The sequence below is a fragment of the Lolium rigidum genome, chromosome 7, assembly GCF_022539505.1.
Source record: "Lolium rigidum isolate FL_2022 chromosome 7, APGP_CSIRO_Lrig_0.1, whole genome shotgun sequence".
NCBI lineage: Eukaryota > Viridiplantae > Streptophyta > Magnoliopsida > Poales > Poaceae > Lolium > Lolium rigidum.
In genome coordinates this window covers 67,230,584-67,302,049 of record NC_061514.1, presented here as the reverse complement: position 1 = coordinate 67,302,049, position 71,466 = coordinate 67,230,584, and the positions used below count along the sequence as shown (strand labels likewise).

The window sequence follows — 71,466 nt, the reverse complement described above, 5'->3', positions numbered from 1 at the left end:
CCTGTTCGGAGGGATCTTTCACAAGCAAGGAGGTTGAAGCTAGGTGGGATCTTCTTGATCGGATTGAGGAGAACGCTGAAGGATGGGAGAACAACAAAGGTGAAGAGTCAGGTATAAATTATGATTATGAATGCATTGAAGCTTTTATGGATGCCTGATAAATTTCGAGATATGAGTGCTACTTATGGTCTTGACTCTCAAGTTGCTGCAAATCTTTATAAAGCCTTTGCTTCTCATTTTGAATTTCCTAAGAAGAATTTTGATAAGTATCACGAACCTTTTAAAGATGCTTGCATGAAGAATGAAATTGTTGTTAATGATTGCAATAAGCATGCTCAAACTCCTAAGAATGCTATTTCCTATAAGCATGTTAATTTTTGTGGAATGCATAGACCTTGTGGAATTAATCAAATCAAAGATGAATATTGTATCCATCATATTAATGAAAAAACTAGAAAGTGGTTTAGGGCTCTAGATGATCTTGGTAAAAAAGTGTGTGCCCTCTATCCTTTTATTTGTGAACTTTGCCATAGAGTGGGTCATTTTAATTTTCAATGCTCCTCCAATGATAATTTGAACCCAATGAGTGCTGCAAATTTGTATTGTGATGATGAAATTACTCCTAATCAACATGATGAACTTACTTTATTTTTGTGGTGTGAAGAGCTCTCAAGAAAAATCTCTTTGTTACATATGAGCGATCTTGATATTGATGACGTTCTGCATGGGTGTTTTTCTTATTGCATTGATAATAGCCATACAAATACTTACATACAAAATATTTTAGAAGATGACACCTTGCCCAAATATGATAGGACCGCTGTGTGTTTTGAACTAATTAATGAAAAGGAGGAATCCTCCCAAGTTTCTTCTATTGTTTCTAAAAGTAAATCAGGTTATGTGGACAAGCCACCCTTCAAGCCTCTTCCTCCTAAAGAAGGGAACGAGGAGAAGGAAGAGAAGAAGAAGAAGAAGAAGAAGAAGAAGAAGAAGAAGGGAACGAAGAAGAAGAAGAAGAAGAAGAAGAAGAAGAAGAAGAAGAAGGAGAATAAAAAGAAAGAGGTAACGACATATCCCCGCGTGAATGAGATAACGCTAGGTAACCGTAAGTATGTTGCTCCTAATGATTATTATGATAATGAATCTGAATACAATGATCTTCCTATGCCCTTTACATACATTAGTGATCATGATTTGAATGAGCACACTACTTTTGATATTGCAAATCTCCGGGAAACTAATTCTGAAAATGATGATGATAATAATTGCCATAGTATCGGTGCTATCCATGCTTCCTCCCATAATGATATAGAAAGCTCTAAGCTTGGGGAAGAGGTGTTTGAAAATCCTTTTGCTACTGATCATTATGTGTTTGATACATCTCCTTCTAATAACAATGATGGTATGGTCACGGATAAACCGACTGTGAAAGATAACTATTCTATTTCTTATGATGACACTGTGCCTCCGACCTTTGATGATTATTATAAAGAATTCTATGATATAGGTTATAACTATCCTTATGAAACTTGTCATAGTCATGATTGGATTACCAAAAACAATTCCCTTAATATGCAACTTGTTTACCATGTTCAAATTCTTGATAATAATCTTGCTCCAATTACTCGTTAATGAGAAGAACTCTTCTTATGCCAAAATTAATGATACTTCTATGCATATGAACCATGATAAGAATGTTTTAAGTGATGGGTATATTGTGGATTTCATCAATGATGCTACTGAAAGTTATTATGAGAGAGGAAACATGGTTATAGGCATCTTAATAATATTAAGTTTCCCCTCTTTATGTTGAGAATCTTGAAGTTACTCGTGTTTTATCCTCTTATGCTTGTCACTTTGTTCTTCATGAATTCATTTGTGTACAAGATTCCTTTGCATAGGAAGTGGGTTAGACTTAAATGTGTTTTGAATTTGCATCTTGATGCTCTCTTTTGCTTCAACTCTTATTTCTTAGGAGTGCATCATTGAAATTATTGAGCCCATCTTAATGGCTATAAAGAAAGAACTTCTTGGGAGATAACCCATGTGTTTATTTTTCTACAGTATTTTGTTTTATATTTGTGTCTTGGAAGTTGTTACTACTGTAGCAACCTCTCCTTATCTTATTTTATTGCATTGTTGTGCCAAGTAAAGTCTTTGATAGCAAGGTTGATACTAGATTTGGATTACTGCGCTGAAACAGATTTCTTGCTGTCACGAATTTGGGCAGAATTCTCTGTAGGTAACTCAGAAAATTATGCCAATTTACGTGAGTGATCCTCAGATATGTAAGCAACTTTCATTCAATTTGAGCATTTTCATTTGAGCAAGTCTGGTGCCTCTTTAAAATTCGTCTTTACGGACTGTTCTGTTTTGACAGATTCTGCCTTTTATTTCGCATTGCCTCTTTTGCTATGTGGGATGGATTTCTTTGTTCCATTGACTTCCAGTAGCTTTGAGCAATGTCCAGAAGTGTTAAGAATGATTGTGTCACCTCTGAACATGTGAGTTTTTGATTATGCACTAACCCTCTAATGAGTTTGTTTCGAGTTTGGTGTGAAGGAAGTTTTCAAGGGTCAAGAGAGGAGGATGATATACTACGATCAAGAAGAGTGAAAAGTCTAAGCTTGGGGATGCCCCGGTGGTTCATCCCTGCATATTTCAAGAAGATTCAAGCATCTAAGCTTGGGGATGAACAAGGCATCCCCTTCTTCATCGATAAATTATCAGGTTCCTTCTCTTGAAACTATATTTTTATTCGGTCACATCTTATGTACTTTACCTGGAGCTTCTATACGTTTTTGTTTTTGTTTGAATAAATGCTTGTGTGGGAGAGAGACACGCTCCGCTGGTTCATATGAACACATGTGTTCTTAGCTCTTAATTTTCATGGCGAAGGTTGAAACTGCTTCGTTAATTGTTATATGGTTGGAAACGGAAAATGCTACATGTAGTAATTGGTATGATATCTTGAATAACTTGATACTTGGAAATTGTTGTGCTCATGTTTAAGCTCTTGCATCATATACTTTGCACCTATTAGTGAATAAATACATAGAGCTTGTTAAAATTTGGTTTGCATGAGTGGTTTCTCTAGAGTCTAGATATTTTCTAGTGAGGTGTTTCAACAACAAGGAAGACAATGTATAGTCTTATAATGCTTGTAATATGTCTTTTATGTAAGTTTTGCTGTACCGCTTCATACCTGTGTTTGCTTCAAACAACCTTGCTAGCCTAAGCCTTGTATCGAGAGGGAGTACTTCTCATGCATCCAAAACCCTTGAGCCAACTACTATGCCATTCGAGTCCACCATACCTACCTACTACGTGGTATTTCTCCGCCATTCCAAAGTAAATTGCTTGAGTGCTACCTTTAAAATTTCCATCCTTTATCTTTGCAATATATAGCTCATGGGACAAATAGCCTAAAAACTATTGTGGTATTGAATATGTACTTATGCATTTTATTTCTTATAAGTTGCTTGTTGTGCGATAACCATGTTCACGGGGACGCCATCAACTACTCTTTGTTGAATATCATGTGAGTTGCTATGCATGTCCGTCTTGTCTGAAGTAAGGGCGATTTACCACTAGTTGAATGGTTAGAGCATGCATAATGTTAGAGAAGAACATTGGGCCGCTAACTAAAGCCATGAATCATGGTGAAAGTTTCAGTTTTGGACAAATATCCTCAATCTCATATGAGAATATTAATTGTTGCTAAATGCTTATGCATTAAAGAGGAGTCCATTATCTGTTGTCTATGTTGTCCCGGTATGGATGTCTAAGTTGAGAATAATCAAAAGCGAGAAATCCAATGCGAGCTTTCTCCTTAGACCTTTGTACGAGGCGGCATAGAGGTACCCCTTTGTGACACTTGGTTAAAACATATGTATTGCGATGATAATCCAGGTAATCCGAGCTAATTAGGACAAGGTGCGGGCACTATTAGTATACTATGCATGAGGCTTGCAACTTGTAAGATATAATTTACATAACACATATGCTTTATTACTACCGTTGACAAAATTGTTTCTTGTTTTCAAAACCAAAGCTCTAGCACAAATATACCAATCGATGCTTCCCTCTGCGAAGGGTCATTCTTTTACTTTTATGTTGAGTCAGTTCACCTATTTCTCTCCATCTCAAGAAGCAAACATTTGTGTGAACTGTGCATTGATTCCTACATACTTGCATATTGCATTTGTTATATTACTCTATGTTGACAATATCCATGAGATATACATGTTATAAGTTGAAAGCAACCGCTGAAACTTAATCTTCTGTTGTGTTGTTTCAATGCCTTTACTTTGAATTATTGCTTTATGAGTTAACTCTTATGCAAGACTTATTGACGCTTGTCTTGAAAGTACTATTCATGAAAAGTCTTTGCTTTATGATTCATTTGTTTACTCATGTCATTACCATTGTTTTGATCGCTGCATTCATTACATATGCTTACAATAGTATGATCAAGGTTATGATGGCATGTCACTCTAGAAATTATCTTTGTTATCGTTTACCTGCTCGGGACGAGCAGAAACTAAGCTTGGGGATGCTGATATGTCTCCGACGTATCGATAATTTCTTATGTTCCATGCCACATTATTGACGATATCTACATGTTTTATGCATACTTTATGTCATATTTATGCGTTTTCCGGAACTAACCTATTGACGAGATGCCGAAGGGCCAGTTCTGTCGTTTTCTGCTATTTTTGGTTTCAGAAATCCTAGTAAGGAAATATTTTCGGAATCGGACGAAATCAACACCGAAGATCTTAAAATTCCCGGAAGCTTCCAGAGCACCGAAGAAGGGCCAGAGGGGAGCCGGGGGGCCCCACCCCACAGGGCGGCGCGGCCAAGGGGGGGGCCCTAGTGTGTGAGCCCCCTGTGGCCCCTCCGACTCCGCCTCTTCGCCTATTTAGTCATCCCTGACCTAAAACCTCGACCCAGTTCGACGAAACCAGAGAAAACCATCCAGAGCCGCCGCCATCGCGAAACTCCAATTCGGGGGACAGAAGTCTCTGTTCCGGCACGCCGCCGGGACGGGGAATTGCCCCGGAGTCATCTCCACCGCCGTCTCCACCGCCATCTTCACCGCCATCGCTGTCTCCATGATGAGGAGGGAGTAATTCACCCCGAGGCTGAGGGCTCCGTCTGTAGCTATGTGGTTCATCTCTCTCTTTATGTGATCTAGTTGAATATCATCTATGTGCTACTCTAGTGATGTTATTAAAGTAGTCTATTCCTCCTCCATGATGTAATGTTGGCAGTGTGTGCATCATGAAGTACTTGGTATATGCTATGATTGTGATCTCTTGTGGATTATGAAGTTAACTATTACTATGATGGTATTGATGTGATCTATTCCTCCTTTCATAGTGTGATGGTAGTGAGTGTGCATGCTATGTTAGTACTTGGTTTGATTGTGTTGATCTATCTTGCACTCTAAGGTTATTTAAATATGAACATTGAATATTGTGGAGCTTGTTAACTCCGGCATTGAGGGTTCGTGTAATCCTACACAATTAGTGGTGTTCATCATCCAACAAGAGGGTGTAGAGTAGTCCTATTATGTGATCATTGTTGAGAGTGTCCACTAGTGAAAGCGGGATCCCTGGGCCTTGCTTCCAAGCATCGAATCTCCGTTTGTTTACTATTTTGTTGCATGTTTACTCGCTGCCATATTTTATTCAGATTGCTATTACCACTCATACTCATCCATATTACTTGCATCTCACTATCTCTTCGCCGAACTAGTGCACCTATACATCTGACAAGTGTATTAGGTGTGTTGGGGACACAAGAGACTTCTTGCTTTGTGGTTGCAGGGTTGCATGAGAGGGATATCTTTGACCTCTTCCTCCCTGAGTTCGATAAACCTTGGGTGATCCACTTAAGGGAAACTTGCTGCTGATCTACAAACCTCTGCTCTTGGAGGCCCAACACTGCCTACAAGAATAGAAGCACCCGTAGACATCACAGGGCTGCTCGTTGGAGGAGGCGAGGCTGCAAACACGGCCGTCGGATTTGGTGCAGGCGGCGCGGCCCTAGTACTGGAGGAGGTCACCATGTCGCGGCCTCCTCGGACGCGCTGCAGTTTTCCCTGCTCTAGCCCTCCCGGCATCCGTTGTCGATGTGTCTCAGGCCATGGCCACCCTCTTCCCGTCTCACACCCCGCACGTTCGGCGGCTTCCCAGTGCCTCCTCGAGTTCTCACCAATTGACGAAACTTCTCAGCACCTCATCTTCAACCCACGTGCTCATTTGCTATTTGTGTGCTACCAACGGTGACCAGAGGGCTGCAAATGGTTACTTCTAGTGTTACCAACGGCGGGAGGCGGTGCTGCAAATGGTGACTGCATTGTGGTGGTGGAGGATAGTTCCCAAACGCGATTTTCTTCAGTTATTGCAGGTCAATTTTTCCTTATGACGTGATTTCCTGCACACCATTAAAATATAGAAGAGATTGCACATCTTTACAATAATTAGTCATTAATAGCATATTGAGAGGGAAACTTAGTCAATTTCTTGACTTAGCTAAAGGTTTAAACACAAGAAAAAAGTGGCGTATTTCACAGCCATCAACCTGCAGCGCCACCTCAAAGAGGCTTTCCGCGTAATTTCCTTTGGGGGACCGCCTCGTCGTGAGGGGAAGCGACACCTCGAAGAGGCTTTCCATTCACCTGCACCGCCACCTCGGAGAGGCTTGCCGCTGATGACGCGTAAAGCACACGCTCGTTGGGAACCCCAAGTGGAAGGTGTGATGCGTACAGCAGCAAGTTTCCCTCAGTAAGAAACCAAGGTTTATCGAACCAGTAGGAGTCAAGAAGCACGTTGAAGGTTGATGGCGGCGGGATGTAGTGCGGCGCAACACCAGGGATTCCGGCGCCAACGTGGAACCTACACAGCACAACCAAAGTACTTTGCCCCAACGAAACAGTGAGGTTGTCAATCTCACCGGCTTGCTGTAACAAAGGATTAACCGTATTGTGTGGAAGATGATTGTTTGCGAGAAAACGAGTAGAACAAGTATTGCGGTAGATTGTATTTCAGTAAAGAGAATTGGACCGGGGTCCACGGTTCACTAGAGGTGTCTCTCCCATAAGACAAACAGCATGTTGGGTGAACAAATTACGGTTGGGCAATTGACAAATAGAGAGGGCATGACCATGCACATACATATTATGATGAGTATAGTGAGATTTAATTGGGCATTACGACAAAGTACATAGACCGCCATCCAAGCTGCATCTATGCCTAAAAAGTCCACCTTCGAGGTTATCATCCGAACCCCTCCAGTATTAAGTTGCTAACAACAGACAATTGCATTAAGTATTGCGCGTAATGTAACTAGTGACTACATCCTTGAACATAGCACCAATGTTTTATCCCTAGTGGCAACAGCACATCCATAACCTTAGTGGTTCTTGTCACTCCTCCAGATTCACGGAGGCATGAACCCACTATCGAGCATAAATACTCCCTCTTGGAGTTACTAGCATCAACTTAGCCAGAGCATCTACTAATAACGGAGAGCATGCAAGATCATAAACAACACATAGACATAACTTTGATAATCAACATAACAAGTATTCTCTATTCATCGGATCCCAACAAACGCAACATATAGAATTACAGATAGATGATCTTGATCATGTTAGGCAGCTCACAAGATCCGACAATGATAGCACAATGGGGAGAAGACAACCATCTAGCTACTGCTATGGACCCATAGTCCAGGGGTAGACTACTCACACATCACACCGGAGGCGACCATGGCGGCGTAGAGTCCTCCGGGAGATGATTCCCCTCTCCGGCAGGGTGTCGGAGGCGATCTCCTGGATCCCCCGAGATGGGATCGGCGTTGGCGGCGTCTCTGGAAGGTTTTCCGTATCGTGGCTCTCGGTACGGGGGTTTCGTCACGGAGGCTTTAAGTAGGCGGAAGGGTAGGTCAAGAGGCGGCGCGAGGGGCCCGGACCATAGGCCGGCGCGGCCGGGGCGGGGGCCGCGCCACCCTATGCTACGGCTGCCTCGTGGCCCCTCTTCGTTTCGTCTTCGGACTTCGGAAGCTTCGTGGAAAAATAGGCCCCCGGGCGTTGATTTCGTCCAATTCCGAGAATATTTCCTTACTAGGATTTCTGAAACCAAAAACAGCAGAAAACAGCAAGCGGCACTTCGGCATCTTGTTAATAGGTTAGTTCCAGAAAATGCACGAATATGACATAAAGTGTGCATAAAACATGTAGATAACATCAATAATGTGGCATGGAACATAAGAAATTATCGATACGTCGGAGACGTATCAGCATCCCCAAGCTTAGTTCCTGCTCGTCCCGAGCGAGGTAAAACGATAACACGGATAATTTACGGAGTGACATGCCATCATAATCTTGATCATACTATTTGTAAAGCATATGTAGTGAATGCAGCGATCAAAACAATGTATATGACATGAGTAAACAAGTGAATCATAAAGCAAAGACTTTTCATGAATAGCACTTCAAGACAAGCATCAATAAGTCTTGCATAAGAGTTAACTCATAAAGCAATAATTCAAAGTAAAGGCATTGAAGCAACACAAAAGAAGATTAAGTTTTAGCGGTTGCTTTCAACTTGTAACATGTATATCTCATGGATATTGTCAACATAGAGTAATATAATAAGTGCAATAAGCAAGTATGTAGGAATCAATGCACAATTCACACAAGTGTTTGCTTCTTGAGGTGGAGAGAAATAGGTGAACTGACTCAACATTGAAAGTAAAAGAATGGTCCTCCATAGAGGAAAAGCATCGATTGCTATATTTGTGCTAGAGCTTTGATTTTGAAAACATGAAACAATTTTGTCAACGGTAGTAATAAAGCATATGCATCATGTAAATTATATCTTATAAGTTGCAAGCCTCATGCATAGTGTACTAATAGTGCCCGCACCTTGTCCTAATTAGCTTGGACTACCTGGATTATCACCGCAATACATATGTTTTAACCAAGTATCACAAAGGGGTACCTCTATGCCGCCTGTACAAAGGTCTAAGGAGAAAGCTCGCATTTGGATTTCTCGCTTTTGATTATTCTCAACTTAGACATCCATACCGAGACAACATAGACAACAGATAATGGACTCCTCTTTTAATGCTTTAAGCATTCAACAATAATTAATTCTTTTCTCATTAGAGACTTGAGGATGTTTGTCCAAAACTGAAACTTCCACCATGGATCATGGCTTTAGTTAGCGGCCCAATGTTCTTCTCTAACAATATGCATGCTCAAACCATTCAACTCAGTGTAGATCGCCCTTACTTCAGACAAGACGAACATGCATAGCAACTCACATGAAATTCAACAATGAAAAGTTGATGGCGTCCCCGGTAAACATGGTTATCGCACAACAAGCAACTTAATAAGAGATAAAGTGCATAATTACATATTCAATACCACAATAGTTTTTAAGCTATTTGTCCCATGAGCTATATATTGCAAAGGTGAATGATGGAATTTTAAAGGTAGCACTCAAGCAATTTACTTTGGAATGGCGGAAAATACCATGTAGTAGGTAGGTATGGTGGACACAAATGGCATAGTGGTTGGCTCAAGTATTTTGGATGCATGAGAAGTATTCCCTCTCGATACAAGGTTTAGGCTAGCAAGGCTTATTTGAAACAAACACAAGGATGAACCAGTGCAGCAAAACTCACATAAAAGACATATTGAAAACATTATAAGACTCTAAAACCGTCTTCCTTGTTGTTCAAACTCAATACTAGAAATTATCTAGACCTTAGAGAAACCAAATATGCAAACCAAATTTTAGCATGCTCTATGTATTTCTTCATTAATGGGTGCAAAGCATATGATGCAAGAGCTTAATCATGAGCACAACAATTGCCAAGTATCACATTACCCAAGACATTAATAGCAATTACTACATGTATCATTTTCCAATTCCAACCATATAACAATTTAACGAAGGAGAAACTTCGCCATGAATACTATGAGTAGAAACCAAGGACATACTTGTCCATATGCTACAGCGGAGCGTGTCTCTCTCCCATAAAGTGAATGCTATGATCCATTTTATTCAAACAAAACAAAAAAACAAAAACAAACCGACGCTCCAAGAAAAAGCACATAAGATGTGATGGAATAAAAATATAGTTTCGGGGGAGGAACCTGATAATGTTGTCGATGAAGAGGGGGTGCCTTGGGCATCCCCAAGCTTAGACGCTTGAGTCTTCTTAATATATGCAGGGGTGAACCACCGGGGCATCCCCAAGCTTAGAGCTTTCACTCTCCTTGATCATGTTGCATCATACTCCTCTCTTGATCCTTGAAAACTTCCTCCACACCAAACTCGAAACAACTCATTAGAGGGTTAGTGCACAATAAAAATTAACATATTCAGAGGTGACATAATCATTCTTAACACTTCTGGACATTGCATAATGCTACTGGACATTAGTGGATCAAAGAAATTCATCCAACATAGCAAAAGAGGCAATGCGAAATAAAAGGCAGAATCTGTCAAAACAGAACAGTTCGTATTGACGAATTTTAAAATGGCACCAGACTTGCTCAAATGAAAATGCTCAAATTGAATGAAAGTTGCGTACATATCTGAGGATCATGCACGTAAATTGGCTTAATTTTCTGAGCTACCTACAGGGAGGTGGACCCAGATTCGTGACAGCAAAGAAATCTGGAGCTGTGCAGTAATCCAAATCTAGTACTTACTTTTCTATCAACGGCTTAACTTGGCACAACAAAACACAAAACTAAGATAAGAAGAGGTTGCTACAGTAGTAAACAACTTCCAAGACACAAAATAAAAACAAAGTACTATAGGTAAAAACATGGGTTGTCTCCCATAAGCGCTTTTCTTTAACGCCTTTCAGCTAGGCGCAGAAAGTGTGTATCAAGTATTATCAAGAGACGAAGTGTCAACATCATAATTTGTTCTCATAATAGAATCAAAAGGTACCTTCATTCTCTTTCTAGGGAAGTGTTCCATACCTTTCTTGAGAGGAAATTGATATTTTATATTACCTTCCTTCATATCAATAATAGCGCCAACAGTTCGAAGAAAAGGTCTTCCCAATATAATTGGACAAGATGCATTGCATTCAATATCCAAGACAACAAAATCAACGGGAACAAGGTTATTGTTAACGGTAATGCGAACATTATCAACCTTACCCAAAGGTTTCTTTGTAGAATGATCAGCAAGATTAACATCCAAATAACAATTTTTCAGCGGTGGCAAGTCAAGCATATTATAAATTTTCTTAGGCATAACAGAAATACTTGCACCAAGATCACATAAAGCATTACAATCAAAATCTTTAACCTTCATCTTAATGATGGGCTCCCAACCATCTTCTAGCTTTTTAGGAATAGAGGCTTCGCGCTCTAGTTTCTCTTCTCTAGCTTTTATGAGAGCATTTGTAATATGATGCGTGAAAGCCAAATTTATAGCACTAGCATTAGAACTTTTAGCAAGTTTTTGCAAGAACTTTATAACTTCAGAGATGTGGCAATCATCAAAATTCAAACCATTATAATCTAAAGCAATGGGATCATCATCCCCAATGGTGGAAAAAATTTCAGCGAGCTTTATCACAGGCAGTTTCAGCGAGTTTTAGCGAGTTTCAGGCAGTTTTCGCGCTTTGCATTAGAAGTGGAAACATTGCTAACACCAATTCTTTTATTAGTATTAGTAGGAGGTGCAGCAACATGTGTAGCATTAGCATTACTAGTGGTGGTAATAGTCCAAACTTTAGCTACATTCTTCTCTTTAGCTAGTTTTTCATTTTCTTCTCTATCCCACCTAGCACGCAGCTCAGCCATTAATCTTATATTCTCATTAATTCTAACTTGGATGGCATTTGCTGTAGTAACAATTTTATTATGATGATTTTCATTAGGCATAACTTTCGATTTCAAAAGATCAACATCAGCAGCAAGACTATCGACTTTAGAAGCAAGTATATCAATTTTCCCAAGCTTTTCTTCAACAGATTTGTTAAAAGAAGTTTGTGTACTAATAAATTCTTTAAGCATGGCTTCAAGTCCAGGGGGTGAACTCCTATTATTGTTGTAAGAATTCCCATAAGAATTACCATAGCCGTTGCCATTATTATAAGGATATGGCCTATAGTTGTTACTAGAATTGTTCCGGTAAGCATTGTTGTTGAAATTATTATTTTTAATGAAGTTTACATCAACATGTTCTTCTTGTGCAACCAATGAAGCTAATGGAACATTATTAGGATCAATATTAGTCCTATCATTCACAAGCATAGACATAATAGCATCAATCTTATCACTCAAGGAAGAGGTTTCTTCGACGGAATTTACCTTCTTACCTTGTGGAGCTCTTTCCGTGTACCATTCAGAGTAGTTGATCATCATATTATCAAGAAGCTTTGTTGCTTCACCAAGAGTGATGGACATAAAGGTACCTCCAGCAGCTGAATCCAATAAATTCCGCGAAGAAAAATTTAGTCCTGCATAGAAGGTTTGGATGATCATCCAAGTAGTCGATCCATGGGTTGGGCAATTTTTAACCAGAGATTTCATTCTTTCCCAAGCTTGAGCAACATGTTCAGTATCTAATTGTTTAAAATTCATTATGCTACTCCTCAAAGATATAATTTTAGCAGGGGGATAATATCTACCAATAAAAGCATCCTTGCATTTAGTCCATGAATCAATACTATTCTTAGGCGAGAGATAGCAACCAATCTTTAGCTCTTCCTCTTAATGAGAAAGGGAACAATTTTAATTTAATAATATCACCATCTACATCTTTATATTTTTGCATTTCACATAGTTCAACAAAATTATTAAGATGGGCAGCAGCATCATCGGAACTAACACCAGAAAATTGCTCTCGCATAACAAGATTCGAGTAAAGCGGGTTTAATTTCAAAGAATTCTGCTGTAGTAGCAGGTGGAGCAATAGGTGTGCATAAGAAATCATTATTATTTGTGGTTGTGAAGTCACACAACTTAGTATTTTCAGCGTTGGCCATTTTAGCAACAGTAAATAAAACAAACTAGATAAAGTAAATGCAAGTAAACTAATTTTTTTGTGTTTTCGATATAGCAAACAAGATAGCAAATAAAGTAAAACTAGCAACTAATTTTTTGTATTTTGATTTAGTGCAGCAAACAAAGTAGTAAATAAAACTAAGCAAGACAAAAACAAAGTAAAGAGATTGAGAAGTGGAGACTCCCCTTGCAGCGTGTCTTGATCTCCCGGCAATGGCGCCGAAATTTAGCTTGATGACGCGTAAAGCACACGCTCGTTGGGAACCCCAAGTGGAAGGTGTGATGCGTACAGCAGCAAGTTTCCCTCGGTAAGAAACCAAGGTTTATCGAACCGAGTAGGAGTCAAGAAGCACGTTGAAGGTTGATGGCGGCGGGATGTAGTGCGGCGCAACACCAGGGATTCCGGCGCCAACGTGGAACCTGCACAACACAACCAAAGTACTTTGCCCCAACGAAACAATGAGGTTGCCAATCTCACCGGCTTGCTGTAACAAAGGATTAACCGTATTGTGTGGAAGATGATTGTTTGCAGAAAACAGTAGAACAAGTATTGCAGTAGATTGTATTTCAGTAAAGAGAATTGGACCGGGGTCCACAGTTCACTAGAGGTGTCTCTCCCATAAGACAAACAGCATGTTGGGTGAACAAATTACAGTTGGACAATTGACAAATAGAGAGGGCATGACTATGCACATACATATTATGATGAGTATAGTGAGATTTAATTGGGCATTACGACAAAGTACATAGACCGCCATCCAACTGCATCTATGCCTAAAAAGTCCACCTTCAGGTTATCATCCGAACCCCCTCCGAGTATTAAGTTGCTAACAACGAGACAATTGCATTAAGTATTGCGCGTAATGTAACTAGTGACTACATCCTTGAACATAGCACCAATGTTTTATCCCTAGTGGCAACAAGCACATCCATAACCTTAGTGGTTCTTGTCACTCCTCCAGATTCACGGAGGCATGAACCCACTATCGAGCATAAATACTCCCTCTTGGAGTTACTAGCATCAACTTAGCCGAGCATCTACTAATAATGGAGAGCATGCAAGATCATAAACAACACATAGACATAACTTTGATAATCAACATAACAAGTATTCTCTATTCATCGGATCCCAACAAACGCAACATATAGAATTACGGATAGATGATCTTGATCATGTTAGGCAGCTCACAAGATCCGACAATGATAGCACAATGGGGAGAAGACAACCATCTAGCTACTGCTATGGACCCATAGTCCAGGGGTAGACTACTCACACATCACACCGGAGGCGACCATGGCGGCGTAGAGTCCTCCGGGAGATGATTCCCCTCTCCGGCAGGGTGCCGGAGGCGATCTCCTGGATCCCCCGAGATGGGATCGGCGTTGGCGGCGTCTCTGGAAGGTTTTCCGTATCGTGGCTCTCGGTACTGGGGGTTTCGTCACGGAGGCTTTAAGTAGGCGGAAGGGTAGGTCAAGAGGCGGCGCGAGGGGCCCAGACCATAGGCCGGCGCGGCCAGGGCAGGGGCCGCGCCGCCCTATGCTCTGGCTGCCTCGTGGCCCCTCTTCGTTTCGTCTTCGGACTTCTGGAAGCTTCGTGGAAAAATAGGCCCCTGGGCGTTGATTTCGTCCAATTCCGAGAATATTTCCTTACTAGGATTTCTGAAACCAAAAACAGCGAGAAAACAGCAATCGGCACTTCGGCATCTTGTTAATAGGTTAGTTCCAGAAAATGCACGAATATGACATAAAGTGTGCATAAAACATGTAGATAACATCAATAATGTGGCATGGAACATAAGAAATTATCGATACGTCAGAGACGTATCAGCCGCGTAGTTCCCTTTGGGGGACCCCCTCAACGTGAGGGGAAGCGAAACCTCGAAGAGGTTTGCCATTCACCCGCAGCGCCACCTCGAAGAGGCTTGCCGCATAATTCTCTTTGGGAGACTTCCTCGCGAGGTGATCACTCTCCCAAGGGCATGGTATCTCTTTCCCATGTTGGGTTAGCAGCGCCACCTCAGAGAGGCTTGCCATTTTTCTTCGGCGACGTGAGACTTCGGAGAAGACCTTTTCATCATCCTAGGCAAAATGATAGTAAAACATAGCCGAAGCCAAAAACGAACATGTTGAGGACCTTGCAATGTGTCAATGTATCCTCTTTGTCGGAACCTTCCTCCCGACACCAGGGGACAACGTTTTCTGGGCGAGCAGTTTGGGAGACACACGTGGGTCTTGTCTTGAAAGGCATGGGGTCGCGAATCCCCTCAGCCCCATCGCCCTAGGGCGATGACGCCCCCTAGGGGTTCGGCGGTGATTCCCCAACGAGACTTGAACCGAAGCCCTTGTGAGAGCGACCTCCCCTGGGTGGTTGATACATCCCAAGTGATGGAGATAGAGATGTGGAGGATGGATTTGGGAGTTAGCTGGTGAAGCTGAATCTCGTAAACAAAAAGGAGCCCGCGGAGTAACTCATGGACGGGCACGGATAAACCATGGATGAAAAGGTCAGTGAATAATACCCAGAAGCCCTCAGGAGGATTGGGGTCACTCTCGTTTCCTGGCATCTGCATCGCCTCGCTCCTCAGTAGGCCCATCTTCTTGAGCATGCTCTCATCCTGGGAGGAGATTTTGGATCTCTCCCACCCAGAAACCCTCTCTTTCTCCGCGCGGGCGGAGTTACCGAAAAGATTGGGCATCGACGTGCTGGGTGAGCTTAGTGCGAGGGCCCATGGCGGCGGAACACCAAAAGGAAGAAGAACAGGAAAGATTGGGCATGGAAGGAGCTCAGGGAGTTTGGAATTAGGGTAAATGGCGGAAACAGATGAACTGCGCGGCGGAGAGAAGGGGAAAAATGAGTTCCACGGGGAATCTTTTTAACCTGGAAGATGAACTGGTTCAACCGTTGGATCTACATGGGTTGATCTTAGCCATACATGTGGCAGTATAGTAAAGTTATTTTCCACAGTTTATCCTGAAAATAAGGAAGTTACTGTGAGCATGCCAAAAGTACCGGAGAACGTGCAGACCCCACTTGGGCAACGTGGGATAAGAGTAGAGATTCTGGACCCACAATACAGTGGTCCACTAGCGGTCGTGTCTTCCCAAGGTGAAAATCGGTGGCTGTCATCAACATTGACGTCGTAATTGAATGATTTTTTCGAGTACACGAGACAAATTTTTAAGTCCTTCTGAATAATTATTCGAGTTATCATGGACAATACAAGGCGACAAAATATAAAACTTGAAGCTTATGTCCACATGCACACATATGCTCGGGGGCTTCTTTTGTTGATTATATAGATTGTATGAAGTGGAAATAGTAGAAGTTGAGCCTACACCCAAGTGCAACACTCGGCTGTAGCTTCGGGGGCTACTCCCATCAGGAGCGCTGGTCGCGCACCCGATGAATTTGTTAATACAAAGAGTAAGAACAAGACAATATAGTACCAACTCGACAAAAAAATGTTTATGGTTTACATCTTCGAGTTTCATGAAACTCGTCATTTACTCCCATCGGGAGCCAATATATTATTTGATGGCAACTCGGAAAAATGGGACATTCCATCATACGAACAAGGCACTCGACAATATATTCTCAGAGCGTGTCCGTCGCGGTAAAAAAAAATCTGAATGTCGTAACCCGAAAAAAAAAGGTTGCGAAGGTAAGATCCCAGGATCCGTCCTGTGTGGTGTGGCATCGCACCCGAATGCGCTCTCCCACTATACCCACGTCAGTAGATGTGAAGAAAAATCCCGACAGACGCGTTGGGTACTTGATAAAATAGCTGGAATTCAGTTCCTGATAAGTCCTTAAGCGACACGAACTGAGTTACACCAGTTTTTCGGGTTCGTGTCCGGGGACTCGAATTCGAAGTAGGTTCACGCGGATTTTCCACAAGAGCAATTAATTGGTACCCGATCTTTCAAATGAACCAACCTCGTTTACCATCATCCCTGTGCAATATATATGATCAGTAAGAATCAGGTATAATTCGAAAGATGTGTTGAGCAGGCGAGAAGATGGAGATTTTACTCGATTCTGCGATTCGAGAAAAATCTCGGGGGCTACTGACATAGGCATACCTAAGGGGCATGTCGCATATATAACCCTAGTTTAGTCGTGGAGTATGAAGCCCATGGACTCGAAGATTTGAAGGTCCACGAAGTTACAGAAGCTCAGATTAGGGAAATAGAGTTATTGTAGGAAACTTGTATCAATATAGGAAATGCCCAACTCGGCCGAGAAACTTGTACTTGTACGACACAGAAAAGTTCTCGGCTTCGCCTCCTATATAAAGGGGAAGCAGAGAGCAGAAAAAGGATTGAATCATATTGTAACCTAGACACCGTAATTTGTTTTGCCGGATGCCTTTGTTCGTCTGAACCTTCTAGATCTACTTGCTCCTCTACTCTCGACGAAAACCCAAGTCTACAACTTGTAGGCATTGACGAGTTAATCCCTCGTCAAAGTGTGTCGGCTCCCGATGCCATCCATGCTGATGAAGAACCTGAAACACACTTTAGCCCTCTACCTAGCGCGCCGGCTATCGGGGTTTCGGTATCCGAATGGAACACGGGTACCTCGGCGAGACCCTTGAGGTTATCAGACCAAAAGGGGGCTAGAAGCAACGACATACCAAGCTCAAAATGGACATGGCGGCACTGGAGTAGCACAGAGACATCACGACAGAGAGAGACACAGGGTTACCCAGGTTTAGAGCCCTCGTGTTGAGGTAAAACCACTACATCCTGCTTTGGAGTTGTATTGATCTTGCTCCGAGAGGAGTATGGTGTTACAAGGTGGTGGTGGTGTTATTCCTCAGATATAGATGCGGTCTGCTCTAGGTTGAAGACGATGTCATCTAGAGGGCATCTAAAGAGGATCCGAGGGGATGGAATTGGATCCCTTCTACTGGGCAGTTGCCCCTCCTTTTATAGTGGCGTTGGCCCTCCTCTCCAAGAAAACTTGGCAGAGGCATAACCACAGAGCAACCCAAGGAAGGGAACAAATGTCCCTTACTAAACCCACAGCCATTCCAACTGCCTAGGTCCACCAAGAGAGGATGTCGACATCCCTGTTGTACTGGCACGGTCCACCCCGATCCTTTTGGGAAAGGAGGCAACAACCAGTTCACTTTATGCGGGCAAACTTGGACCTTCTCTTATCTTCTGGGTGCGTCATGGCTAGCGTCACCCCCTTTAGCTTCATCCTATGTGACTGATCCGCGGAGGTATCTTGAACAACATCTTCTGTGATTTCTCTCGCGGAGAGAAGCTCCGTGAGGCCTTCTAGTAGCCTGAAACGACTAAGTCCTGGACCTCTTGCGAGAGATCCTTGGCGAGATGCCCCCCTTCTCGCGGAGACCTTATGTCTCTTGGAGAGGGGTTCCTTGTCTTTTGTTCGTGGGCCACCGTGAGGGCCCAACAACAGGTGTAACATGGTACCCTGGGGAACAATTAAAATTTGAATGCATGAAATATGGAGATAAAAATGTTTTATGAGAATTAGACACGGGCTCGGTTGCTCCTGATCATTCGAATACACTTTGCTGTCTCATAAAATGCGGAATATTCTTTGGGTAGAGGTTAACATTTATGTCGATAGCGAGATGCATGTGGTGACTTTGTCAATCTCAAAACCTGGTAGATCAGTTTGTAGACTTGGACTCTCAAAGCTGCTCACAAAAGTAGGACGCATGTGTTTAGGGGAAAAAAGGCAATATAATCGTACTAAGGCAAGAGAAAAAAAAAGTTTATCGATGATCTACTGGACATGTATAGATAAGCAGCAGGAATCAGTATGATGCCAGGCAAACTTAGGGCATCTCCAGCGGCGCGACGCAAATGGACGCTGAGCAACCGTTTGCGTCCGCGCGGACCAGAAATGCGTCTAGCACCACCTTCAGCGGGGCGACGCAAAGTGACCGGACCGTCCGCGGAGACGTAAACCTGGCCCAAATATGCGCCAGGTTTGCGTCTCCGCGGACGCTCGGCGATCGCACCTAGCGTCCGCTCGCTTCCCCACGGGCCCTCATGGCAGCGACCCAGGTTCGATCGGCCTCGAATTCACAACGCGCGCCGGTGTGGCAACCGCGAAGAGCAACCGCCGCCATGGAGCGCCGAACCGCCGCGGAAGAGCAACCGCCGGCCTCTTCGTTATACGCGCCACCGTTAATCCCCGCACATTATAACCCCCGCGTCTACGGTAATTCAAGTTCAACCTCCTCTTGTTCTTCTTCTCCAACACTGGCATGCCATGAGAGACTACACGCTGCCGTCCGACTCGGAGAGCGAGGGCAAGTCGCCCGGATTTCTGCATTGGTGGGAATCCCCTGCGACGCCAAGCGATCCGGGCTCCACGCCCAGCGACCCTGCCTCCACGCCGAGTGAGGAGGAGGAGGACGGAGGCGGCAATGGCAGCGAAGGCCATGAGGAGGACGGAGGCGGCGCTGCCAGGGACGCCGAGGACGAGGAGGAGGGCCAGGAGGAGGAGAAGGACTCCGACACCAAGTTAGCCCGGTTGGAGGCGCAGGAGGCGGCGGACGACAAGGCGGCGGCAAGGAATAAGTCCAGGGCCCGGGCAAGGGCGCTAGCGCGGGCGGCGCTTCATCGTCCATTCACCGACGACGGCGACAAAGACGCCATTTCTTCCAGTTTCAACTCCTCGACGGGCGAGTCGTCCTCCAGTTCCGACGAGGAGGTGACAAGCAAGAGGTGCAGGAGTTTCGACGACGAGGCAGGGCCTTCTAACAAGAAGGCCAAAAAATAGTTTTAGTTTATATGTTTTTAAATTTGTTCTTCTTTGTATGTTAAATATGTTTGAATCTAGTCGATTGGAGTATTTGATTGGAGCAACATGACATCATTGAGTACTACTTTTTTGCGTTTAAACTTGATCATTCAACAAATTTGAAAATAAGTAGCACAAAAAAAAACTTGCATGCCCAAAATGTGTCAGACCGCTGGAGGTAGTCCCCGACGCAAACGGACATTTCGCCCCTAGCGGTCATTTTGGCGTCCGCAGGCGACGCAAACGGACGCCACGTACAATTTGGACGTCTGAAATACGTCACGCGCCGCTGGAGATGCCCTTAACACAAATCAACTCATCATCAGCATGCACAAACATGTCATTAGCAACCTAGGAACGTAGGCAAGTTGCGCTACTCCGTAGGCTATGATGCGCTGCCGAGGCCAATCAAGAGTTAGCGTAAGCGTGCCACGGATAAGCTAAAAAAGGTAGGTAGTATTAGCCCCTTAAGCTAAGCTCACCATCCATCCACGAGGAGGCAAGCTCACGCCACAGCCCTATTCTATTCCGCCACTCCTCTGCATGATCCGAACTCTCTCAGCCACCGTCTCTCTCCATGATGCAATACAATACAGCTCGTGGCAGGCAAAGGAACACCCTGCTTTCTTGTACTTTACTACTACAGCACTAGTACTAGGAAGCGCAAAGGCTAACGAACAGGGAATGCAGAAGTGGTAGAAGAAAGAAAAGCAGCCGTTTCCATGGCGAGAGGCCAGGGAGGAGGCTAGTAAATAATGGCGACTTTGCCAGTGCAAAATTCGATCGGGTTCTCTCCTTCCTCGGGCCGCGCAACTGCCGGGTCATGATCGGCGAAAGGCCGGAGTAGCGAGGGGGACGGGACGGGTCTCCTTTCCCCTTTTGCCCGTCCGTAATGTCGCCATGATTCCGGTGGCCGGGCATGCTCGCCACCTTTTCTGTCAGGTAAAGCTCACGGCGACGCGACCTCCACGCCAGCCACGCGGCCGGCCGCTGTAGCGCATCCCTGCAGTAAGACCTCCTTTGATTCATAGAATTTGTATAGCAATTGACGTAGGATTTGGATCTGTGAAAAATGGGCTATACAATCTGTTTGATTTGTAGGAACCTATCCATACATGGGTGAATAGGAATTAATCTTTTAAGAATATTGTAGTGCAGATCACATAGAAAAAACATTAGATTATAACTCATAAGAAAATATTTTGCTACAATCAAACACATTTCATATTTTCATAAAATTTAAATAGACATGACATTTCAATCATATGCTTTTACTATTCCTATGATTTTTCTATCCTATAAATTAAAGGAGACTTAAAATCATCTCGACCTGTTCGGCATAAGCGGATTAAACATGTCTCTTTCCGTCCGCCTGGTAAGAAAAATGGTTAAATTCCTTGCCCTGCCCCCTCGCCATTGTTGGCACCTATGTTTAGGCCATAACTCGCCGAAGGCTGCGATTGGTGCCAGCGTCTTAGAGAGCACTTGTCGGCATCGTTCTAGAACCATGTTTGCCGCCCGTCTTCTCGGACCAAACCACTGGCATTGACTCACATGACTTGTTCGTCCAATTGCCAGGACGATTTTGGGGTACAAAAACCTAGACCATTTGCGGCCGACAAGATTCATCATTTTTTTCCTAAAGATGGACCTCAACAAGTAGAACTTCTACAACAATGTCAAGGCCAGCTCGTTCAGACGAGAATTCGGACGGCTCTTCCGAGTTCATGATTGTCGCATCCTCCCTCACCCATGACCACATTGAGAGGCAGTGATGCGCAACGGTTTGACGAGGCCTTGCAGGGGCAATGCGGCGCCAAATCGACAGGTTGACCACTAACGGCTCCAACGGGACTACTTCCATCCCACGAAGTCGGTCTTCAATGTGACCCTGTTCCGGGAGTGCTTCTGGATGTCAAAATACTTATCTTGACTAATTTACGAGGCGTCATGGACTATGACAGGTAATTCAGATGCAAGCCTGATGTTGCTGGTAAGCTAGGATTCACCTCTTATCGGAAGTGTTCCGCATCTATTCATATGCTTGCGTATGGAGTGTCAGGTGATCTCATCGATGAGTACTTGAGAATGAGCGAGATGACCTTCCTTGGTGCAATGTACAAATTCTGCCGAGCCGTGATTGTGGTGTACGGTGAGGTTTACTTGAGAGAGCCAACAACTGTCGACACTGCCTGGTTGTTGTCCGTCAACGAGGCAAGAGGGTTTCCAGGGATGGTTTACAACATAGGTTACATCCACTGGGAGTGGAACAACTAGCCATTCGCATGGCAAGGGCATTATAGCGGGCATGCGGAGGGATGCAGTATCATTCTTGAGGCAGATGCATCACATGATCCCTGGACTTGGCACTTTTTCTTTGGCATGGCCGGTTCCCACAATGACATCGGCGTGCTCCATCTCTCTCCGGTATTCTCTAGGCTTATTGTAGTCAATGCTCGAGTGGTTCACTATGAGATCAATCAAAAATGCATATGATAAGCCATACTTGTCTAGCTCATGGCATATATCCTAGCTAGGTAACAATAGTGAAGATGATTTGTGATCCTCTAACAGAGAAGGAGAAGAGGTTTGACAAACAGCAAGAGGCATGCATGAAGGATGTTGAGCGGGTATTTGGTTTGCTCAAAGCTCGGTGAGCTATTGTTCGTCACCCTGCTAGAACATAGAACCTTCAGACCATGTGGGAGTGACCCGTTGTGTGATCATGCACAACATGATTGTTGAGCAAGAGCGTGATGACAGTCAACATGACCAAGTATGACAATTTCAGGGCGAGTTTGTTGAGCCGCACCTTGGGGCTTCACGTCCGAGGAGTTTCTCCATATGCATGTTGAGCTTCGTGATACTCAGATTCAAGATCGTCTTCAGGCAGATCTGATCGAGCATTAGTGGGCACAAGCATACCATGGACAGAAGGAGGAGTAGTGATCCCATCCTATTCTAACCTATTTAATTGTGAACTATGTTTTGGTATTTTCTGAACAACATTGCATTTTGAACTTTGTTATTTTTCTGGATGTAATAAAGAACAAAGCTATTTATATTGATTTGATTGCAACTAGTATATTATTTCCTATGCATGTGAGGAGAATGTGTTGAAATAAGTTGAAGATAAATCAAAATGGAACCGACTGGATCAAAATGCGCCGGGCCGCTTAGTTACCTGACCGAAACGAATAAAAGTGGTTGGATGGCCATTTTAATATCGTAGCAGCCCGAGCTAAATGGACACAAATGGTGTTCGAAATACGTTGGTTGGTCCGCTAAAGATGCTCTAGGCTGGTGACGGACAAATGAGGATGCTTAGCTGGTAATTAGTGTGTCATGCCGTTAAGCAGGTGGGCACATGATCATATGCCGGCAGAGCTCTGCCTGCCACTCTCTCGGCGTGTCAGGGGCAGAGCACAGTGACAGTCCTAGATTAGATTACTGGCGGGCACTGCGGTAAGTTTTCCGCACATTTCAAAGAAAATTTCCCGCGGCAGGGCAGGGGACATCGTCGTCGGCGGCAGGGGGAATCGCACGCTTTCCCTCACAGGCGTCATCGTGGGGCCTCATGATGGAGGACGCCACCTATTTCTGCTCATTCCTTGTTCCCACTGCCACTTCCCCCGCATGTTCCTTCTACACCGCCGCTCTGTCCGACCCGACCACCATCGCTATCCCTTCACATTCCCTTCCGGGTACAGGCAGCACTCCGCTCGCACCTCCCGCCATCGATCACCACACACAGGCACGCACACGCCGGCCAGAGTTGTACTGTACCACTACATGCGGGAATGGACACGCCGTCGTCGACGTGGGAGGAAGGCTCGCAGTCCGACTACGCCGACCTCGACGACGACAATGGCATGGAGCTGCAGCGGATCCGGGTGGGACTCCCTCGACACCGCCGCGAGGAAGACGACGACGACGCCTCCGACGTGTCCTCCGAGTGCAGCGGCGAGCCGGGGAGCCCCTACGGGTCGCCGTACCCGCGGTGGCCGGTCTGCAAGCTAGCGCCGCGGATGCCGCAACCGCCGCTGCTGCAGAGGCTCGGCACGGCGCCAAGGCTCGCTGGCGGCATGGGCGACCGGAAAGCCGGTTACAGCGGTACGTACGTGACGCCTCTGCTGCTTTCAGGTTCTTGCTCTCTTTGCGTACGTAGTCGTCTCTGACCGTAGATGCTGAATGTACTCGCGGTGGTGGAATTGCAGAGCTGCAGCTGATGAGGGAGAGGTTCTCCAAGCTCCTACTCGGGGAGGACATGTCCGGCGGCGGCAAGGGGGTCTCCAGCGCCGCTGCCATCTCCAATGCGATCACCAACCTCTACGGTACGCGCGCACGCACACATTTTCTTGTTCGAAACGCTAAAATCTGTAGCAGAGCCCTCTGACATCATCCGTTCCTTCCTCTGCTCGCAGCGACCGTCTTCGGGAGCTGCCACAGGCTGGAGCCCCTGCCGGCGGAGAAGAGGTCCATGTGGCGGCGGGAGATGGACTGCCTGCTGTCGGTGTGCGACTACATCGTCGAGTTCTTCCCGTCCAAGGAGATCCTGCCCGACGGCACCGCCCGCGAGGTGATGGCCACCAGGCCGAGATCCGACATCTACGTCAACCTCCCCGCCCTCGAGAAGCTAGACGACATGCTGCTCGTGAGATCCGAGTTCCTTGGCACTTTCCAACAACGGATGGGTGGGTTCCAAGAATTGCTATTCATGCGAACATGATGGTGTTTGTGCAGGAGATCCTGGACGGGTTCCAGAAGACTGAATTCTGGTACCTCAACGACAAGGCGCACAAGGACAGCAGCGACGACTCGGCGCCGTGCCGTCCGGCGAGCCACCGCGGCGAGGAGAGGTGGTGGCTGCCCGTGCCCTGCGTCACCAAGCTCGGCCTCACGGAGTCGGCCCGGAGGGACCTGCGGAAGAAGCACGACTGCGCCAACCAGATCCACAAGGCCGCCATGGCCATCAACAATGGCATTCTCGCCGAGATCAAGATTCCCGAGTCGTACACGCAGACACTTCCCAAGGTAACATCGAATCTCTCGCCCTTTTAAGTTTTTTTATCCGGATTGTGTGTGATTCCTCTGAAGATGCTGTTTTTCTAACTTCTGACTTCTGAATGTGCAGTGCGGACGGGCAAGCGTGGGCGACGCGATCTACCGGCACATGTCGTTCCCGGGCAAGTTCTCGCCGGAGTACCTGCTGGACTGCCTGGAGCTGTCGTCCGAGCACGAGGCCCTGGAGACGGCGGACCGCGTCGAGGCGGCCATGCACGTGTGGCGGCGCAAGGCCAACCACGGCCACTCCAAGTCCCCATGGAGCGCCGTCAAGGACCTGATGGAGTCGGACAAGAACGTGATGCTGGCGAGCAGGGCCGAGGACGTCCTGCTCTGCCTCAAGCAGCGCTTCCCCGGCCTCTCCCAGACCACCCTGGACGCGAGCAAGATACAGTACAACAAGGTAAGAGCACAACAATGCTGTCTGAAAGCATCGCCATGGATGCACTGAATTGTGAATTTGTGATGTGACTTTGCTTCGCGTGTTGCAGGATGTTGGGCAAGCCATCCTGGAGAGCTACTCTAGGGTGCTGGAGAGCCTGGCGTACACCATAGTTACATGTATAGACGATGTTCTTTTCGCCGACGAGTCTGCGAACAAGATCTGATGATCATTTGTTCATCCTCCCTGGACCAGAATCCAAAATAAGGGTCCATACGTCCATCCAACAATCTGTACATTATGCCATAACATGTAGTAGTACTAATGGAAGATAGCATGAACACATCCTAGCTAGCTAGCCATGTTTGGGGCTGCATTCAGTCATTCCCATGGTCCCTCGGCCACATTGCATTCTCTGTCATGAGTACAGTATCGTTGTCACTTGTGAATTTTCTCACATATTTGGCATGGATTGGCATGGATGGGCCTGGACCTCACAAGTTGGCAACTGACATGATTCACCGCAGTATGATCTGTAACACAGAAGTGCATCTCACAAACAAGGAAAAGTATCCTGCTCTCAAGAGGGGAAAAAGTTTTAGGACAGTTAAAGGCACAATGTATGCACAGCCAGATTTATTTTTCCTGTTTTCACAATTTTACAGCTAACGGGGATTGAGAAATGGAGCATAACAAACCAATTCCTGGTGTTTGGACACAGCTACTCGCCTACTCGGCTGCACGAAAAACTGTTATTCACTCCATCCGGAGATGGAATCTAACTCTGTCATGATGAAATGATGACTAACTCTATAATCTGTTGAAATCTATCAATACTGACTTTACCTCTCCTTATAACAGAACACTGCTGAACCTTCATCTTCTTCAGAAAAGAAAACACTGCTAAATCTATAAAATCCTTTTCAGATTTGGTCGGTTGCAGCTTCATGGATGACTACAGAGATCTACAATCTTAAAGCCACAGGTCAAATACCATCTCTTCCAGCAAGTCATCAAGCACACCATCCCACACCTCAATAGCAACATTTTCAGTATCGCATCGAAGGTCCATCCACGGCCCAACTTCCAAATCTTTCATCACCACCTGGTCCAGTGTTTTTGCAAGTTCAGCGTCGATAATCGAATCGATGCACTTAGCCACCTCTTTAATGAGTTCTGTTCCCAGTGGAGCTGGTCTCACATTTTGTTTCAGAAAAGATACCCAAGGGTCACCACCAAAGAAGTTGTCACTTATCTTGAGAAGAACTTCTTCAACACAATCAAAAAGGAGAACCACATCGTCTGTCAGGCAGTATGACATTCCTATTTCAGCCAGTACAGATGTCTCAAGCACTGACACATCCATATACCACCTCTCCGAAGTTCCCTTGGCCAGCAATTCTGAAGCTTCTAGCACGGACTTAATGAAGGAAACCCTTTCATATTTATCACAAAGAATAGTTGTTTCCGAGCTGTTCTGCAAGGTTGGCGATGAAGGAGTATCAAGTTCTTCGAAAAGAACTTTTGAGCTAGGCATCGACAACTCATCTGCACTCACATAAGTTTTGGTCTATTATTAGTCGATTGAAATAAAAAAAATGCAAAAAACTAAGGGTGATGTTTCTTATTTTCACTTAAGTACCTTGTTTTCGCGTTTTCTGGCTAGGACTAGAACTATTTCCCAAGGAAGAATCCAGAACAGATTGTGGACTCAGTTTCGCCTCTTTGTCATCGGGATTCTCTGGCAAGCAATCAAATGCCAACATGGCTGGCTTGGCTAGTCCAACAACTGCTGATGGACTACGATCGTCTTGTTCCTCAACAGGGTCCTCAAGAGAATGCAGGGTCACTTCTGGTAACGCATTCATGGGATGTGGTTCCTCGGAGAACTTTAGCACAAGGGAAAAGTTATATTCATTGTTAGACAAGAAAATTATGAACTTTCTGTACACACAAGTTCAACTTTGTAGAATTTGCTAGAAAGCATGACTTACCTGGTTTGAATTTATTTCTTCAAAGCTTTCAGTTGAGTCTTTGACCTCGTTACAGAGTTGTAGGTTTTCCACTGCACCCTGCATGTTCTTAACATCTGCAAGCAAATGGATGCGAATATTACATAAGCAACAACAAAGAACTGAATATGAAGAGAAGGAGATCTTACACTTCATGGTACCTGAGTAGCATACCTTCATTTATTAGCTCCTGAGAAATAGTGTGCTCCTCCAACACATCTGCCCTGAGTTCATCCAACTGTTTAGTAGCTGAAGTGCTTGCATCGGTCGATACTGTCTCTTGGTATTCGCTTGGTGGGATCAGTTTTGCTGAACTGTCATCGTGCTCAATTATTTGTAACCCTGAGTCTGCCGCTTCCTGAGATACAGTAGTACCCTCCTCTGTAGGGAAATGACTGGGAGAAAACGTGTCATAATCCGGATATGAAATTAACCTCCCAATGGGTTCTGATTTACGTAAAGTCTGATAAATGTATTCATCTTGATTGTCTAGCTTCTCAATTAGATGCTTCCTAGCTTTTTCATAGGAGAAAGAGCCAACACCATGAGTGCCATCATTTCCCATGCCAATTCCACTATCTCCAAACTTTGTTTCCTTGTCATCAATGGATGGTTGCTTAGCTATCTCACAGTCAGAAGAATCTGTACTTTCTGAACTTATCGACATACTTTCGGCAGCCAACTGCTTGGGTGGATCAGCATTCTGAAAAGTACTACTCATGGTGGCAAGCCTTAGCCTCCTTCTAAGCTCTCTAAGAGAGAAATGGTGACCAGGTTTGCCACTTTCGACCTGACCTTGCAAATTACTATGATTTGATAGTGGCGAAGAAGTTACACTACTTGAGATCAGACTGCTCTGATTTCTTGCAGGACTTGGCTTCAAGATTACTATTGTGCTATGGCCACGGGAAATATCATTTAGCTGTGATGGTTTCCTTATGACTAATTTATCCTCTTTCAAGAAAGAACTATTCTTTCTCTGCCCTTTACATGGCGAAACCTCCGACTGCTCTATATTGTTAGTCACACCTTGCAACTTAGTTACTTCATCAGGTTCTGCCGGTTCTAGCTTGGGACCTCCTAGTGATGTGTAAAGGTTCTGGAGGCATTGTAACAGTCTAGAGCTTGGGTCCCGCAGAAGCATCAGAAACAACTCTCTGTTTGAGCTCAGCAGTTGCAATGCATCAACCAATTCTTTGGACCTAGCTTCACCACTGGTGGTTATGTATTCAGCATTCGCAGATTGGTGGTTTATTACCGCTTCGGCCACATCTTCTAGTGCTTTCTGAATAATATAGGGGATCTGATTGGGCTTTGTGGCAGCATTGGCATTGTTCTCTTGGTCAATCGAATAAGAAATATTAGCAGATTCGGTTGAATCGCTACTGCCCTGACTTTCATTATGACTTCTGTAAATTTCCTTGAGACTTGCAGCCAAGTTTAGGTCAATATCAGATCCTTCAGGCAAATTCATGGACTTTGTATCATTAGAGAATACACCAAATGTGTTTCTTTGTGGTTGCTTCAAGGGCTGTGTGCCATTGGCCATCTCTTCTTCCATCAGTGCTTTGATACTTGTCCTGCTGGCATATATTGCTTCAACCCCATGGTTTCTGTCATTCTGACAAAGGCAAATCGATTGTATTCAGAGTTATTTTCAAAATGTTAGAAATACTTCTGACCATGTTAAACTTTAAAATATCGTAGCAATTTGTATGCATATTTTTGAAAATAATAACTTCGGCATTGCCCAGTGTGTTACATATTTGAAAGGTTGCGGCAGTTCAAAGTTACCATATTTAGCGCTATTTTATTGGTTAGCAGGAGCGATTAAAGCATTGTGGCAGTAGAGATCTACAAACCGAACTTCAAAACGTACAGTTTAACAAGTATTGGTTGACATCATACAAAAAAATGTTTATACAAACAGCACTGTGCATACAATTATACCAGTATGCAAGTGTAGAATAAGCAGTTGCAGGTTAAATTTAGTAACCGAACTGCATCTTCTTCCTTCGTTCGAGTATTTAAATTTTATCCTTCCTTTTCACATCTATTCATTAAAGCGACACTGTGAACTTTATCCTTTACATGTGAAAAACAGACAAAATAGTTTTTGGTGAATTCAAACTTACATCTGTAGCCATAATTCGGTGGAAGTCTTCAGAACCTTTTAGGCCCCTTATAGCTGCACAAAAACACAAAGTTTACTTTTAACAATTTCATTGACCGGATAATACATTAAATCTTACAGGTATAGTGCAGATAAGGAATGTCACTGAGTTCCTCACCTGAATATGTATCGATCCGTCGGCTTCCATCTGAAAGATATTTCTGACCACGACGGAAGTCGAACATGCGGATCAGCCCTGACATGCAACCAACCTGAACCTTCTCGGTCCGCTGTTTGTAACTCTTCTTTGCCATGTTGGGGGACAACATGGCCAAACAGTGTTATGTTCCAAGGACTCTTCAGAAAGTTAACCTGTATGTAAGAAGAAAGTTGTGTGAATAATATAATGGTAGCAAAAGCTTCCCTTTTTCTCTACTCTCCCAAGTCCCAACAACTCAGATTTTCATACTCGTTTTCTATATGTCTATCTTCCAACTAGTTAATGGTGGCAGAACTAACTCCATAAACAATAGTACAGCACAGCAACACACCGAAGCAATTGAATGAAAAATAAAACAAAGACACAAGAGACAAAGACGACGTCGTTTCGAAAAGAGACAAAGACCACATTGGACACGCCGGATGCAAATGTCGGCTTCTACATTGCTTACAAGTTACATGCTTTTGTGTTCAATATTACATTCTTTAGTAAGTTTAACCATGACGAACAAAGTATTTGGGATATCAAAAAGGCAAATATACCACATATTTAGTAAAATTAATTGTAATTGGAGAGACAGAAGTTTTCTGGAGTATCGATAAGGTAAATAAGCTGAATAGATCAACTGAAATTGGAGAGGCGGAAGTTTTTCAGGGTATCGAAAAGGCAAATGGGTGAATTCTGAAGATTTCTACTCATTTGCCCCCGTTTCTTGATAACGAAAGGAACAATTATCATGTTGGATTAAGAATCTTCCAACCTATGCTACCAGACGACCAAAGTTGCTCGTTCTATACTTCTATAAAATAATGCCCAAATTTTATGATAAAAAAAACACAGCACCGACGGAAGAACTTCACCAACTTAAACTTCGTTCCGTATTGTAGCAAGTTAATCAAACAACTAGCCAGATAAATAAAACATCAGAATAGGTTAGTTTACCTGTTTACCGAAGAGTATTGATCAGAGAATCCACCTTCTGAAGTTGGAAAACGACCTTCTGAATCCTCTGAATTGCCTTGTTTGCGCCTCTTGAGACTTGGCACCGATATTCAGAGATACCTCAAAATCCAACCTCTGGGCCTTGAGCAACGAAGAAACGAACTGAAGACCGGCAGAGATAGATGCGAATGATCTTCTGATAGCCCCTCAAAAGGAAACCCTTCTTGCAATTGCCGTGTGCTTCCTCTGTTCCCACGAGATTCCCCCAGAGACTTGGAATTCACGTCCACAATCGGTAAACTTGGAGCGCCGGAAGGAATAACTTCAGAAGGATCTAACACGCGAAAGAAAGATGCGAGAGCAGAGCAGACATGCAGACCACACACCTTGGAGTTTCAGTCCTTCCGCCTGCAGCGATTCAGAATCTCACAATTCACAGGAAAGACAGACCAGAGTTCCCGAACAATCCCACTCCGATCCTCTGTTTCTTCACAGAGAACCCTCGAAACACGCCGACACCAGACCAGGACCAAGATCGAGTTCTCCGCCCTCCAAAGATGGAAACAACTACCAAATGTGGATGGACCCGGATATTCACAGCCAACACAACTTCCCCTTTCCCACCCAAATGAAAATCTGGTTGCCTTTTCTGATGATCCGCTCTTCCTCTCTGTCCTTCAAGAAACTGGACCATCCGCCGTGGAGACGCATGCACCGCTCCACCTTAGAAATCGGCAGGCTTCCTGGGACGTGGAACACCTTGCGCTCAGCGGCTGCGCTGCTCCTTGCATATCTCTGTCATGCCACCACTCTCTCTCTTCTGTGTCCCTCTCTCTGTCTCTTCTCTCTCTGTCTCTCGCTTCGTGTGCTGCTGATGATGATGGAGGGGGAGGTATGATTTGGAGGGTGATTTGTACTTTCAGTGTAGCGGATTAAAAGAGGGGATTTGGATTTGATATATGTCTCTGTTTTGGTGTGCCCCTCTTTTTCTACGTCATAGCTGTTCGATCAAGCTCAACACATAGTGGATAGCAGGAAAGGGGGCAGAGAAGAATAAAAGCTTTACATGTACACCCTTGAACATGTTACTATTAACTAATTCCTGACTCAAATCTAGATTAGGAATATACATGATGAGATAAAATATCAGTTAGCTAAAAACATATTATTATTACTATTATTAATAGTATTATTATTATTCCTCTATGTTTCTATAATGATAAGTTAACATCCGCGAAAATTTGATGTTGAACCTTTTACAAGAATTTTTTTTATTGAGAAATGAAAGCATAATGTATTAACACGGTTTCTAAATGTGGTGGCTCATTGCCCTACCAAAAAAACGTGCTAACCATAAATACAAATAGGCGTGCAACCTTTTGATTGCTCATCTTCAGTTTGTTTTTGGTGTCATGCCAATGTGTTTGTCGTCAGGTGGTGCCGCGTGCGCCTTTTGGTTGCTTTGCATGTATTTCTGGTTGATTTTTACAAACAATCAAGTATTGGAGTCGTGTAGTGGTGCTTTGATGATCGCTTGGCTTCATGCAAATATGATTGTCATCACGTTATTTCATGTGATCTTTGTTTCATTGCATTTGCACGGGTTACTTTGCTAACAACTGAGTGACGAGATTGCCAAGAGCCAACATGCTAATCAAGGGTAACCTCATATGCTCCACTTGGTAGGTTGGGATTTTTGTTTGTGATCTAGCCACGCGGTGAGGATGTGTTGTGCGGGTAGTGCACTCATGTTGGTTGAATTCGTGCTGACCAACCTACGACTGCTCACATTTTGTTTTCTTATCTTCGCATTAGATTTCAAGTGTTATTCGTGGGTTTGGGTGCCTCTTTTGGAAACTTGCCATATTTGGTTTTTGGTAGAGCTTCCCTCAAAATGTTGACATCTTGTGAGTTATTTTTCATAAATTTTAGAAACACAAGAAATAAACAGAAGAGATAACAAAATGTGCAAGGATGACAAATTGCGTGTGCAAAGTGCTGGTTATGCATGATATCCAGGTTATGTTTCTTTTGGATGAATCAAGTATGAATTGGCGTGTTCACGATTGACCCCTTTCCATCGAGAACTGAATAGCACAGTTGCTCGTCTAAACTCAACACGATAGTGGGTAGCCGGAAAGGGAGGATAGAAGGCTTAAAGTTTCACACATGTACACCCCTCGATATGCTAAAATTAACTAATTCTTATATTTGGTCTAGATTGGAAAATAGTACATATGAAATATTGGAACATTAGCTAGTTAAAAAAAACATGTTATTACTAGTATTCCTCATTATGTTTCTAACAATAAGCTAAATTTTCTGATTAAGAAATAAAAGCATAATTAATTAACACACTTTCTGAATGTTGCAGCTCAATGCCCTACCAAAATGTTCAAACGAGAAATACGAATAGGTATGTAAAATGGAAGATATGGGGCGCTTTACAACCACTAGATTGCTCATCTTCAATATCCTTGCGCAATCATGACAATGTGGTTGTCGTGAGGTGATATCGTGTGCATCTTTTGTTGCTTTGCATGTACTTTGGGTTGCGCTTCACCAGAAAATGAGTATTGAAGATGGCCATCGACAAGGAAAGGGTGTATTCATGTTCTTTGTATGTGTTAGGCTTGGTTCTTTAAGTAATGTCGTTTTGTCTAGTGCATAATTAGGTTGGTCCGTGTGGTGGTGCTCTGATGATGGTTGGGTTTCGTGTAAATGTGATTGTCGTCTTGTGATTTCGTGTGGTCTTTCTTTCATGTCGTTTTGCATTTACTCTGGTTGCATTGCCAACAACTAAGTGAGGAGGTTGTTGAGGGTAATCTCATATGCTCCACTTGTTAGGTTGGCCTTTGATCATTGATTCACGTCGTTGTGATCTAGCCGTAAGGTGAAAATGTGTCATGTGGTAGTGCACTGATGTTGGTCGAGTTGGTTCTAACAAGCCTACGGTTGCCCATATTTTGTTCTCTTATCTTCATATGAGTAGTATACACCATGTGTTGCTAGTGGGTTTTGGTGTCTCTTTGGAAATTATCAATATTTTGCCACTTGTTATTCGCCCCTCGACTTTCTAAACATCCGTTGAGTTATTTTGAACGAAGTTTCCATGAACACAAGAAATAAACAGAAATGGTGGAAATTTGTATAAGCATGAAAAATTGCTTGTGTAAAGTATTGGTTATGCATGCTCTCATGGTTATGGTTTCTTTTGGGTGCGTCAAGTATGATTTGGCATGTTTACGACCAACCCCTCTCCTCCGAGAACTGAGTAGCACGGAGTCTCAAACCATATCGCTTCCTTTTCTACATCAGAAAAAAGAACCACTAAATAAGGCCCCGTGACACAATTTCTTTTGTGTTTTCTCGCGTCAATCTAAGTCTTAACACAAAGCTTTATAACTAATCTATAGGCGACATTGAATTCAACTATTAAACTATAGCCTAAATTCCTGAATAATGGAAACATTCACTATCCCATTTAAGTGGGAAGTGACCTCAACTTGCAAATAACACTTACTTGCAAATAACACTTCTACGGGAAAGAATTGAGCCTAGCTCACTAGTTTAGTGAAGTAGATGTAAACCTAACCACTCAGGCTCAAGCCTTCATAGACGCAGATTTAGATTCTTATTATTTCAAAAAAACAAATCGATGTAGGAGCTTCCCCTACCGCATTCCTTTTAAAACAAAACACTTCTACGGGACAAAGCATCAATAAAAAAGTTGGATGCTCATTACCCCTTTTGCAATATATCAAATGCAACTCAGCTTCAAAGAAAAATGTCGATTTTTATCTCACATCGTTATCGTGATAAACATATTTGTATCATATGAGTATGTATGATTATATTAATGCATTTTGGGTACATGATAATTAACCGATAAATGTTTTTAAAATAGATATGGATCATTTAAATGCAGGTACTTCATAATATTAGAGCTATGATTTTTAGCAAATCGTCCCAAGCAATGAAGTACAAATACTTGTCTATCGGACAAGACATATCTGGAGTACAACAAAGTTAAAAAAAACTGATCATGTGGGTCTTAAGATTGACGAAATCATCACAGGTGTCTCGCTATCGACGGGAACGTTATCTCCCACTGAAAAAATATTCTCTCTGCTGTCCTTTATACCACTACTTCTTGACCATCCAACCACATGTTGGTTGTTTACAACAAAATAAATGATGATTCCTACACTCAGTGTACACAATTGCCACAACTGTCCCAGTTTATGAAAATTCGCATACTGTATTACTTAGCATAATAGTTAGTTTATGACCAAATCTCTCAGAGTTTTTGCAACTAACATCTCTCTGACTTCTCAGTATACACGGTTATCTTGGGGCAGTTTTTTTTTTTTTGCCGGGATATTGGTTTCTTTGCAAAGCAAGCTGGTTACTGCTCTTTTGAATCCGTATACTGTAGGCGTGTATCACCGCAGGGACACTGAAAATGTCCAGATTTTTAATTTTAGGTGAATGGAAACAATCTGAAGGTTGCATCCACAATTTTCCTCAAGGCACAACAGCAGCAACTGTCATCATCCAATTCTTAATTTCCAAGATGTGACAAACGACCTAGAATAAGATTCGCCAGGAATTAGTTGTGTTAGGATGAAATAGCAAATAAACGACGACCCTAAACTATTCGTCCCGTGTATCACCCGTTTCTTTTCCTCCTTTTCCATTTGAAACATTATATGAGCATGTCATGCATTTCGTGGACCTCTGACCTCTCCAACTAGGCAACCACGCACCCCAGAAAGTTTCTCTACGTTGGTCTTCGTACCTGGGGAAACAGTGGGCACGTATTATACACGTATACAGAGAGACCTGGTTTGGATAATCACTATACCATCTGTATTAACCATGGAAAGTCAGGAGGCGTACGTGCAGGCGTGGAGAGCGACGCGGGCTCAGCCTGTCTGACGGCGGTCGATCGGATGTACTGTAGAAGAAGCGTTGGCGGAGGAGTCATTGTCGTGCGTGTCGGCCGGTGGGTTTCGCGTCTCGCGACGAGGGTCGAGCGCTCTGGTCCTCGGGTCGCTCCCCGCGAGCGACTCCAGGACCCCCAAACCCTAACCTCCCCCGACCCCCTTCCTCCACCGTCCCCCACCGCCGCCGCCGGCGCAGGCCGCCGGGCAAAGCCCGCGCGGTGCCGGCGGCGGCGGCCTTGCCCTTACCCGCACGCGTGGTGGGGAGGCGCGGGGGCTCCCTCGTCCGGCGGCGGTGCACTTTGGTGGTCTAAGGTTCCGGCGGCGGCGCTCCTCAGGTGGCGCGGCTCCGGGTGGTTCGACGGCGGCGGCGCGGCCACTTGGCAGCGGGCGGCGCGGAGGCCAGCGGCGGCGCCTCCTGGCCCGGATCCGGGCCCTTCGGGCTCCATCCGGGCTTGGACGGGCCAGATCCGGGGCGTCCGCTCCCGGCGGCCGATGGGGCTGCTCCGGCCGAGGACGGTTAGGACGGCGGCGCGCGGATTGCAGCGCGGCCACGGGAGCTTCACGAGCACTGGCGGGCTCGGCCGGGCCGAAGGGGCCTGGTATGCTCCTGTAGCTGCGTCCGGTCTGTCGCCGCAGGTTGGCGGTGGAGGTGGTGCCCTCCCGCGTGGCTGCTGTCCAGACCCTCCTAGGCTCGGGATGTCTCCTCCCGGTTTCGTTGGCCGTCGTCTTTGGGCCACGGGGTGACGGCAATGGTGATTGCAAGATCGTGGTGGCGCGCGTTGGTGGACGGCAAGATTGGCGGAGCGCGATGGAGTGTCCGGGTCGTGGTTCTTTGGGGGACGGGAGAAATCCCTGTCGGATGGTCGACACCGACGCTGTGACGCTCGCGGGCGCCGCCTTCCTTCTTGAGGGGCGTCGGGGTTCCACTAGTAGGAAAAGGCTCATCAGTGGCGCACCAAAAATCGATTCTGTGGCGCATGGGCGGTGCGCCACAGAATTCTCGCCACAAAAATAAGGTTTACGTAGGCGCACCGGCCCATGCGCCACGAAAGTCTTATTTCGTGGCGCACCGGCGGTGGTGCGCCACAGAAACTTATTTCTGTGGCGCACCGACGGTGGTGCGCCACAGAATTTTTTTTTGAAATTCAAAAAAAAATGGCGGCCAGATCTAGATCTAGATCTGGGGCCGCCGATTTTTTTTTTTAATTTCGTTGGAAGGTAGCCGGAGGTGGGTGGGTGGGTGAAGGAGAAGGACGGCCGGAGGAGGAGGAGGAGGAGGAGGAGGTGGTGGTGGTGGTGGTGGTGGTGGTGGTGGTGGTGATGGAGGTGGTGGTGGAGGTGGTGGTGGAGGAATAGGAGGTGGTGGTGGAGGAAGAAGAGGTGATGGAGGAAGAGGAGGAGGTGGCCGCCGGAGTAGGTCGCCGGAGTAGTAGTAGTAGTAGGAGGAGGAGGAGGAGGAGGAGGAGGAGGAGGAGGAGGAGGAGGAGAAGGTCGTCGTCGCCGGAGTAGGAGGAGGCCGACCCCGGAGGAGGTGGTCGCCGGAGTAGGAGGCCGGCCCCGGAGGAGGTGGTGGTGGTGGTGGTGGTGGTGGTGGAGGAGGAGGAGGAGGAGGAGGAGGAGGAGGAGGAGGCCGGCCGGAGGAGGAGGAGGTGGTGGTGGTGGTGGAGGAGGAGGAGGAGGAGGAGGAGGAGGAGGAGGAGTGGAGGAGTGGATGAGAAGTGAGGAGAAGTTTGCATAAGAGGAGAAGTGGAGGAGGTGTGGAGGAGAAGTGGAGGAGAAGTGGTGGAGGGCGGCAGGATGGGCACTAGGTGCGCCACAGAATTGTTTTGGACGTTAATTCTGTGGCGCATGGGCACTAGGTGCGCCACAGAATTTTTTTCTTTTTTTTTTGTATTTTGCAGCAAAAAAACTTTAACTGGCCGTAACTTTTTACTCTTTTCGAATTTGGAGATTCTAAAAATTGTCCAACCGGGCAAGCCCAGGTGAATTCGGATGTAGAATTTTCGTGGGATCATTTTGATATATTATGCGTTTTTTTTCGAGTTCGTATGCAACCAGAAATCCAGTTTGATGATTTTCTCACGCAATTTTGCAAAAAAGTCAAAATTCATGTTTGTTAATTTTTAGTGGTGCTAGATGACATAATACATGGGCAACTCGAAGGATTTTATTTTTTGAAATTTCTATCTATTTCTTTTATTTTTTATAGAGGTAAAAAAGGCGATCCAGGGGGGTGGAGTTGCGTGGGGAGCCAAAAGAACTTCCGTGGCGCATGGATCTCATGTGCGCCACGAAATGTGTAGTTTACGTGGCGCACCATCCCTCGTGCGCCACAGAAGGTCTTCATTCAGTGGCGTACGAGGAATTTGCGCCACTGAATGTCTTATTTCTGTGGCGCACGTGGTCCTGTGCGCCACAGAAATAGTGAAACCAATGGTTGGGGCTGACCCCACCTCATTTCTGTGGCGCATGGATTGTTGGTGCGCCACAAAATTAAGCTATTTCTGTGGCGCACCGTGCCTGGTGCGCCACAAAACAAATTTCTGTGGCGCATTTTTTTTGGTGCGCCACAGAAATAAGGATCGCCTATAAGGGTTTTCCTACTAGTGTTCCCCCTACCCACAACCCTCCCGCATATCGGGGGAAACCCTAGGATTTGTCCGGGCAGCAGCGTCGTCATCGTCGCATCCCTTCTTGAAGGTGCTGCTTTGGTATGCGGCGCTTCGGAGGGCCAAGATCGTGGTGGGAATTCTCCGGAGGGCGCAGCGGTTGCGGTTCATCATTGTTTTCGTCGATCCGGCTTTGTCGACGTTGTTTTCCTCTTTTCTTCTTCTTATGTTTTCTTTTGGGCTTTGATGTGCTGTTTGCCCCAGCGGTGATCTCTATCTTGTATCGGTGTTCTTTATATTAATATAGCGGGGCGAAAGCCTGTTTCGAGGAGGAGGTTTCGCGTCTCGCCATTCATTGGCGAGAGAACGAGCAACGACCATGTATGATGCATGTGTATACGTTGGACAGCCCGTATTCTGTTCCGGCGACATCTCAACCTATTCCTATCCGCTGCTCCATCGAATTGCCCTTTTCCCTCCCAGTTTTCAAATAAATAAACGTACGTGGTCAGCGACGCGTCATGCACCATATATACGATGTGTCTGTGTTGCTGTTGATGATGATGCCACGGGTGTGATTGCTCAGTCCGTGATGTAGTTCGGTTCAGGGGATGCATCAGGTGCGTACCTGAATGATTAAAAAAAAGGGTTTGTTACCCGCAAAAAAAAAGGGTTTGCTAATTCTCACTCGACTCAGAATTAGCTTAGTTGTTAGTTGACTTCTAAAATATGAGATTGCATTGTAAGTTGTGCTAGCATGAGTTGCAACCGAAATTTTTGCAGTTGTAAATGGGGGCGGCCAAACTCGCGGCTACTTCTAAGGCCCTCATGAGCTGGAATGATAAGTTCATTGGCAATGTTAAGCGACAAATCTTACTTGCCAACGAGCTTATCTTACGTTTGGACGTGGCGATGGAGACGAGGCCCCTTTCCACGGGCGAGCGGGGTTTGAGGAAGTTGCTCAAACGGAAGCTGTTGGGCTTGGCATCCCTGGAGCGCACCATAGCCAGGCAGAGATCGAGGATCACGTGGCTCAAGGAAGGTGACGCTTGTACGCGCTTTTTCCACCTTCACGCAAACCATCGGCGCCGAAAGAACTTCATTCCCCACCTGCGGGTCGACGGGGTCTTGGTAGCCGACCAAGATGACAAGGCCCGAGTTGTTGACGACTTCTATGAGCAGCTGTTGGGCTCTGTTCCTGAGCGTGGTTTCTCCCTCGACCTTGACTTCCTCGGTGTGCGGACACATGACTTGTCGGACCTGGAGGCGCCGTTCTCTGAGGAGGAGGTGTGGTCGGTGATCAAGTCTCAGGAGCCTGACAAAGCCCCTGGACCGGATGGCTTCACCGGTAGATTCTACACCGTGTGCCTGGCATATCATCAAACATGATGTCTTGGAGGCCTTCGAGACCTTGTGGAGGGGGATTCCCGCGGTCTCCGGATGGCAAATCGAGGCTTTGATCTCCCTCCTCCCTAAGCATGCGGACGCGGTTGAGGTGCGGGACTTCCGACCCATTAGCCTCATCCATAGCGTGGCCAAGTTGGTGGCTAAGGTGCTCTCCTCCCGCCTGGCGCCGAAGATGCCACAGATTGTGGGCCCGCATCAGAGTGCCTTCATCAGGGGGCGTTTCCTTCATGATAACTTCCAGTTGGTGCAATGCACAGCTAAGCGTTTGCATGCCACCAAGACCCCGGCCGTTATGTTCAAGCTCGACATCACCAAGGCCTTTGACACGGTCGACTGGGCCTTTCTTCTCGAGGTCCTTGCCAAGCTCGGTTTTGGCCCACGTTGGATTGCGATGGTTTGTGGTCTTCTTGGTACGGCATCCACGAGGGTGTTGGTCAATGGAGTGGCGGGTTGCCTGATCTCCAACAGGCGTGGGCTGAGGCAAGGGGACCCTCTCTCCCCTTTGCTCTTTGATACTGTCATGGACGTGCTACACCTCCTATTTGAGAGGGCTGCGGCCGATGGGCTGCTTGCGCACCTGGCGAGTCGGGGTCTCCGGCATCGTACATCTATGTACGCGGATGACGTGGTCACCTTCCTCAAGCCGGATCGGCTGGATCTCCTCACTTGCGCGGCCATTGTGGAGGACTTTGGTGAGGCGTCTGGCCTACGCACCAACCTCGCCAAGTGTTCTGTCCATCCCATCAGGTGTTCCCCTCAGCAGATCGACCTTGCTCATGACATCCTGCGTTGTGAGGTGGCGACATGGCCATGTAAGTACTTGGGGCTGCCCCTGGGACTCCGTAAACCCACTGCGGCCCAGCTGCAGCCCGTGGTGGACAGTGCGGCCAACAGGCTTCAGCCCTGGTGCGCCAAGCTGATGACGCGTGGGGGGCGGACCATCTTGGTCCAGACGACCCTCTCAGCTATCCCGGTGCATTCTATGATGTCCCTTGACATCCCGCCTAAGACCTTGCAGGCGTTGACGAAGATCTGTCGAGGTTTCATGTGGAAGGCCAGGCTTGATGTGAGAGGTGGGCACTGCCTGGTGGCTTGGGAGCAGGTCGCATCCCCCAAGGCGCTGGGGGGGCTGGGTCTCCCTAATCTGCGCCTCCTCAACCTTGCCCTACGCTCCCGTTGGGTGTGGCTGCAAAGGGTCGACTCGACCAAAGCCTGGGCGGAATTTAACCTGCAGATTCCGCGTTTGGCTAGAGCCCTCTTCGAGTCCGCTACAGTGGTCATCTTGGGCGATGGAGAGCGTGCGCTCTTCTGGAAGGATAGATGGCTCAATGGGGCGCGGGTCGCAGACCTCGCGCCAAACCTCCTAGCCTTGGTGGCAAGCCGCAAGGTCAGTACTCGCACAGTTAAGGAAGGCCTTGACGGTGAATGGTTGCGCGACTGTGGCCCAGACTTGGGGCATGCCGCGGTGGCGGAGTTCTTCCTCCTCTGGCATGTTGTGGGCGCAGCACGGCTGGTGCCTGAGCGCTCGGATGAGTTTGTGTGGCGTTGGTCTGTCGATGGGAAATTCTCGGTCAGCTCGGCCTATCGGGCCTTCTTTGCGGGCAGGGTTGGGGCGCCGACCGCCTCGCAGATCTGGCGCTCACGTGCCCCTTACTCCTGCAAGTTCTTCGCGTGGCTCGTCTCAAGGAACAGATGTTGGACAGCCGATAGGCTGCAGCGTCGTGGTCTTCCCGCCCCGGCCTCTTGCCCCCTTTGCAATCAGGAGCCAGAGACGATTCAGCACACTGCTTCGGGATGCGTCGTGGCTCGGGAAGTCCGGACACTGGGCTTTGAGCCGTTGGGGTAAGCTTGGTTGGCTACCCGCGGTCGACGAGGACCTGGTCTCCTGGTGGACCTCTAGACCTGGACAAGGGGCCTCGCAGCGAGACTTGTGGACTTCGTTGATCCTCGGTTTTCGGTCCATCCGGACACACAGGAATGATGTCGTCTTCAATTCAGCGACGCCGGCGGTCCTGGCGATCAAGACGAAGATCAGGGAGGAGTACGAAAGGTGGCGTCTAGCTGGGCTCTTTCGTAGTGATAGCTTTGGCTTCCCGGAGCCGGTGGAGTTGTGGTGGCAATTAGGAGAGTAGGCTTTGGGTCGGGGAGCTGCCACCCCATGTTGGCAGCATGAACTTGCCGCTTGCGGCATCGCCGGGCTTCTTTGCCCCTTCTTCTATATATTAATACACCTTCCAGGGTGTATTCTCGAAAAAAACGGAGGAAAAGAATGTCCATGTTATTGGATTGTCTTGTGATTTGCTAAATAGGAGTTACAATAAGGGTTACAAGTCTTACAACTACACAACATAGGTTTTAATTAAAATTCAATGACATCCCCTGACTTGGGAATTAGTTTAATTCTCTGCAACTGAAAATCAAATTAGAAAAAAAAGTGAATAGTCCTTGGTCGATCAGGAATCCAGTTGCAATCTACTTGAAACTCCCAGTTAGTATAAATCAAGAGGCAAACCAAACGGCCACAAACAATTTTCTCGGCTCCAATCCACATGTCATTGAAAAAAAAAATTAGTTGCAACCCACTCACAACACATATAACGTACTACCTCCATTCCAAAAGTTTAAGGCTTAAATTATTTTTAGAAAGTCAAATTATGTCAAATTTGACTAAGCTTTACAAAAAATCATTAACATGTAGAATACAAAATTAATATCATTAAATAGACAATGAAACATATTTTCGATAGTATCTATAAAATATTATATTTGTTGATAGATTATTCTAAAAGTTTGGTAAAAAATTACTTGGTTTGATTTTTCAAAAAAAATTATAAACCTTAAGCTTTGAAATAGAGGTAGTAGTATGTGTCAATGCAAATTTAATGGTTATAGAGTCGATAGAGCTCTCAACTAATTCTGGACAATGAATCCCATTTTCTCACACGCTCCACGCATTGGTGTGCCTCGAGTAGAATAGGAGTATAGGACTACTACCTCAAGTCGTTTGTTGTTCCCTTTCGCTAACCGCATAAATGAAACAAAGCACGCAGCCTCGGCGATTCCGACTGCGGTCTGCTTGCCGCTTGGTGGGCGATCGATTCGGCGACGTCGCCCCAATTGGCCTTGTCAAGAAAAGAAAAAGGTGATTTGATACATCATTCGTCAATCAGTCGCATAACAACCCGGGGTTTTGTTACTACTACCCAGTTTCGAGGCCAACGCCTCACCAGACATCCAGATTCTGTCCCCATGCATCTGCCAGAGCGTTGCACGAAGAAGAGCCGGTTGTTACGGTGTTAGCGTCGTGGCAGTCCGAATCCACATCCCACTCATGCATGCAACTGCCGGTCTATTTTCCACGATTTAAGTCAGAACACCAGACTTTGATACTTTGTCTTGTGTGGTCTGATGTATGCCTGCGAGCAGCTTTGAGAGCACTTAATTATAGCTAGTTGCAGCAATCAGAATATAAAAAGAAGTTGTTATGACTTATAAAAACCCTGGGAGAGCAGGGCATAGCTCCTTTCTGGAAAGAGTTAATAAGATCGATATGTCACATGTGTAGCTGCATCCATTGTAGCAAATTTAAGGTTTTCAGATCAGAAACAGTGATCTCGAAGGGACGGCATGCTCGGACAATTTATTTCCTCTATTTATAATTTGAAATCGTTGTTGCAATATATGTTTTTTTTGGGCTATATTGTAAACGGTTGTAATGTAACTACACCTTGATCGGCTCCAAGTTGATACTGTGTGGATTTTAGCGGGATCGCTGGAATCTGCATCCAAGTTGATACTGTGTGGATTTTGGTGAGATGGAATCCGCATGGTATCTGCCTATGACTTAAAAAAAATGGGAAAGCCTAGCTCTTTTGAGAAAAGTTTAATTAGATGGATATGTCACATGTCTACTGCATTCTCTGTGCATTCTCTGTAGCAAATTTAAGGTTTTCAGATCAGAAACAGTGATCTGTGGACGGCATGGCAAGGAGACCAGACGAGACGAACACCGGATGTAAATGAGATGCAGCGAGGCATTATTTGGCATTCATTCATGCTTTCGTGGCTTCGGACTGTTGACCACCTGACAGATGTATAATTACTAATTAGGCACTGTGCTAAAACGCACCCCAGGTCCAGACGAGCCAATAGCCTGGCCTGAACACATATCAGACATAGAGGGAACAGGTGACAAGTAATGGACGGGGTTGGTGCAAGAAATATATGTGTCATGGCATTGTAATCAAGGTAAAACATATTTACTGTGGCAGGCTGGCAGCATGGTCAATCCCACGATTGGGAAGAAACGATAGCAGTTTCTTTATCTTCAGACTCAGACCCACCCGTTATTCTATGTTTGTGTATCTGCTCTCTGCACAAGGCTTTATTCTATTCTGCACACTGCGAAATTCCTGGTGAGAAAGTTTTGGTGATTTGCATTAGTTTGCTGCTGGATAAAATATAGAGGACTGTCTGGCGCCGAGTTCAGCGAGATGATAAAGCTGCTAACTCAGTTGCACGCTCCATCCCATACTGTCCTCTGCGAGGCCCTTCTGAATAGCTGTAAGCGCCGAATATAGTTGCTGGGACACAGCTCCGACCTTGCCGTTCCCATACTCCACTCTGCAAATGGCAATGGGGTCGATCAGAGTTGATTGTTTGCAGTAAAGAGAGAGCAATTATTAGATAACATGGAGGAGCCCATTATTTTTTTACCAATGTTGGCAATTGCAGATTTTGTCTGAATAACATTACTGTATTTGTAGATTTCATAAACCCACAGCCACCATGTAATGGCCACTGCTACGCATTTGACTCATATTTCGACAACCAATATGCCAGAAATGTTTAGTTTCATTAGCTTTCACTCCTACCTGTCCTGTCCTGATTCGGCAGTTCATTTCTCAAACACCAAAATAGCACAAGTAGCAGAGAAAACATTACTTGAAGGTCATTGTGTTTACCTTCTTCCACGGTACACAATGCAGCCAACAGGTGATAGTACAACAGCAGTCCCCGTGCAAAAGACTTCATCAGCATCAAGTAACTCATCTATCTCAATAAGGCGTTCTTCAACCTGAAAACAAAAGGCCATGTACGATCATTAAAAGGGAAAGATCATGTTAGAATCTTGTATTGTTGCTCCATAGGTAGCGAGCAGAAGATGAACATCCCAGTTCAAACTACCTGAAATCCAAGCTTTCCAGCTATTTCAATTATACTTTTTCTTGTGATTCCAGGCAGAATTGTTCCCGTCAACAGGGGAGTAATAATAACATTATCCTGTCAGAACAATGCAATGGTGACTTTCCAGCAAAAACATAGAAAAAATATTAATGCCAGAGAATAGGATATGTACAGTTTGGAGCAGTCAAATAACCAATAAACTATCCTAGCTACTAATCAGGTTATGATATTCTGCATCTGAGCCTTGTTCAGTTCTTTCAGTAGACTCCAGAAATGCTCTCAATATCAAATCAAAGAAACCATCAAACATTGGTACCAATGCTCAAATTTCGTTACTGGTATTTACCTAGACACACTTGGAAAGGAAGTCAAACGGAACAAAGTCCACCATGCATACCTTCACCATGAATATATTACAGGAAGAAACTTCTTCCACAAACTTTTTGTGCACCGGATCCAAGTAAAGAACATCCGAATGACCTTTGTCCTTGGCTCTTTTCTGAGCACTAACAACCTGCATATAAGCACCCAACAGATGCGCAAAGCATCAGGAACCGCATGAATGTATGTCAATGTTGTTCCTGATCTTGTCAAACCAGAGATAAAGATGTGCATTTAAGTACACCAAATGTTGTGGAGGAAGGGAACACTACGTAGACTCCCATGCAAAATCAGTGTTGAGATGCATTTAGCACTTTAGCGGCACAACAGTAGCATGAAAGTTTAGGGCAATTGCAAAAATATTGGAACTGGACTCTCATTCAAAGAAATTGCGAGTAAAGATGTACATAAGGTAGTCTGGGACCAGATGAATAAAATCACATTTATTAAACAGAAAGGTGTGTTACCGTAGCATAATTTCCAATGGTCTTGATATCACCAGTTCCACCAGGTGCAGCGCGGTGATATTGTTCCTCAGTCAATAAGCTAATGGGAGATAGGCCATCCTAAAAATAAGCAGTAAGACATTAACATCTTACAGGTGTAACCATATAGAGTGGATACACAGAAACGAGAAGAATCAAAATTAACTGACCTTAAAATAGTGACCAACGGGGCAAACATACACGACAAACGTGTACTGCGGGGCAGGTGCGACACCTAGGATTGCCCCACTTCCAATCAGCAGCGGTCTGATGTATAAAGAACCTTTGCCAGTTGGAGGTACCTGCAATGGAACGCATAAGCCATGACAAAGCAGAGATGCATCAGGTGTGACTGCTCAAGAAGAGATATGTCCTTACCCAACGCTTGTTTGCCAATACAGTTTGCTTGACACCTGATAGGAACTGCTCAACACTTGGTGCAGGCATGCATAGCCGATCTGCACCTATCCTCATCCGCAATGCATTTTCCTCTGGGCGAAAAAGAAGAACCGAACCATCCTCTTTTCTATGTGCTCTAAGACCTTCGAGCAATCCCTGCAAGTTTTACAGGCATGTTTAAGCATATACCCAACAAAATATAACCTACATACTGAAAAGCTACAGGATAATTTATAAAACACTGTTCAGAAACCAGCATAACCTTCAAGGCAGAGCAGGAAGCTAAACAGACCTGGCCATAATTTAACACCCCGGCAGCTGGGCTCAGCTCGATTGGCCCATACGGAACCAATTCACCGTTGGTGAACACCCCGTCTGACGAACAACTCATTATGTACATAAAGTCCGTCGGCACCGGCTGAAACCCAAGAGTGTCCCAGTTGAAGTCGACTAGGTCCGCGGTTCCTGTGCTGGAACACACACCTCAAACAATAATTCAGCAAAACAGGAAAATGCTCATAATGGGATAGCCAGAGGGGAGCCAAGTTTAGCAGCTACTAAATGCAAATGCATGGAGATACAGTGATAGTATAGTACTACACCTATTCTCTTCTTCATTTATCTCTTTCGTAGCTAGTAAGTAATACATGACCAAAGATTAATTTTATTATTGCTCCCTTGCTTGCATGCAGTTCAATGTTTCACTATGTTGTTATTCTTACAAGTAACATCAGGCGGGGCCTAGTGTGGTATCCTTGAACGAGAACAGAATGTCACTGAAGTTGTCATACTTGTATGCTGCCGCCATCAGGGTTGAACACGGGCTCCTTGCGGCAGCGCCTCGTCTGGAGACGGAGATAGAGCTGCCCGCCAATCGTTTCTGAATCTGCTGCAGACAGCACCAATCAGTTCGCTTGACCGGCCGTCGTGGCTACAGAGTCAGACGAAAACTCGCGTGAAGTTGCTACTTACGGGGAGGGAGGAAGATCGCCGATGAAGCGTGGGGGATACCACCGTGCCGCGAGTGGAAGAGGAAGCGGGGGACGCAGGGGGCCGGAGGCGGAGCTCCATTTTTATGTTGCGGCGGGGCGGGGAGCAGGGGAGCGGTAGGAGGGGTAGGTGGGTTGACTACTTGGCCCGGTGGGGGAGATCGGGAGAAGGAGTCGCTGGCGGCGGCTGGTGAAAGCAAGAACGGCGAACTTGCCGGCGGCTCGTTGGCATTGGTTCGCCGGCTGGCGTGGTCTCCCGAGTGGAAGGTGGAATGGTGACAGCTGCGTGGGATCGAGGCGTGGAGAGGCGCAACACGAGGCACCGGCGGCGGCCGCTTTTTTTTTTGGCCGAGTCTCCGAGGAGAGCAGACGCAGAGAAATGGGCTGAATCGATTGGATCATGATTGATGGGTCTGTGCTTTATGGGCCGGCTGCCCCCGTCTTACGTTGCCTTGGGCTTAGCATTTTCTGCTCGGAGATGGGGCACACTGGTGGGCTGGTTTCATCTCGTGTCTTTTTTTTTTTTGACAAACTGCAGGCAGCCGGTTTTGGAGAACACCAGAGTGTCCCCCTCTCCACTTGCTGCCGTTCGCCTATTTGGGGGTTGCGATCTGATTTTTGAAGTTAAGTTGTAAATTTTGAAACTTAATAGGCAGTCCATCAATACTTTTTTATGTAGATGACTAGATCACAAATGAACATTTTTAAGGTTCAAATTTCACAAACACATACTTGCCTTAGCGATGGATGAGGTGGAAGTCCTCGTGCAGGTGATAGTGAGTCAATACCTTTCCAATCACAATATAACTACATCAAGGATCTGCCCTAAGTTCTTTGCACGTTTTTCTTAGCGATGGATAAGGTGGCGAAGGACATACAAGGATGTATTCTTTGGTGTATGCTCTTTGTTGATGATGTTGTGTTAGTAAATGAAATCAAGGTCGGTGTAAATAGGAAGTTAGAGTTATGCATACATGCTTTGGAATCCAAAGAGTTCGGGCTTAATAGGACCATGCCAAGACCAAGTATATGAGATGTGACGTTAGTGGTGTTGGATGCGAATACCGAGAATTTAATTTAAAGGGACAAATAGTACCTAAGAGGGACAACTTATGATACTTGGGATCGATGTTGCAAAAGAACAACGATATCAATGAGGATGTTTTCCATATGATCAAAGCATGATGGATGAAGTGCCTGCAAACATCCAACATCCTATGTGACAAGATGGATGGACTTCCTACAACGAGGATGCTTCCCATATGATCAAAGCACAATGGATGGAGTGCTTAAAAGCATCCAACATCCTATGTGACAAGAAGGTCCCACAAAATCTAAAATATATGTTATATAGGATGTCAATAGGACCTATGAAGAAGCTATATGGAGTAGACTGTTGGCCCACTAAGATGCAACACATCCAACGATTGATAGTTGGAGATATGCGCATGATACAATGGCGGGTGCAGTCTCGAGTGTTTGGAAGGTGGAACCGTGACGACTGCGTGGGGTCGAGGCGTGGGGTACGGGTGGGGGGTGGCATGACACATTGGTGGCGGCCATTTGTTTCTTTCGGCCGAGTCTCTGAGGAGAGCGGAAGCAGCTGCGGTGACCTATTATACCACTGCATGATGTAGTACGCAAGTCGTTGACATAACATCAATAAAACTCCATTCCACTAGTATTACATCCCTCAAGATGCTACAACAGAAACATGAATAGCTTGCATGTAAAGATCATCAACAATAAATGCTAGTGGGGATAACATTGATATTTGATAGCCTAATGAAATAGATGATGTGGATGACTTGCATATGAAGATAGATTAATATTAATTGCATTTAGTGGAGTTTTGCATTATAAGAAGTATATATATAGATTTCTCAATAATATACCAAGATTTTGGATGGAAGTTTGCATATATTCTGGGGACTTTTTTTAAAAGAAGAAAATCGGAGTACATACAACATTCAAAAACCGTGATCACAAGAAAATTCACTTCAGTACTGATCTAACATCAATAACCTTTTATTTGAGCACGAACGCCCATACATGGGCTAGCGTGTAACAAGAGGTACTAACGATAGACATGATGAAACGGAAAAGGCAGGCACGGCTGTACGTATATCGAGTTTTTTTTTTTACATAATATAGGGGCAATGGAACATGTGACGATGACGACTCTTAACACTGTTAGACATTGTAACATGTATATGTATTGGGTATAGGATAGTATCCTACCCCTCTACGTATAAGCCTTGTAAGCCACGGTTGGGGCGTTTTCCAACCTAATATAACACGTACCCGAGGGCTCCAACGAGCTCATCGTTTCCGCCATACAATTCTATATGGTATCAGAGCGGGTCCTCTCCGTGACCTAGCCGCCGCCGCCGCCTGCCGCCGCCGTCTACCTCGGGCCGCCGCCGCCGCACGCCGCTTCTACAACCAAGAACAAGATCACGACCCCTGCCGCCGCCGTCCTCTCCGGGCCGCCGTCGCAGATACAACTGCCGCCGTCCACTCCGGGCCGCCGCCAAAGACCACGACCACGATCTGCCGCCGCCGTCCTCTTCGGGCCGCCGCCGCATCCACGACACGACACGATCTGCCGCCGCCGTTCTCCTTGGACCGCCGCCGCATCGACGACACGACGTAACATCGCCACGATCTCAGTAGCCCATGTCAAGCTATGTCTTCGTCCTCGTCAATGGCGTCTCTCGCCACCAGCCTGGGACCGTCGTCGTCGCTGAAGCTCAAGCGTGACAACATGCTGTTCTGGAAGGCCCTGGTATTTCCGCGCCTTCGGTGTGCTCTTGCGTTTGGCCTCCTTGATGGCTCTGACGCCGCTCCGGACAAAACCCTAGAGGCCACTGATTCAGATGGGAAGAAGATCACAATACCAAATCCTGACTATGCAACTTGGGCTGCCCGGGATCAGTTTGTTCAAGGGTGGATCAATGATTCACTTTCGCCGGACATCCTAGCACACGTCCTCGACAAAACCTCCACTGCTCGATACATGGGCAACTATTTCCAAGATGTTTGCTAGCGCCTCTAAGGCAAAAGTTTCCCATCTGCGTACCGCCCTCAACAACACAAAGAAGAAGGAGATGACTGCTGAACAGTATCTCTCCAAGATGACAGGTTTTCGATCTGAACTTGCTGCTGCGGGGAAAAATATTGATGATGAAGAGATGATAGGCTACGTTACAGCTGGTCTTGGTGGTGCTTACAACTCGTTAGTTGATAGGGTGGATCATACACCCGACATTACCCTTGATGATGTGATGAACCAGATCAGCGCCTTTGATATGCGTCAATCTCTGCTGGCTGACAGTGATGATGTTGATACTCCTTTTGTTTCTTCAGCAAATCTCAGCAATCGCCCTCGCAGTAGTTCAGTCCCTGTTCAGGACATTCGCTATGATGATACGAGGCGCCGTGATGATGACAGGCGTCGTGATGAGCCACGCCGTGATGATCGACGTCGCGATGATCGGCGTCGTGACGAGCCGCGCCGCGATGACAGGCGCCGCGACGATGATAGGCGCCGTGATGATAGGCGCCGTGATGACTGGCGCCGTGATGACAGACGCCGTGACGAGCTCCGTCGTGATGATAAGCGCCGTGATGATAGGCGCCGTCATGGAGGAGGCAAGGGGAGGCCAAATCGTGCCCCTACCCCCTTTGTTGATGTTCGTTGTCAGATCTGCACGATATACGGCCATCCTGCCGATGGATCGCTGGTGGCGTTATGGGAATGATGACTCTGATGATGATGGTGACCGTCATGATAAGGCTGCCCATGCTGCAGCCTATGGCATCGACACCAACTGGTACTCCGACACAGGCGCCACTGATCACATCACGGGCGCGCTGGACAAGCTCACCACTCACGACAAGTACAAGGGACATGACCGTGTGCATACTGCAGACGGCAATGGTATGAAAATCAGTCATATTGGTCATTCAATTTTGCATACCCCTAATCATTCTTTACATCTTAAAAATATCCTTCATGTTCCTAGTGCATCTAAAAATCTGCTGTCTGTTCATAAGCTTACACTTGATAATCATGTCTTTATTGAGTACCATCCTTTTTTTCTTTTTGATAAAGGATCTGGCCACAAGAAGAATTCTGTTTAAAGGTCCCTGTCAAGATGGTCTCTACCCGCTAGTGCCTTTCTCTACCGGGTCATCTTTCAAGCAAGTTTGCAGTACAATAAAGTTGCCATCTTCTACATGGCACAGCCGTCTTGGGCATCCATCTTCTTTTGTAGTTCAGCAGATCATTAGGAAACATAAACTTCTTCATACACCTGAAATAAATCCCTATATTTGTAATTCTTGTCAGTTAGCCAAGAGTCATCAGTTGCCATATCCTGTGTCTACCAGGTGTATCCACTGTTCCTTTGGAACAAGTGTTTTCTCGATGTATGGGGTCCTGCACCTGTTTCTGTTGGCAAGCATGAATATTATGTCAGTTTTATTGATGATTTTAGCAAATTTACATGGATATATCTTATTAAGAAGCGCTCTGATGTTTATCAAGTTTTCCTTAATTTTCAGCAACTTGTTGAGCGAAAATTTAATAGGAAAATTGTTACTATGCAAACCGACTGGGGAGGTGAATATGAAAAACTCCACGGTTTCTTTCAAAAAGTTGGTATCACACATCATGTCTCATGTCCCCATGCTCATCAGCAAAATGGGTCTGCTGAGCGCAAACACCGTCATATAGTGGAGGTTGGCCTTGCTTTGCTTGCTCATGCATCCATGCCTCTAAAATTTTGGGATGAAGCCTTCCTTACAGCCACATTCCTCATTAATCTTCTTCCCAGCAAAGTCATAAATTTTGATACACCCACAGAGCGTCTTCTTGGAGCCACACCCAACTATGAGTCTCTTCGCGTTTTTGGCTGTGCTTGTTGGCCAAACTTGCGCCCCTACAACAAACGAAAGCTGTCGTTTCGGTCGGTTCGGTGTGTGTTCTTAGGATACAGTCCTCACCACAAAGGTGTCAAGTGTCTTGATCCTTCTACTGGACGTGTTTATATTTCCCGTGATGTGGTATTCGATGAGAGCGTTTTTCCCTTTGCTACTCTTAATCCCAACGCTGGACGGCGTCTTCAAAAAGACATCCTTCTCTTGCCCACAAATACATCATCACATCATGGGGATGCAAATATTGATGACTATATGCCATTGCCTGTTGTGCCTAATGTTTTTGTTCCGGAAAATGTTACTCCGGATGCTCAAGATGATGTAGGAAATGATACAGAAAAAGATACTGCAGAACATGTCTCAGGAAATGATGAGGAAGAGCACTGCCAAGTGGCAGAAAATGCCAAAACTGGCAGCAGATCCCATGTTGATACTGCTGTCGACCTGACGGACGTCGATCCCGGAGCTGATTCTCCCGCGTCGTCCTCCGAGTCCGCGCCTGCGCAGCCTTCTACGTCGCGTCCGCACTCGCCACGTGCCGGCGCTGCACAGGGCGAAGACACGGGCGGGAACCTCTCCCCGCTCCGCACCAACCCGGTGTCTCCACGTCGCCACCGGTCGCCTGGGCGTCGTCCACGCTCCGCGTCCCCCACAACTCGTCCACGACCGCAGCGACAACGCTCCGCGTCCCCCACTTCAGGATCCCGACATCGCTCCTTGTCGCCACCCTCGCCGTCTGCTCATGATGTCGATGATGGCTCGGGTGAGGAGCATGAGGAGGAGTCTTTGTCAACGCCGACACCACCTCCTCCACCTCCGGTGCCAAGGATGACGACTCGATTACAAAAAGGTATAAAACAACCTAAGAAATATACTGATGGCACCATTCGATATGGTATGTTGACTTCCACAGGTGAACCTAGCAATCTTGCTGAAGCACTTGATGATACTCGCTGGAGTCAAGCCATGCAAGAAGAATACAATGCTCTGATGGAGAACAAGACATGGCATCTTGTTCCTCCTAGTTCTACTCGTAATCTCATAGATTGCAAATGGGTATATCGTGTCAAGAAAAATGCTGATGGCACTGTTGATAGGTATAAAGCTCGTTTGGTTGCAAAAGGATTCAAACAAAGATATGGCATTGATTATGAGGATACTTTCAGTCCAGTGGTCAAAGCAGCAACTATTAGACTTGTTCTAACTGTTGCTGTTTCCCGTGGCTGGAGTTTGCGGCAGCTAGATGTCAAGAACGCGTTTTTACATGGCGTTCTGGAAGAGGAGGTCTACATGAAACAACCTCCAGGTTTTGAAAATCCTCAAACTCCACACTTCATATGCAAGCTTGATAAGGCTCTTTATGGTTTGAAGCAGGCTCCTCGTGCATGGTTTTCAAGGTTAAGCAACAAGTTATACAGTCTTGGTTTTGTTCCTTCCAAAGCCGATACATCATTGTTTCTCTTTAACAAGTCCGGCATTATCATATATGTGCTAATTTATGTGGATGACATCATTGTGACAAGCTCTTCAGATAAGGCTATTGGTGCACTTCTTCATGATCTCAGAGATGATTTTGCCCTTAAGGATTTGGGACCTCTTCACTTCTTTTTGGGCATTGAGGTAAAGCAGACTTATGATGGTCTTCGGCTTACTCAAGAAAAATATGCTGCTGATATACTTACTAAGGTTGGTATGCTTCAATGTACTACTGCGCCTACACCTTTGTCCTCCAGTGAAACTTTATCACTTGTTCAAGGAGATCCTCTTGGACCTGAGGATAGTACACAGTATAGGAGCATTGTAGGTGCTCTACAATATCTGACATTGACAAGACCTGATATATCCTTCTCAGTAAACAAGGTCTGTCAGTTTTTGCATGCTCCTACTACCTCTCATTGGTCAGCTGTGAAAAGGATTCCGAGATATATCGGAGGAACTCGAAGGTTGGTCTTACATTTAGAAGATCATCTTCACTATTACTGAGTGCTTTTTCAGATGCGGATTGGGCAGGTTGTCCCGATGATAGAAAATCCACTGGAGGCTTTGCTGTATTTGTTGGACCAAATCTCATCTCATGGAGTGCTAGGAAACAAGCCACAGTGTCACGGTCAAGCACTGAAGCTGAATACAAGGCAATTGCTGATGCTACAACTGAGTTGATATGGGTTGAGGCTCTACTTAAGGAGCTTGGTATAAAACTGAGACAAAGACCATGTCTATGGTGTGATAATTTAGGAGCTACATATTTGTCTGCTAATCCTGTTTTTCATGCTAGGACAAAGCATATTGAGATAGATTTTCACTTTGTTCGTGAAAGAGTTGCAAATAAGATGCTTGATGTTAGGTTTATTTCAAGCAAAGATCAACTTGCTGATGGCTTTACAAAAGCTCTCCCTGTAAAACTTTTAGATGATTTCAGAACTAATCTCAACCTCACTCAAGGTTTAGATTAAGGGGGAGTGTTAGACATTGTAACATGTATATGTATTGGGTATAGGATAGTATCCTACCCCTCTACGTATAAGCCTTGTAAGCCACGGTTGGGGCGTTTTCCAACCTAATATAACACGTACCCGAGGGCTCCAACGAGCTCATCGTTTCCGCCATACAATTCTATAAACACATGCATGCGGCGGACTTCAGAGGGCTCTGTCCTTGACGATGTCGAAACTCATCTCGCTGGGGTCGGTCGCCTCGAGCACCACCTGAATGCCGTCGAGCTCCTTCTTGAACCGGTCCTTGGTACTCGCGTAGATCATCTTGGTTCTCACCCTTGACGTGTCCGGGGACCTGCATGCGATCGGCCAGCCTGATCAGTGCTAAGACCATTTAATCAAATACACTCGACGCGCGTGTGGATTGCGGGTGTCGTCTCACCAGGAGAAGAAGAAGATGGTGCTCTTTCCAACGCTGTCGAAGTATAAGAAGACGGCGTAGCGGCAATCGTCGGCGGGCAGGGACGCCGCGAAGTCGTCGTAGGATTCCTCCGGCTTCCCCAGCCTCTCCACCGCCACCGCCAGCAGACTTTCGTCGATCTTGAAAACAATGGAACTGTGGCTCGTCTTGGTCTTGAGCTCCTGGAACCTGATCTTGCACTCGTCGCTCACGGCCATCCCCGACGCGGAGTCCGCCTTGCAACAATAAGAAAACACACGCACGGTTAGCTGACAAGCAGATTATATGAAGTTATGAACACATCGCCAGCGCGCCAGGCAGTCGTATCAGGCGCTCACCATATTAGTCCTGGGTTTTCTCTTCTTCCAAAGCTAGAGAGTGCTAGACGCGACGGTGGCGATGGCGCAGGGGGTCGTGCCAGATTCATATAGGGCAGCCGGATGGAACTAGCTAACGACTAGGCTCGCAGAGTGGCGTGTCTGAACGAACATGCATGTTAGATGCGGCCAATTTAGAAACTGAGCACGCGGGCCATGAGCTGCTAATTAAGTCTACTCCACTCGTCATTCACGAGGGCATCTATTTTAGGCATGGAAGGTATAGGAGTTGACCCAGGGAAGGTGGTGGATGGACAACTCAAGTACTGAACCAAACCAGAGGTACTGGAGTCATGTGACATGTGAACGAACCTGCATGTTATGCTTAGTTTGCCCGTTCCTTGTTCTACTCCCCTCTCGGCGTGATTGGTGTGAGCTAGGACTAGTGCTGCTGGTGCTATAGCACCTAATCCAACAAGCATTCATCAAATTTCAAGGCTATAATATGAAAATGACATGATACCGGCCATCTGAGACCTGTGCAATTCGACGGTCTCCCTCAACAATACGAATATCTCAATGAAGGAAGCTGACTCTGTATTGGTCAAGTGTGCGACACAAGAAAAGGGGTGCAAATCCAGCTACTCGACCTCATATTAGCGCTAACCAAGGCAAGCAAAAGAATTAATATAGGTATAAAGATCTCTTATCACTTTGCTAAAGTAAGAGGACCGGAGCACAACATATTCATCAAAGAGCGATTTAGCATGCGGGAAAAGTTCCATCAAAACTTAAAAGACAATAAGGGCATCTGGCAGGACATTTCATCTTATACGGAGAGAATGACGACATCTTATTTCTAAGATTTATTTACTAGAGATCCTACCCCTAATGCTGAGAACCTAGCAGTCTCCTTTTCAAGAAAATGTGACCGTATCAGCAGTGGACCTTCGGTTTTGCACCATGAGTGTGCAGTTGCGGCTATAAATCTTTTCCTAGTAGTGAGAAGATCTGGTATGTGATTCATACATAATGTGTTGTTGTAATAGTTATAGTTCCATTTGATCTACCCCCTAAATCAAATCACCTCTACCCAAAATCTTACTTTATCAAAGATCACATTGAAGTTTATAACGCTTGAATTGATGATCTACTTCAATTTCATCAATTGAAGTGAAACTTCAATCACTGTGATAAGTTTTATTTAAAAGCGCAAAAATCCCTAGATTTTCTATGCATTAATGCAATGGACAAATCTAATTTCTCTCTAGTTCTAGGCTCAAAACCTTGGATGTTACAATATAACTACGTCAAGGATCATCCCTAAGCTCTTTGTTGATGATGTTGTGTATGCTCTTTAGTGACAAATGATACAGAAGGAGATATTTCGTGGTGTATGTTCTTTTTTGATGATGTTGTGTTAGTAAATGAAACCAAGGTCAAAGTAAATAGGAAGTCAGAACTATGCAGACATACTTTAGAATCCAAGACCAAGTATATGAGATGTGACTTTAGTGGTGTTGGGTGCAAAGACCGAGAAGTTAATTAGAAGAACAAATAATGCCTAAGAGGGACACCTTCTGATACTTGGGATCGATATTGCAAAGCAGCAACGGCATCAACGAGGATGTTTGCCACATGATCAAAGCAGGATGGATGAAGTGGCTGCAAGCATCCAACATCCTATGTGAGAAGAAGGTCCCACAAAATCTAAAAGGTAAGAATTATAGAACCACAATCGAACATGTCATGCTATATGGAGCAGAATGTTGACCCATTAAGAGGCAACACATCCAACATTTGATAGTTGGAGAGATGCGCATGATACAGTGGATGTGTGTCCATACAAGAAAGGACCGAATTATGAACAAGATAATATGTGACAGGGTAGGCGTGGAACCGATCGATGAGAAGGTAGTTCAACACCAGCTAAGGTGGTTTGGGCATATCCAACAGAGACATCAAAAAGCACGAGTTAATAGCGGTATTCTAAAGGGTATCGAGGAGCTAGGGCGACCAAAGTATGAGACGATAAAAAGGAACTTGGGGGATTGGAATGTTCCAAGAGAAGGACCTCAGAAAATTCAGCAATGCATGTGTCATAATCTTAGTTTACTCGTTCTTTTGTTTCTTTTTTTGTCTCCTTCTTTTTTTTTTACTTTATGTTGAATTTCATATCTATCCGACCCCAACTTTCTTGGAAAAAAAAGGTTTTGATGTTGTTGTATCTTGTTGGCACGTATCTGCTCCATTATCCACGTGAATTATTTTTGAAATTATTTGGAAGTTAGAAATACATTTGTTGTGCCTAAAGGACTTGAAATTTTTTCATGTCAAAAAACAAACTTGAACTTTTTCTTTTTCCGGCTGGACCTCCTTCATCTCTCCCTATTGGCTGCTTATTCAGGTTCGTTTGTGCATTAATTCTAAAAGTTCCTCCTCTCTCAACTCACACCTTCATAACTACTCCCTCTTATCCATAATAAGTATCGGGTCGAGTCTTAGTTCAAATTTGTACTACTCTCTTAACAAAATTATGACACTTCTTATGAATCAGAGGGACTAGCTTTTTCCTTATTTAGCTACATTACACCACAAGGCAAGGAGATCATGTCATTGGTGAAGGGAGGACACTCAGTCAATAAGTATTCCCTCACCGACGGGAATGACCAAGTAGATGCGGATGATGCAATTCTGAAGAATATGTAGTTGTGGTGACACACATTGGATGGCCCTCCCCACCGGCTTCGAGGCCACACTGTAGTGAATTTTAAAGTTTTTGGCACAATAAAAATAAAATACATTCAAATTCATCACGTTGAGTTAGGTGAACATTTTCCTAAAAATGGATGCCTGGAATTTTTTGTGACCTAAAGAAATAATTTCCACGAGTTGCATGTGCATTTTATATGTGATGAACGTTTTATATGTGATCAACATTTTCTGTACAAGATAATAAATTTTGCAAGATGCGTGCAAAGCAAATAGTGGAACTGACATATTTATAACGTATATGAACATATTGTGCTATCAAATAGAAGATTTTTTTTGACAATCAGTACCACATACATTTAAAGTAACAAATAGTATATGGTAGGTCCAATTTTGATAAATCGCGGGTGCCCAAAACACATGTGACACGTGCGACATGTGCGCGAAAAGTACTTTAGCACATGTAGAGGTTCTCGAACTGCAAAACCAAAAGTCACGATAGAATGGTTTCTATCCGAACCACGAATCCGGAAAGCGCTGGTTTGATCCCAGCTCGTGAGAAGGGTGGTATGCTAGCAGAAAATATAAAAGGCTAAAGAGAGGGGTATTTTTTGGGAGTACGTGACAACCGGCTCAAGACTTTAGTTGATCAATCATGCATCATTTCAATGAAAAGCGGGCGCCGCCGACCATCCAAAAAGTAAAAGATGGCGTCGGCATTTACTTATTATGCTCTCTTCTAATAGTGGTCCCTTGGTATTCAGGTTGTCAAATCCTGATAGGAAAGTCGACTGTTATACCTTGTTTTTGTAATGGCCTATCTTCTTTAAAAAGCCGAAAGATACACGAGTTGTCTCCAACGATTATTAAATAAAATCTAAAAGATACTAGCAAATCTTTGAGGTTTTAAAACTTTTTCTTCTTTCATGACATAATTTTGTACTTTCCTGAAGACAACCAAAGATAGATAACAAATCATAGATCTGTGAATACCAACGAAGGTTCTCCTATTTTAATTTAAGCCACAATGACAAGGTTGTGTGCACCCGTGCAACCATTAAAGTAGTCAATCAACATTGACAAGAATACCAATACCAGTATGTCAGGAAATAACAACCGACAAGCCTTGTCGACGTTGCTGGAGAGTTGATTTAATATTGATAAATGTTTCACTAGTTTAAAAAAATTCACAGGTTTAAAAATGTTCGCAAGTTAATAAAGTTGATAAAAAATCATGGTTTCAGAAAATTTTCCAAATCATTCAAAAATATGTTCATGTATCCAAAAAAAAATGTTCATGTAGTTTTGAAAGAAAAAACACTACTATCAAAAAGGTTTTAGAGGGTGCAAAAAAGGTTCACGGTCCGAAAATGATCAAGAGTTTATTTTTTTACCAGATTCAAAAAAATATTCACAATTCTGCACCGTGTTAAAAAGGTCCATCGTTCAAAAATTGTTCACCGAGAAATTGTTTCTCGGTTAAAAAATGTTTGCGAGTTCAAAAATATTTTTGGGAAGTTAAAAATATTTTGTATTACCCACAAATTAAAGTTAAATGTACACCAAAAAACCAGGAAAACGAAGGAGAGGTAAAATGAAAAGAAATAGACAGAAAAAATCAGAATATAAATTTTTTAAACGTTTGTAATTATATATCCATGAATAACCGAAAGGAAAAAATAAGCGAAAAAATAAGAAAATAAAAAAGAAAAACAAAGATATTTTAATATTTATCTTCATAAGAAAATATTAGATACAAAACCACATTAGTACTAATAAGATAGCTAGCACATATGATCAATCGATGTTCAATTCTTTGCTGCATGCGTGCAAAACTTGACGGTTTCCTCAAAAAAAAAAAAAAAAACTTGACGGTTCATTTCCAAAGTCACGGCTACGACAAAAGCTAGCCAAACAAGAGTCGATTGGAAGCGACCTAGTAACAAACGACCGGAACAACGAAAAAAGGCCGGCCCAGTAACGAAAAGCACGCGGGCGAGTAGTATTAGCGCTCGCATTAAGCGATAAATAGCGCCTGCGATCTTGACCAGCATCCTCATTGTTTTTTCAGCAGAATCGGTCCATAATGCTACATTCTCGCTGATCATCTTTCGTGGGCCACAATTCAGCACGCTTCTGCTGTAGCATCCACGTGACATGCTCCTTATGACTGATCCCTCAAAGAAAAAACTTCACATTTCGTTAATGAAAAGACATACATGAAGGATGCGAGTCTACCGTGTGCTTCAGATTTCCAGGATTCCACAGCATACACTCTTGCCGAAAGTGAAACGCTGGCATGTATATGCTCGACTCGACAAGACGATCAATGTGCCGTTGCCGTACGATTTGGTTCCACATCAAAGTACTGCTCATCAGGACGAAATGGCTACTGTTAGGAACACTATTCCTCTCTTCCGGACAGTTTAGAGAGACGAGTGACTAATTGCAAACGACAAGGACAACGCTTGACCAATCGTCAGCCTCACACCTGTGTGTTTCACGCATGGACTGCCGCTCGCCACCGCATCGCGAACCTGCAAGCAAACTGTACGTATGAGGTATGAGCATATATCCATATCCATATGCTCACACGTACCTCTCGTTTGGCACATGTTGCAGCAAATTTAAAATTGCCGTGGAGAAAGAAGTTCGAGAATCGAGATCAAAGTGCAGGCAAAACGCGAGGAGCCGATCCGTGGAAGATGCATGGTTATATTTTCTTCTTCCTAACGCGTTGCCGTCGCCGTCGCCGTCGTGTCATCTTCAGTGGTCACGGTCCTCCAGATCAGATTCCGCCGGAGTTAAGGCGGACGGCTGGCGCAGGCTGCTGGGCCGTGCCAGTCGCCATCGAACGCTAGCTGGGAGCTAGTAACCAATGCCTCATCCGTAGCAACGATGGAGGATCGCTCACACTGGGTTTAGGGAAAGAGACAACGTTAACCAACATCATGATTTAATATAGCGCTCTATTTCTTCGTTTATAGCATGCTATAGCATATTTTGACAGTCCATGCTAAAGTTTACTAATTTTGCTTGCTATGACCCTATCTGCAAAATAGCATGTTATATCGCGCGAAAACATCATACCGTTAGCTCGCTATTGTTTTACAGTCTATTGATACAAGGGTTTGAGTTTTCCTCGTTAAGAAAAGAAAAAAATCCCTTTTATTATTGTGCTGATGAATGTGAATCAGTTGATTCCTCTTCTGAATTAAAAGATAATACCGGTAATACCAAGAATTCCAAATAAATAATTTATACTTTGTCATTGCCTTGTGAAATACGGAGTATTGATGTTAGGCTTCTGAAAAAATTGGAGGAACTAATTTGTATGTATAAATTTGTCACTTTTGGACTGAAATCCTTTATTTTTAGATTTTATATGGTGTTTTTTTCAAAACGCTATTTAAAATATAACACGCTATTAGCCCGATATAGTGTACATAGCATTTGGAGTATGTCACCGCTATTATTTTTAGCACGCTGTTTTAAACATTGACCAACAGTGAGATTTATTACACAATGGTATCCTGCTCCTTGCTAAGAGTATCTTCACCAGGAGGAGAAAAGCACACCTAAAAATGTGTAATAAATCAACATCATGATTTAATATAGCATGCTATTTCCTCGCTTATAGCATGCAATAGCATATTTTGACAGTCCATGCTAAAGTTTAGTAATTTTGCTTGCTATGACGCCATCTGCGAAATAGCATGTTATATCGCGCGAAAACATCATAACGTTAGCTCGCTATTTTTTTACAGTCTATTGATACAAGGGTTTGAGTTTTTCTCATTAAGAAAAAAAGAAATTTCCTTTTATTTGTTGTGGTCATGAATGTCAATCAATTGATTCCTCTTCTGAATCGTAAAATTATATTGATAATACCGATAATTCTAAATAAATAATTTATACTATGTCATAGAAGCAAACTCCCTCCCGCGCTAGGGCCTCCAAATCAACACCTCCATAGAATGGATCGTGCCTTCCTCCTCCTCCACCTTCAACGTGGAGGAGTTCTCCTCTTCCCTGAGTTGCTTCTTCTTCGACATGTACCTCGTAGAAAATAACTCTAACTCCGCATGCACATGATTCGGATGAGTTTCTCCAAACTTTGCCGTGGCGAGCTCACTGGCCTCGCGAGTGGCAAGCTACTACATGGCAAACCGGTGCTCCTTCTCTTCTTCGCGTGTCATGAACTGAACCTTGCGAGCTAAGAACTCTGCCTCCCGCCAGCTCTCCATGCCCAAGCAGCGTCTTCGTACGCGCGGGAAGTTTCTTCGATCTTGAAGGTGCCGAGCCAAATCCGGTGGCAGTCCGATGTGATCTACGCTGCGTACTAGCTAGAGTCACGTGGCCGAACGCTTAGGAAGCCGGTGCCACCCTCCTTGTCGTGGCGGCGAGGCGACATCTACCGGGCGTGGTGGACCCGGGGCGGCGAGGGAGCTTCATGTGGTGGTGGAAACGACCGTGGGTGACAGATCTGAAGGCGGCGAGGGAGCTTCCTGTGTGGCGGAAATGACCTTGGGTGACGGATCTGAAGGCGGCGAGAGGGTACCGTCGGGGGAAGGAGGCAGAACGGCGAAGGGGCGCCTGAATCGAACCTCTCACCTCCAATGTCGTGGCAGCGACTCAAGCGTGCGGGTGACCAGATTCGTGACAGAAACGTGGCGATGCGGATGGGGAATGGTGGCGAGAGAGGGGCGGGCCTGTGGGGCAGCCGGCGATGGCCGGAGTTGGTGGGGATGGCGGGCGACGACAACAATCCGCGGAGGATAGTGGCGGAAAGTTCGGGGCAACAGTTGGTGCTCCTGCCGGTGAACTCTTGGCTTTTGGAGTTACCTTCGAGCCCCTAGCCCCTATATCAACGGGAGGTAAGGGCATCTCCAACCGGGCGACCCATCCCGCGCCCGCGCGTCCGGATGGGTCCAAACGGACAAAAACCCGGCCCAACGCGGGTACGCACCGCAAAAGCGGACGGCCGCGGCGTCCGGAACGACGCAAACCCGGCCCAAATCTTGGCCGGGTTTGCGTGGCCGCGGATGGCACGCGCGGCGTCCTCGCGTGTCCGCCCTGTTCGCGTGGTCGGCCCACTCGTCGGTGCTCCGGCCCTATTAAATGTGGACTCGGGGAAGGGGACCGTCCCTATCCGGTCCCCACTTTCCACTCCGGCCGCACGCGCGAGCTCGGAGCTTCCGCGCCGCCATGGCCCCGACGCGCGAGTTCGAGTCGTCCGCCAACGACCACGAGGCCGGCAGCGGCCGGCAAGTCGCGCCGCCGGCGTTCGCAATGGGGCCGCCGGCGCCTCCCGGCACGCGAGCGGATCTACGTCACCGTTGCGGTGGCGCGGATGCTCCGGGGACGCCGGCGTCCCAATGCCGTGGGGGACGTGCACCTCCCCCACGGCCGGCACTCGAGCCCGGATCGGGTTCCGGTGCCGCCCATCCCGGCTCCGGCCGCGCCCGCTACGCCGAGATCCGAGAGCGCCGCGCTCGGCCGCCGGCGGACCTCCGGCAGGACCCGGCGTACGGCGACGCAAGTCCCAACCGGGACTTGTGGTTCGAGGTGGAGCACGATGCGCGCCGGCGCACGTGCTTCACATCCGCGGACGGCGCGGCCTCGCGCGCGCCGCGCACACCGCCGGCGGGCGAGGCCGCGCCGCCCGGCGGGCTCTACATCAACGAGCCCGCGCCCCGGCCACGCGCCACGGCCACGCCCACGGCCGCGGCCCCGGGAGGAGGCCGACCCGAGGCCGCGAGGCGGCGCTCGCGGCGTCCCGCGAGCGGCCGGACCTCGACGAGCCGGCCAAATGGCCGCACTCGCCGAGGCGCCGCGCACCTCCGCGCCGGAGGAGGCTGCCGAGAAGGCCCGGGAGGACGCCCGGGCGGAGGCGTGGGCCTTCCTCGAGCCGGCGCGCCGTCGGGGAGGAGGCTACGCGTCGGGCGGCGCTCCGGGAGGAGGAGCGCGCGGCCGCGCGCCCGGCGGAGGAGGAGCGCCGGCGGAGGAGGAGCAGCTCCGGCAGAGTCCGCGCGCAGGGCACGGGCTGCGCGGCCGGCGAGCCCGCCGAACCCGCACTCCGCCCGGGAAAGGGCGCAGCTGGGAGCCTCGGCCGGAGTCCCTGGTGCCCTCCGGCGTGTCGAGCCGGAACAGCGCGTCGCCGCCGGGGGGCGTCGTCGTCATCGACGCCGACGATGACGAGTACTACTGGGGGTAGTACTGCCGGCGGCCACCGTGCTCGCAAACCCTGTCTAGGGTTTCTTTTTTTTTTAGTTTAAAGCCCATATAGGGCTTTCTTTTGTGTAAAAATTGCCCAAAATAGGGCTAAGTTTAACTAACCAGTAGTTTATATTTATTTGGTGCTGTTTTTATTTTTCATTTTCATTTATGTTTTTTTTATTACATTTGCGGTGCGTCCGCGCGTTGGGCGCAGCGTGCGACCCAAACGGACACGCGGACGCGGTGCGCTGTCCGGGTGTCCGTTCGGCCACGCAAACGGCCCAAAACGGACGCGCTGGGCCGTCCGTTTGGGTCGCCCGGTTGGAGATGCCCTAATAGAGTGTTTTTTCTCCCTCCCAAAATATATAGGAGCCGTTTTCTCCTTTTGGTGGAGCACCATTTTGTAGAGTTTCTATAGGAACTTTGACGGGTTTTTTTTTTTTGGGAGTTGGGGGAGTCTTTAATCTCCTTCTCATGGATATGCTCTAAGCCGTCTGTAGGTTGCATGCTTCGAGACATGGTCAATCTTCTTCCTCCGTGAGTTCACATATGCTCAATCAAATTCGTTTGAAGTTGATCATGAGTGTGACAATCATAGATCTTATGATCCACATGGAGGAACTGTTCAAACGATGTTGCCTCAGTCTTCGGCTCAACCAGTTCATCCTGAAGTTTTCACCCTTGGTTAGAGAGGCTACTATCACGCTCATCCTTAATAATCCTGTTTTGCATGATAACAGCGATCCATGTTCTAGCAAGGTGCCGAACAATAGCCCACTGAGATCCAAGCACATCAAATTACCACTTCACATCATGTTTGCAATGCTTTTTTTTTTTGCAAACCTCTGATATTTCTCTTGTTACATATTGCCTTCATAATTGTAGACCGGTTAGGATAGATACCATCAGCTAGATAGTACATCTTGTTATATGGATGGCAATCGATCTCATAGTTGACCACCGGAGCATTTGCTTTACAAGACTAGAATACCAAAGAGCGCTGACCTCAAGAATTACATTTGCAAGTGTGTACAACAACGTCGGCAACAAGTTTAGCCTCCAGGGTGCAACGGGCGAAGCGGACGGCTATTGCAAGGGCGACGGGGTTGTGGTTGTGTTGCGGCGGAGAGAGAGGGTGTCGATTCGGGTGAGGACAGTCATATGTGCCACTAGCGGGCGACCCTGAGGAGGACAAAAATAGGACGAGAACGGCATTTCCAGCCCAAATTTGCATCGAAAATGAGTCTTTGCTTAGATGTCCGCAACGCTCGGTTCGTTTGGGTCGGACGGCTGGACCGTGACCCTGTTTGTTGTCGTGACTTTGAATAGCCTCGCTTTGTTTAGGTAGAGCCATTGGAGATGGCCTTACAATTTGCGTTCAGAATGGGTCGCCCGCAATGCTCATTCTGGTCCAAGTCACGCTGGGTAGTGCCCTCTCTCTACACCGATACGCTCACACAACCTCGCTCGGTCGAGCCTTACTCCCTCCATCCTTAAATAAGTGGACATCTAGCTCTAAACTTTGTCCACAAAAGAGTGTACTCCTATATTCTCAGTGCATTTTAATTGCTTCTCTCTCATCGCACAGAAATCAAACCCAATAATATTAAACACATATTCCTCTTGTTTTCGACATGTACTTAGCTTATTGGAGGTTAAAGAATTAAAGAGGAGAGATATATATTGGCAATGTATTTTTTACTCCACTTCATAATTTGCCTTAAAAAATTCGCATGTACACTTATTTGTGAAACGGGGAGTATGTGCAAGTAGCCAATCACACGACGAATCGCCTTATCAGACAGAATCATGACTCGTAGTAACTCCATGTATGTATGTATCCATCCAGATCCAATCATGCAGCCGCACAGGTGGCGCAGGAAAAACCCAGCGCGGTCCGGCGATCAATTTACCTGAACTGGGCCTGGCTCGATCGGCTGCTCCGGCGCCGATCTGGGCGGCGGTTGGGACCTGGGGCCGGGGCTCGTGTCCGTCCTGTCGTGTGCGGCAGGCGCAGCGGTGAGCTGTCGTCACATGCGGATAAGGACGACGCGCGACACGAAATCAGGCCCCATCTACCGGCTCGATACGTACAGCCAGGCGAGTCTGATGCGTGTACCGGCTTGATTCCACATTTTTGTTCCGCGTTTCCGTTGCGGCCGTGCTGTGCCCTACACCTTTCTGTTCTGCCGCTCTGTCTGCGTGCATGTTCTGTCTGGGTCGAAGTCGAAATCGCTCACCTTTTTACTTGTCACGGCTGAGAGGGGTGCAGATCTCATGGAACAGCTGAATTTCTGTCTCAAGGCATCTTCAGCCGCACGATTCAAATGGATTGAACGTTGTGGATTGGTCCGCAATAATGTATTTTTAGCTTAAATATAGGCTGGGAGAGCTGTCGCGTGGAGAGCGTTGGCGTACCCCAGCCAGTGGCGGACCCAGCAAAAAATCTAGTGGGGGTCTTAGTGAGTGGGGGCCTTATTACTTGGCTAAGTGGGAGCTCAAATAATAATATAGTAAGCTTCAAAACTGTAAAGGCAAAAATTGACTGGGACCCCCACTGGGCTCAACGTGGTCCGCCCCTGACCCCAGTGTCTCCTTCTTGTCCTCTCCGAGCCCTCCCGTGAGTGGCATACAAACCAGTCCACCCTCGAATTAACCCCAACCCTTCCCGTCGCAACACCACCATAGCAGGGCCACTTGCGGCGTTCCTACCCGTTGTTGAACCCGTCCAATTCGCTCATGGCTTGCGCATTGCTACCCGTTGATTCCACATTTTCTTTGTTTTGTGTCTCCATCGTTATGGTGTCTCCTACACCTTTTCTGTTATTCGTTGTTGTGGATGTCCTATATAATGTTGTCTCGGTCGACCTTGCCCACTTTTTTACTTCTGATGTTTCATGCATTGGACACATGAGTTCCTTCATTGCTACTTTTGATAGTTTCCTTTAGCACTCCGGCCCCTCTCCCTCTCTTCTCTGACGGCGTTGTTGGGCGGAGCTGGGTGGGAGAGGGAAACGACTCCCCATTGTATATAGTAGATTTAGGGTTTTTTCCTACTTGGAGAATGGCATCATGCCGTCGTTCTGTGTGCCTTGGCTATGGGCGAGCAGGAGTTGGGGTCGTGTGAAGCCCAATTTTCTTCGTCTCCGGTGTTGAATGACGAGGGGGAGGGTGGATATGTATGCGCGTCCTCAAATAAGATCAGTAGAGCGAGCATGTTCTCTTGCGGAGACCGTGCCTCCTTTTGTTTGCCATCATGGTGACGGGAGGAAAGGGGTGGATAGATCTCTTTCGATGTTGTTTTATGACAGTGTGGCTATGTGGAAAGATGGGGTACAAAGCTTCTCCTGTGCTCCTAAAGCTAGTTTGGGTTGCTGAGTTCACAAGCGGAGGAATCGTGCTCGGTTCTCGAGCTTTTCCTTCTTTCATTGGAGGATCTTCCGTCTTTGATCTTGGCGTGGGGTTCATCGCGGGCTACTCTCCAAGTGGTTCCGTCCTCGCTAGAGTTGCTGGTGCCTGCGCTTCAAGGCATTGATTGTTGCTATGTAATTCTATCTGAGGTCTTGTTTGTATAGCGCAGGGACCACTTAGTAATTTGTATTACCATTAGACTACTCACAATGGAGAGTATCATAAAGTAGTATCATGCATATGCGAAAATTCAATTCGGCTCCCGGGTGCGTATGCTCCCTCTACCGAAAAAACATATTTCGAAATGTCAAAAAATTTGGATAAAAAAATTTACATGTAATTCTCCATAATGTATGTGCATTCGCTAAGTTTCACAAAAAAAACGATATTTTTTGTGATCTATGTAAAAAGGAGAAACTTTATCTTGTAAAAAACATTATTTTTAGCACTGAATTTTGTCTTTTTTACACACGTCACATGATAAGTCGATTTTTCATGAAACAACTTTGTGAGTGCGTAGCACGTGAAGATGTACGTACAAATTTTTTGTTTCAATTTTTTTGAAATTTAAAATGTACATAACATGCATTTTAAAATATAGGGAGCATATGCATCCATGTTCCAAAACACCACTCCCCATGCATATGATACTAGTTTACGATACTATCTTCACAATGCATAGTATCATGTAGTAGTATCATATGTTAGATGTATTTAATGAATTGTAGAATCTCGATATAAAAGTGTGTACAAGATTTTTGTTTGACATTAATTTTTCTAATTCTACGTGCTATGATACGGTATCTAACTATGATACCACTATCATGTCTTTTATCATTAATTGATGTGACACATCAGCTTTTTGCATGCACGTAGGGCATGATACTAGCTATGATACTCCTATTGTGAGTAGTCTTTAGAATCCTCCTTGTAAACTTGTGTTCACCGCTCAAGAAAAAATAGTAGATGCGCTCAGGTATTAGTGAGCCGTTGAATTCCGGAGAACGAAATCCTGGGGTTCAGGCTGCTACGGAGATGAAGGACGCCCGTGTTAAGTTCGATTAGGATATTCAGAACATTCCTTTCACGAGCTATAGTATTATTGAGCCCGTCATCACTACAGGAATGGTCCTATACGCCGACGGCCAAACCCTACGCCGAGGGCATTTTATCGGGGCCGTCGGCGTACGGCCTCGCCAGGGCAGCGCCGGAAGCCGACCGTCGGCGTCTAGTTACCGTCGGCGTATAGGCTCCTACGCCGAGGGCCGCCGTCGGCGTCTACCTGGCCCTCGGCGTAGAGGTATCCATCACCTCCCCCGCACCCGCACCGTCACCGCCCTCTCACGGCGTCAGACAGACGCCGAGGGCTACCCTCGGCATAGGGCATGGCCACCCTATGCCGACGGCCACCCTCGGCATATAGACTTTTTTTTTATTTTTTATTTTTTCTCTCTCTCATATTACTTTATATTATGTTTCTATTATTTATTTACTAGTATGCATTATGTAAAAAATGGTTCTATTTTTTAAGAATTCGTAGATGGCATATGTAGGTCCCACGGGTGACGCTCTTCGCGGACGGGTCAACCGGAGCCACTAGGCCCAACATTTGCTATCGATGTACATATGGGTAGATCCGCGGGGTCCCCGCCCTACGGTTTCCCTAACCCTAACTCTAACCCTAACCCTAACCCTAACCCTAACTCTAACCCTAACTCTAACCCTAACCCTAACCCTAACTCTAGCCCTAACCCTAACCCTAGGGTTTCCACATACATTGCTAACTCTAACCCTAACCCTAACTCTAGCCCTAACCCTAACCCTAGGGTTTCCACATACATTGCTAACTCTAACCCTAACCTAACCCTAACTCTAACCCTAACCCTAGGGTTTCCACATACATTGCTAACCCTAACTATAACCCTAACCGATCACTTGGTAAAACCCTAACCCTAGGGGTCCCGCCCTAGGGTTTCCCAAGAAACAGATCACCGGAGCGTCAGAATTGTTGGAAAACTTGCTTCCGCCCCTAACATACATGTACAAGTGTGATGTAAGGTTTGGCTAACCTTGGATGTACCCGGCGTTGACGATTTCCGCATAATGGGCTACCAGTTGGTAAAATTCAGGATCTGTATGTGGAAACCCCCGCCATGGCTCGAACGGAGCCTATTTTATGGTAAAGTATGCCCAACCTATCGTTTCCATGTACATATGTCCTAAACAAAGCAAACTAAATAAAAAAGTCCACTGGTAAACCCTCGCACGGAGAAAGCTATAGGGGTAGATGTGTGGGGTCCCCGCCCTAGGGTTTTCCAAGTTACAGACCACCGGAGCGTCGGAATCGCTGGAAAACTTGTGTGTGTCCACATGGCATGCACAAAAGTGATTTGAGATGGTTTTATATCCAAGGCTACCCCCCCAGGTGTGTGTCCGGCTTCTCGGACAGGGGTTCCTACACTTAGGCGGATTCCGCATGTATAGGGGGAACTCCCTGAGTTGAACCGGAGAGAAACTTGAGATCATATGTGATGATCCTTGTTTCCAAATGTACATATGACCTAACCAAGCTCAAATGGAGGCATATGCCCACCGGGGAGCCCCGATGGGATGCGAGTCAAAGGGGTAGACCGCGCGGTCAACGTAACTAGGGTTTCGTCGGAAATCGAGCATCGGATCTAGGGAATGGCCCCAAAACTTGTGTGTGTCCACATGGAATGCACAAAAGTGATTTGAGATGGTTCTATATCCAAGGCTACCCCCCGTGTGTGTCCGGCTTCTGGACAGGGGGTTCCTACACTTAGGCGGATTCGGCATGTATAGGGGGAACTCCTCGGAGTTGAACCGGAGAGAAACTTGAGATCATATGTGATGATCCTTGTTTCCAAATGTACATATGACCTAACCAAGCTCAAATGGAGGCATATGCCCACCGGGGAGCCCCGATGGGATGCGATCAAAGGGGTAGACCGCGCGGTCAACGTAACTAGGGTTTCGTCTGAAATCGAGCATCGGATCTAGGGAATGGCCCCAAAACTTGTGTGTGTCCACATGGAATGCACAAAAGTGATTTGAGATGGTTCTATATCCAATGCTACCCCCCGGTGTGTCCGGCTTCTCGGACAGGGGGTTCCTACACTTAGGCGTATTCGCATGTATAGGGGGAACTCCCTCGGAGTTGAACCGGAGAGAAACTTGAGATCATATGTGATGATCCTTGTTTCCAAATGTACATATGACCTAACCAAGCTCAAATGGAGGCATATGCCCACCGGGGAGCCCCGATGGGATGCGATCAAAGGGTAGACCGCGCGGTCAACGTAACTAGGGTTTCGTCTGAAATCGAGCATCGGATCTAGGGAATGGCCCCAAAACTTGTGTGTGTCCACATGGAATGCACAAAAGTGATTTGAGATGGTTCTATATCCAAGGCTACCCCCTGTGTGTGTCCGGCTTCTCGGACAAGGGGTTCCTACACTTAGGCAGTTCTCGCATGTATAGGGGGAACTCCCTGGAGTTGAACCGGAGAGAAACTTGAGATCATATGTGATGATCCTTGTTTCCAAATGTACATATGACCTAACCAAGCTCAAATGGAGGCATATGCCCACCGGGGAGCCCCGATGGGATGCGATCAAAGGGGTAGACCGCGCGGTCAACCGTAACTAGGGTTTCGTCGGAAATCGAGCATCGGATCTAGGGAATGGCCCCAAAACTTGTGTGTGTCCACATGGAATGCACAAAAGTGATTTGAGATGGTTCTATATCCAAGGCTACCCCCGTGTGTGTCCGGCTTCTCGGACAGGGGGTTCCTACACTTAGGCAGTATCTCGCATGTATAGGGGAACTCCCTCGGAGTTGAACCGGAGAGAAACTTGAGATCATATGTGATGATCCTTGTTTCCAAATGTACATATGACCTAACCAAGCTCAAATGGAGGCATATGCCCACCGGGGAGCCCCGATGGGATGCGATCAAAGG

At 46.0% G+C, this 71,466-nt stretch overlaps 4 protein-coding genes across 4 annotated transcripts; 1 reads left to right on the top strand and 3 right to left on the bottom strand.

Annotated features, from left to right (window-relative positions):
• The first annotated feature begins 23,647 nt into the window (after positions 1–23,647).
• LOC124674458 (rop guanine nucleotide exchange factor 3-like) lies at positions 23,648–25,898 on the top strand. Its single transcript, XM_047210501.1, has 6 exons — positions 23,648–23,960; positions 24,065–24,181; positions 24,272–24,501; positions 24,591–24,881; positions 24,982–25,314; positions 25,403–25,898. Exons 1-6 carry the CDS (start codon positions 23,648–23,650, stop codon positions 25,517–25,519), a joined length of 1,401 nt encoding a protein of 466 aa, XP_047066457.1. The 3' UTR covers positions 25,520–25,898.
• Positions 25,432–31,531, bottom strand: LOC124674457. The gene is made up of 7 exons (XM_047210500.1): positions 30,581–31,531; positions 29,597–29,790; positions 29,441–29,493; positions 27,480–28,926; positions 27,288–27,382; positions 26,936–27,182; positions 25,432–26,841 (listed from the first exon to the last, which is right to left on the bottom strand). Exons 2-7 carry the CDS (start codon positions 29,745–29,747, stop codon positions 26,267–26,269), a joined length of 2,568 nt encoding a protein of 855 aa, XP_047066456.1. The 5' UTR covers positions 29,748–29,790; positions 30,581–31,531; the 3' UTR covers positions 25,432–26,266.
• A 12,293-nt stretch (positions 31,532–43,824) lies between these two features.
• LOC124675805 (branched-chain amino acid aminotransferase 2, chloroplastic-like) lies at positions 43,825–46,877 on the bottom strand. Its single transcript, XM_047211883.1, has 9 exons — positions 46,789–46,877; positions 46,290–46,467; positions 45,977–46,153; positions 45,769–45,900; positions 45,581–45,679; positions 45,130–45,246; positions 44,733–44,828; positions 44,510–44,622; positions 43,825–44,168 (listed from the first exon to the last, which is right to left on the bottom strand). The coding sequence occupies exons 1-9, from the start codon at positions 46,803–46,805 to the stop codon at positions 44,051–44,053; spliced, it is 1,047 nt and encodes a 348-aa protein (XP_047067839.1). The 5' UTR covers positions 46,806–46,877; the 3' UTR covers positions 43,825–44,050.
• Positions 46,878–54,569: 7,692 nt separating this feature from the next.
• Positions 54,570–55,058, bottom strand: LOC124675779 (actin-depolymerizing factor 1-like). Its single transcript, XM_047211855.1, has 2 exons — positions 54,808–55,058; positions 54,570–54,720 (listed from the first exon to the last, which is right to left on the bottom strand). Exons 1-2 carry the CDS (start codon positions 55,041–55,043, stop codon positions 54,570–54,572), a joined length of 387 nt encoding a protein of 128 aa, XP_047067811.1. The 5' UTR covers positions 55,044–55,058.
• Positions 55,059–71,466: the final 16,408 nt, after the last annotated feature.

Bases quoted from the DNA above. Each gene is read 5' to 3' on its own strand.
- LOC124674458 (XM_047210501.1), top strand. From the start codon at position 23,648: ATGGACACGCCGTCGTCGACGTGGGAGGAAGGCTCGCAGTCCGACTAC. The intron at 23,961-24,064 runs GTACGTACGTGA...GTGGAATTGCAG, and splicing joins CCGGAAAGCCGGTTACAGCG to AGCTGCAGCTGATGAGGGAG. The intron at 24,882-24,981 runs GTAACATCGAAT...CTGAATGTGCAG, and splicing joins ACACGCAGACACTTCCCAAG to TGCGGACGGGCAAGCGTGGG.
- LOC124674457 (XM_047210500.1), bottom strand. From the start codon at position 29,747: ATGTTGTCCCCCAACATGGCAAAGAAGAGTTACAAACAGCGGACCGAG. The intron at 29,494-29,596 runs GTGAGGAACTCA...GTTTTTGTGCAG, and splicing joins ACGGATCGATACATATTCAG to CTATAAGGGGCCTAAAAGGT. The intron at 27,183-27,287 runs GTAAGTCATGCT...CTTGTGCTAAAG, and splicing joins AAGAAATAAATTCAAACCAG to TTCTCCGAGGAACCACATCC.
- LOC124675805 (XM_047211883.1), bottom strand. The intron at 45,680-45,768 runs GTCAGTTAATTT...GCTTATTTTTAG, and splicing joins CCGTTGGTCACTATTTTAAG to GATGGCCTATCTCCCATTAG. The intron at 44,829-45,129 runs GTATGCATGGTG...TTGTTCTGACAG, and splicing joins GTAATATATTCATGGTGAAG to GATAATGTTATTATTACTCC.
- LOC124675779 (XM_047211855.1), bottom strand. From the start codon at position 55,043: ATGGCCGTGAGCGACGAGTGCAAGATCAGGTTCCAGGAGCTCAAGACC. The intron at 54,721-54,807 runs GTGAGACGACAC...GATCGCATGCAG, and splicing joins ACCATCTTCTTCTTCTCCTG to GTCCCCGGACACGTCAAGGG.